Below are 72089 nucleotides of genomic sequence, written 5' to 3'. Positions count from 1 at the left end.
GAAGGACGTCGTCTTCATCAACACCGAACGTGTGACCGAGTACGGAGGTGCTGCCCGATCGTGGCACCGTGATCAAGATCTTCTACGCGCTTTTGCAAGCGGCAAGTGATCGTCTACCGCAGCAACAAGAGCCTCATCTTGTAGGCTTTGGAAATCTTCAAGGGTGAGTCTCGATCATCTCCTCGTTGCTCCCATCTTCTAGATTGCATCTTGGATTGGTTTGCGTTCTCGCGGTAGGAAATTTTTTGTTTTCTATGCAACGTATCCCTACAGTGGTATCATAGCCAGGTCTATGCATAGACGCTTGCACGAGTAGAACACAATGGTTTTGTGGGCGTTGATGCTTATGTTGTCTTTAGTTTGAGTACTTTGCATCTTTGTGGCATAGTGGGATGAAGCGGCTCGGGCTAACTTTACATGACCGCGTTCATGAGATTTGCTCCACGCTCGACATGCAACTTGTATTGCATAAGTGGCTTTGCGGGTGTCTGTCTCTCCTACTATAGTGAAGATTCAATTTACTCTTCTATTGACAACATTAGTATCACCGTTGTGGTTCATGTTCGTAGGTAGATTAGATCTTACTCGAAAACCCTAAACCACGTAAAATATGCAAACCAAATTAGAAACGTCTAACTTGTTTTTGCAGGGTTTGGTGATGTGATATGGCCATAATGTGATGATGAATATGTATGAGATGATCATTATTGTATTGTGGCAACCGGCGGGAGCCTTATGGTTGTCTTTAAATTTCATGTTGAGTAGTATTTCAAAGAAGTTGTAATAGTTGCTACATGGGAGAACAATCATGAAGACGGCGCCATTGACCTTGACGCTACGCCGACGATGATGGAGATCATGCCCGTTGATGATGGAGATCATGTCCGTGCTTTGGAGATGAAGATCAAAGGCGCAAAAACAAAGGGGCCATATCACATCACATATGAACTGCATGTGATGTTAATCCTTTTATGCATCTTATTTTGCTTAGATCGCGACGGTAGCATTATAAGATGATCCCTCTCACTAAAATATCAAGATAATAAAGTGTTCATCCTTAGTAGCACCGTTGCCAAGACTTGTCGTTTCGAAGCATCTCGTGATGATCGGGTGTGATAGAATCAACAAGTGCATACAACGGGTGCAAGCCGATTTGCACATGCGGATACTAAGGTGGCCTTGACGAGCCTAGCATGTACAGACATGGTCTCGGAACACGTGATACCGAAAGGTAGAGCATGAATCATATGATTGATATGATGAACACTTTGAGTGTTCGCCATTGAAATTACATCTTGTCTCGTGATGATCGGACTTGATGTAGTGGATCTGGTTCGTGTGATCACTAAGACAATGCGAGGGATATTGTTTTGAGTGGGAGTTCACCTAGATTTTTAATTATGTTAAATTAAAATTTGAACTCAATTTGTCATAAACATTAGTCTAAACTATTGCAAATATATGTTGTAGATATGGCATCCCCAATCAATTTTAACCAGTTCCTAGAGAAAGAAAAGCTTAAGAGCAACGGTAGCAACTTCACCGACTGGTTCCATCATGTGAGGATTTTCCTCAATGGTGGAAGCCTGCAATATGTGCTTGATGCACCGCTAGGTGACCCTCCTGCAGAAACGAAACCGATGAAGTAAAGAATGTTTACGAGACTCGGAAAACTCGGTACTCTCGAGTTCGGTGTGCCATCCTGTGCGGTCCGGAAGCCGATCTTCAAAAACGTTTTGAGCACCACGATCCTCATGAGTTGGTCAATGAGCTGAAAGCTATCTTTGAAACTCATGCGGCCGTGGAATGCTATGAAGCATCGAAACACTTCTTCGACTGCATGATGGAAGAAGGCAGCTCCGTTAGTGAGCACATGCTCGCCATGACCGGGCATGCGAAGAAACTCGGTGATGCGGGAATAGTGATTCCTAACAAAGCGGGGATTAATCGTGTCCTTCAATCACCGCCACCTAGTTACAAGAACTTTGTGATGAACTACAATATGCGAGAACATGAACAAAGAGTTACCCGAACTCTTCGCCATGCTTGAAATATGCTTGAGATTGAGATCAAGAAAGAGCACCAAGTGTTGATGGTCAACAAGACCACCGAGTTTCAAGAAACGAGGGCAAGTCTAAGGGAAAATTCAAGAAGGGTGGCAAGAAAGGCTGCCACGCCTCTCGTGAAACCTAAGACCGGCCCTAAGCACGATGCTGAGTGCTATTACTGCAAGGAGAAGGGACAACTGGAAGCATAATTGCTCCAAGTATTTGGCGGATCCGAAGAGCGGCCTTGTCAAGAAGAAGAAAGAAGGTATATCCGATATACATGTTATAGATGTTTATCTTACGGTTCTCGTACTAGTACCTGGGTATTTGATACTGGTTCGGTTGCTCATATTTGTAACTCGAAACAGGAACTAAAGAATAAACGAAGACTACTAAAGGATGAAGTGACGATGCGCGTTGGAAATGGATCCAAAGTCGATGTGATCGCTGTCGGCACGCTTCCTCTACATCTACCTTCGGGATTAGTTTTAAGCCTCAATAATTGTTATTTTGTACCCGCGTTGAGCATGAACATTATATCTGGATCTTGTTTAATGCAAGATGGTTATTCATTTAAGTCTGAGAATAATGGTTGTTCTATTTTTATGAATAATATCTTTTATGGTCGAGCACCTGAAAAGAATGGCTTATTTCGTTAGATCTCGATAGTAGTGATACACATATACATAACATTGATGCTAAGCGAATTAAATTGAATGATAATTCTACTTATATGTGGCACTCGTCGTCTTGGTCATATTGGAGTGAAACGCATGAAGAAACTCCATACCGATGGATTACGTGAATCACTTGACTTTGAGTCACTTGATAGATGTGAAGCATGTCGATGGGAAAAATGACTAAGACTCCATTCTACGGTATTATGGAGCGAGCTACTGACTTATTGGAAATCATACATACCGATGTGTGTGGACCAATGAGTGTAGCATCGCGCGGTGGTTATCGTTATGTTCTAACCTTCACGGATGATCCGAGTAGATATGGCTATATCTATTTCATGAAACATAAATCCGAAACTTTTGAGAAGTTTAAGGAATTCCAAAGTGAAGTAGAAAATCAATGTAACAAGAAGATTAAATTTCTACGATCTGATCGCGGAGGTGAATATCTGAGTTATGAGTTTGGCATGCATTTAAAGAAATGCGGAATACTTTCACAATTGACACCGCCGGGAACACCTCAACGAAACGGTGTGTCCGAACGTCGTAATCGAACTCTCTTAGATATGGTTCGTTCTATGATGTCTCTTGCGATTTACCTTTATCATTTTGGAGTTATGCATTAGAGACAGACCGCATTCACTTTAAATAGAGCACCATCAAAATCCGTTGAAACGACACCGTATGAATTATGGTTTAATAAGAAACCTAAGTTCGTCGTTCCTTAAAGTTTGGGGTTGCGAAGCCTATGTAAAAAAGTTACAACCGGACAAGCTAGAACCCAAAGCGGAGAAATGCGTCTTCATAGGATACCCTAAGGAAACTATAGGGTACACTTTCTATCACGGATCCGAAGGCAAAATCTTTGTTGCTAAGAACGGAACCTTTCTTGAGAAAGAATTTCTCACTAAAGAAGTGACTGGAAGAAAAGTAGAACTTCGATGAGATTGATGAATCTTCACTTGTTGATCGAGTAGCGCAGATATCGGAAGTTGTTCTGTGCCGCCTACACCGGCAACGGAGTAAGCTAATGATAATGATCATGAAACTTCGAATGAGATAGCTACCGAACCTCGCGGATCGACAAGGGAACGTGCCACTCCTGATTGGTATGATCCTTGTCTAAATGTCATGATTGTGGACAACAATGATGAAGACCCTGCGACGTATGAAGAAGCGATGATGAGCCCGGATTCCAACAAATGGCAAGAAGCCATGAAATCCGAAATGGGATCCATGTATGATAACAAAGTATGGACTTTGGTAGACTTACACGATAGCCGCAAGGATGTCGAGAATAAATGGATCTTCAAGAGAAAAACAGATGCTGATGGTAATATTATTGTCTATAAAGCTCGACTTGTCGCAAAGGGTTTCCGACAAATTCAAGGTGTTGACTACGATGAGACTTTCTCACCTGTAGCGAAGCTAAAATCTGTGAGAATTTTGTTACCAATAGCTGCATTTTTCGATTATGAGATTTGGCAGATGGATGTCAAAATGGCATTCCTTAATGGAGACATTGAGGAAGAGTTGTATATGGTACAACCCAAAGGTTTTGTCGATCCTAAAAATGCTGACAAAGTATGCAAACTTCAGCGTTCAATTTATGGATTGAAGCAAGCACCGAGAAGTTGGAACCGACGCTTTGATAAGGTGATCAAAGACTTCGGGTTTATACAGTGTCATGGAGAGGACTGTATTTACAAGAAAGTGCGTGGGAGCTCTATAGCATTCTTGATATTATATGTAGATGACATATTATTGATTGAGAATGATATAGAACTATTAAGCAGTGTAAAAGGTTATTTGAATAATAGTTTTTCAATGAAAGACCTTGGTGAAGCATCATATATATTAGGCATCAAGATTTATAGAGATAGATCAAGACGCCTAATAGGGCTATCACGAGTACATACTCGGACAAGATTCTAAAGAAGTTTAGAATGGACGAAAGTAAGAAAGGGTTCTTACCTATGTTACCGAGCAAGGTCTTGAGTAAGACTCAAGGTCCGACTACGGCGAAGAAAGAGAAAGGATGAGTCGGATCCCCTATGCCTCGGCGAGTAGGCTCTATCATGTATGCCATGCTATGTACAAGACCGGATATAGCACATGTTGTTAGTTTTACTAGCAGATATCAAAGTGATCCAGGAATGGAACACTGGACAGCGGTCAAGAATATCCTGAAGTATTTGAAAAGAACTAAGGATATGTTTCTTTGTTATGGAGGTGACCAAGAGCTCGTTGTAACAAGTTACACCGATGCAAGTTGGAACACTGATCCTGATGACTCTATGTCACAATCTGGGTACGTGTTTATATTGAATGGTGCTGCAGTAAGCTGGGCAAGCTCGAAGCAGTGCACGGTGGCGAAGTCTTCAACGGAATCGGAGTACATAGCGGCTTCGGAGGCTTCATCGAAGCGGTATGGATGAAGAGGTTCATTGTAGAGCTCGGTGTGGTTCCTAGTGCATTGGACCCACTAGTCATCTACTGTGATAACATGGGTGCCATCACCAATGCACAAGAACCAAGGTCACACAAGAGGCTGAAGCATATCAAGCTGCGTTATCATTCGATTCACGAGTACATCGAAGATGGAGAAGTAAAGATTTGCAAAGTACACACTGATCTGAATGTAGCGGATCCGTTGACTAAAGCTCTCCCTAGGGCAAAGCATGACCAACACCAGAATGCCATGGGTGTTAGGTACCTTACAATGTAATCTAGATTATTGACTCTAGTGCAAGTGGGAGTCTGTTGGAGATATGCCCAAGAGGCAATAATAAAAGTGGTTATTATATATATTTATGTTTATGATAAATGTTTATATACCATGCTATAATTGTATTAACTGAAACATTGATACATGTGTGATATGTAAACAACAAAGAGTCACTAGTAAGCCTCTTAACTAGCTTGTTGATTAATAGATGATTAGTTTCATAATCATGAACATTGGATGTTATTAATAACAAGGTTATATCATTATATGAATGATGTAATGGACACACCCAATTAAGCGCAGACATAAGATCACGTTATTAAGTTATTTGCTATAAGCTTTCGATACATAGTTACCTAGTCCTTTCGACCATGAGATCATGTAAATCACTTATACCGGAAAGGTACTTTGATTACATCAAACGCCACCTGCGTAAATGGGTGGTTATAAAGGTGGGATTAAGTATCCGGAAAGTATGAGTTGAGGCATATGGATCAACGAGTGGGATTTGTCCATCCCGATGACGGATAGATATACTCCGGGCCCTCTCGGTGGAATGACGTCTAATGTCTTGCAAGCATATGAATAAGTTCATAAGAGACCACATACCACGGTACGAGTAAAGAGTACTTGTCAGGAGACGAGGTTGAACAAAGTATAGAGTGATACCGATGATCAAACCTCGGACAAGTAAAATATTGCGTGACAAAGGGAATTGGTATCGTATGTGAATGGTTCATTCGATCACTAAGTCATCGTTGAATATGTGGGAGCCATTATGGATCTCCAGATCCCGCTATTGGTTATTGGTCGGAGAGAGTTCTCACCCATGTCCACATAGTTCACGAACCGTAGGGTGACACACTTAAGGTTTGATGTTGTAATAGTAGAACTTGAAATATGGAATGGAGTTCGAAGTAATTGTTCGAAGTCTCGGATGGGATCCCGGACATCACGAGGAGTTCCGGAATGGTCCGGAGGATAAGATTCATATATAGGAAGTCATATTCCAAGTTTGGAAATGATCCGGTGCATTTATGGAAGGTTCTAGAAGGTTCTAGAAAAGTCCGGAAGAAATCACTTTGGAAGGCGGAGTCCCGAAGGGACTCCACCACCATGGCCGGCCAACCCTAGGGGGTGGACTCCCAGGTGGACTCCACCTAAGGTGGCCGGCCACCCCTCCCAAGGAAAGGTGGGAGTCCCACCTCAAGTGGGAATCCCACCTTGGGTAGGTTTCATGTCATATGGAAGGTTTTGGTTTGGGGTCTTATTCGAAGACTTGTAGACCAATTCTTGGGTGTTCCACCTATATAATAAGGAGCAAGGGGAGGGGCGACCACACCAAAGCCATTGTGGCCGCACCCCTCATAGTGGCCGGCCACCTCCCCCTCTCCCAAACCCTAGCCGCCCCACCTCCTCCACCCCTCCCGCAACGCTTAGCGAAGCTCCGCCGGAGTTCTCCATCGCCACCGCCACCACACCGTCGTGCTGCTGGATTCAAGGAGGAGCTACTACTTCCGCTGCCCGCTGGAACGGGAAGAAGGACGTTGTCTTCATCAACACCGAACATGTGACCGAGTACGGAGGTGCTGCCCGATCGTGGCACCGTGATCAAGATCTTCTACGCGCTTTTGGAAGCGGCAAGTGATCGTCTACCGCAGCAACAAGAGCCTCATCTTGTAGGCTTTGGAAATCTTCAAGGGTGAGTCTCGATCATCTCCTCGTTGCTCCCATCTTCTAGATTGCATCTTGGCTTGGTTTGCGTTCTCGCGGTAGGAAATTTTTTGTTTTCTATGCAACGTATCCCTACAATGGGGAGGCTGCATCCAAGACATTTCAATATTATTCACTGATGGGGCAGACAAATCAGGGGAGGTAATAGTCATGATCTCATATAGTACACTTACAACACAATCTCTACCAACAAAGTACACACATGTACCACTATATATCTAAGCTACAACATCAAGCAGTAGCAAAGGTTTGGTACGGTCATAGGAACAACATTCAGCATCAAGGTTTTGGAAGAGGGAGAATCTGGCAGTACAATCGTCGATGTGCTCGAGGGAGAATCCGGTAGGACCACCGAACCAGTGATCAATGGAGGAGAAGGCAGGTCCTATGATCGAATACATCGAATGACTATATATTGTAATCACTGCCAAAACTATGGTAATCACGGAATCACTACCAAGAAGCTACATCACATCCAAAACAATCTACCCACATCTACCACGTGCTTAGAGCTAAGCTAGCCAGGGTTTGATATTCTTGTAACAACCGGAAGATCATCCAGCAAAGAGGGCGGGGCAGAGGGAGAATTCAATAGTTTGTCCATGGTCGCCGATGCCAAACTGGAGGACCTAGTCGGTGAGGAAGCTCCCGTAATATTCATAGAATTAGAAGGGTGGAGGATCTTGCAGACGGAAAATGGTGAATTTGGATTTGGCGGGGAGACTGCCGCACCTAAATACATGGGGGAAAATTCACAGTTGGTGACCAAAAAAAATCGCCATAATTTGGTCATCACGCGCGCTCACGTCTGATGCCTCTTAATTGCGAACCACGACGCGGAGGGCGGGCAAGCATCCAATCGCCAACACGTGGATGGCGAAGCGGTCGTATACATTACCAGGTGGTCTCAAGCCAGGTGTGGGAGGACATGCGAGTTGTGCGAGTGGTCCGCACTGTTTCACGCCGATGTATTTGTTGCCTACATTTGTGCTACAGTTAGATCGTCGTGGACATGTGAGTCCGTTAACATCGGATCGTTGTGCTAAATTTTCCATGATCTCTGTCGCCTGGACCGTAACAAACAGGCCGTGGATTATTTACTTTGGCTCGCTGGACATAAATATATGTGGTACTGATTGTAAAAAAAAAGTTTGGAAAGGGCTGGCAAAAAAAAGTCGGCACATATTGATACTATTCCACTGTACTATGCGGGCCGTGGGCCAGGCCACAGATGGGTCCACGACCACGAGTGAAACACCACACCGGCGACAGGGGTAAAGTGGGGGGCACGGCCGACTTCCCGTCTGCGTTGCGCATCGATTCCCGGCCCGTGCATGCTAGCCATAGCGGTACGTCCAGGGAAGGCTGCCACGGTAAGCAGTGATCAAGTACAGTCAAGCTAAGCCGCTGGATGCCGACAAGAACACGCAGGATAAAATGGGCCCCTACCGTGTCTTTTCCTTTCTCCTCTTCGTCCTCGGCGATGTTCGTTCCGGCGAGGTACACGAGAGCTCCGTTGTTATTAGGGCGAACGGAGCAACCCTATCTTCAGCCCCGTCTCTCGAACGATACCAGATCGGCTAGCGTCGACACATGTTGCCGTGTTTGGAGGGCGGTTCGGCTAGTTTTTCTCTTCTTTATATAAAATTAATCGTGTTTTTAAATATATACTATAGTAAAGTTTGAACACATAAATAAATTAGAATGGTTGTCAAAATTGTTATTTTTGTGATTCTTCAAAAATTATACAACACCTTTTATATCATGTCTATTTGTTCAAATAGTTTGGCGCATGATTTACTTAACATATAACATACCGTGGCCAATGAGTGTTACTACTTATTACTATATTCGGTAATTGGCTAAATATAAAGCTAGGATACGTATTGGTGTATATTTTTTTGCTGGTTGAACAGAAATGATATTACTTTTAACAGACAAAAAGGCATTAAGTTTTTACAGGTTATCCGGCGGGCTCGCATTGATACAACTTTGGGCAGGGAGGGTGCAACCAGATGCTTGCGATTAAACATGACTTCTTTTTTCAGGTATGGCATCATATTAGTAGGCTTCAAATATACAACGTCTTGTTACTTTCCATTTTTGATGGTATATTTATATTTCCCAGATGCTAAAAAGTGCTCGGAGGCCACGTTGCTCGTCGCAGCCTCCGCTTCCTGTCCGTCCGATCGGCATCGTCCAGCGATCGAATCCCCGCGCGCTCCGACCGTCTGGCACCTGGGACCGACCGCGCACGTGGGCCCGGACAGCACGTGTCGACCGTTCTCCCTTCGCTTTGGCCGTTCTCGCATCTCGTCTTCAATTCATTTCGCGCAGCCTCCTCTTCTCTCTTCTCCCCCCAAATCCCGCTAGGGTTTCACCGGCGGAGTGCTCGCGGGCGGCGTTGCAGCTCGTGCGCGACCTGATCGAGCGTCCTGCCGGCCTTCTACTCTGCCGGCGGCCGCTCGACCTCGCGCTCCCTCGATTTTGGGCGCGGTGGTGCGGCGATTTCCGGGTGAAGGGCGGGCGAATCGGCAGCGCCGACGAAGAGCGAGACGCGCGACGTCGGGCGTTGAAGCGAGCGCGCGACCTGATCTAGCGTCCTGTCCTCCTTCTACTTCGCCGGCGGCCGTTCGAGCTCGCGCTCCCTCGTTATTGGGCGTGGTGGTGCGGCTATTTGCGGGGTGAAGGGCGGGCGATTCGGGAGCGGCGACGGAGATCGAGTCGGTGGCGTTGCTCTGCGGTGAGTACAGGGTGCGAAGGCTTGCTGCTAGAGGCGAGGTCAGGCAATTTCGCGGCGGATTTTTGGCTAGGAGGTAATCTATCACCGCATATACCAATTTGTGCACTATTTCTTCTCCTTCTTCTTCAGTAGCGCACGATTTTTGTGATGTACCTTTGCAATTTTCATGGGGTGAAGGGCGGGCGATTCGGGAGCGGCGACGGAGATCGAGTCGGTGGCGTTGCTCTGCGGTGAGTACAGGGTGCGAAGGCTTGCTGCTAGAGGCGAGGTCAGGCAATTTCGCGGCGGATTTTTGGCTAGGAGGTAATCTATCACCGCATATACCAATTTGTGCACTATTTCTTCTCCTTCTTCTTCAGTAGCGCACGATTTTTGTGATGTACCTTTGCAATTTCATGGGGTTTTCTCTTTGGATTCGTGTTGTGTGAGATATATCTGTCGGTGACATAGGATGCCCTCCATGTATGAACATCTGGAGCACATGGATTTTGATCTATGTTGTGATTGATCTCGTCTCCATGCTTTTTTATTCGGTGCATGCGTGTCGAGGTAGTACTGCTTCTCCTTTAGGATAGCATTAGCGACCAAGCTCGGATCAGAAGCGATTCGCAGTCGATCTCAATGACCCACCACTTGAACTAATATGTATGGTTTTTGGACAGCCATTGGCGTTGCTTAACCGCTGGAAGCCATTGTCACAAATTGCTTGTCCATATAATGGAATTCAGTAACTCGCATGTCGTTTTAGTTACTGAATCTGAAATTTTAGTTTTAGAACTAAGTTTGTCTACTGAATCTTATACTGAATCTTATACTAAGTTGCTATCTGTCAGCATAGTCATCTCAAAACAAAACCCATGAATTAGTTTTGCTTAAGTTGTTATTACACCTTGCCTAAGTTGGGTACTGAAAATGAATTAAGTTTGTTCCTCCAGGATGCTTAAGTTGTGTTTCATACCCCTAGTTGGTTTTTTTCATTTCCTTTTTTGAGCAAGATGTGCAAGTAGGCTGTATTGGATTACTTAAGTCGTTTTATCAATACGCCTAACTTGATTACTGGGATTACTTAAGTTTGGTTCCACTAGCAGCTTTTTTGAGTTGAGATGTACTGCCATGTTTTTTGTGTATAAGTAGCTTTAATAACATGCTTAACTTGTTTTTTCTTTACAAAGCTTGTTACTATCTTCATACATAAGTTGCCTACTGGTTATTATAAACTTGTTTTCATATATATAGCTACATTTTTTGCAGATATAATGAAGGATTTGACCAAGCGTTCTCGTTTGCGTTTACCACAACCGTCTGCTCGTCCACAAACTGCTCAGCGGGTAGTTTGTAATTTTTATTTGTTTTATTCATTTTCATTCCAATTTTTTCTCGTTAATTTCATTGTTTTTTCATTGAACTGACTTTTATATTTTTTCTCCAATCATCGGACTGCAGTTGGTAACAATGGTCGTAAAGAGCCGCGCCAAACCGAACCTGAAGTTGATACGGTTGTTGCACCAAAGCGTGCACCTAAACGGCGTCAGGCGGTGTGTTTTTATACTCTTACTATCTATTTGTAGCAAAACCTCCAGCAAAAATAATTATTAACTGGTTTTTTGTCCCCTATTTTTGGTTTTATGTTTTTTCCAGTTGGGTAGGAATCGCGCATCTCCTGCCAGGTTGTTCAAATTGAACGCTCTGCTTAATGATGCCCAGAGAAATCTTATTGAGCAATGGGGTTGGGGAGGCATGCTTAAGGTGATGGCTAAAGAAATGCCTCGCTTCTTTGAGCATGTGGGTTCTTGGTCTGTTTCGATCCTATCGAAGTGAGCTCGCTATTCCAGGGAGAGGTAGCATACCGGTGAATGCCGATAGTTACACCGGGGTTTTTGGTTTGCGGAATGAGGGAAGATCGGTGTGTTATGAGATGACTATCGAAGCTATTGCATTCTTCAATGTCGAATATGGTATAGAGAGTGGATCAGCACCAGATTTTACCGATTGGTGCAGAATGATAAAGGACATGAATGGAGCTTCGGATATGAAGTTTCTCCGTGCTTACTTTGCTCGGTGTAATCAGTTGCTTCATAAGTCCTTCAACCTTCGCTCTCCATCAGTCCCAGGTGTTACCAGTGCCTACTCAATCTTGATGAGTTCAAGAGGACAAACTTTGCCCAATTTGCAATAGATCAAATAATCACAGAAGTCAAGAAGATGGGAGTCAAGAAGAAATCTGTTTGCTGTTGTTTACATCATCTTGTGGTAATTTACTTCTTCATGTTTTTTCTTCCATTGGTCTGCTACAAACATACATTCTATTTTGTTTTCTGTTCACCATCAGTGATTAACTTCTTCATTTTTTGCAGATATTATACCTGGATTCACTTGAGGTTGATGAGGATGTGCCATCTGAAGATGATTGCCCCATCCGTGCAGGCAGCTTGGACTGACAAACTTATACAAGCCGTTATGCGCAAGGATACCAAAGTCGGCGGGAGTTCGGCAAGCTTAAAGTAAGTGTCTGATTTTTTTAGTAAACTTTTTTCCTGGCATTTTTTCATGATGAACCTATATTTTTTCAGCCATTCCTCACATATACTGACTAACACCTGTGGTTTCTCTTTTTTGTTCTGTACAATATAGCTCAAACAAGGTGTTGGTGCTAATATTAGAGACAGTCTCTTTGTTGGGATCACGGGTACTGAAGATTTTGTTTCCTCGAAGTTGCCACGGAGCTTCCCAATTCATGTATGAACTTTTTTTATACCTCAACATTTTGTACTGTAAAAAATGGATAAGTTGGCTGCTTATTTAAGCTGGTTCAGTAAAAATGATTTAAGTTGGAAACTGCTATTTTCTAAATTTTGTTAACCATTTTTTGTTTGACTTGTGCACTCATTCCAACTAAGTTGACACTAAGGCTTACACTAAGTTGGCCACTGTTTCGATTTTACACCTCATTTGGTGTCCACATGCCCCCAACTTCAAATTTGTGCACTCATTCCAACTAAGTTGACACTAAGGCTTACACTAAGTTGGCCACTGTTTCGATTTTACACCTCATTTGGTGTCCACATGCCCCCAACTTCAAATTTGTGCACTCATTCCAACTAAGTTGACACTAAGACTTACACTAAGTTGGCTACTGTTTCAACTAAGTTGGTGTCCACATGCATATTTTTCCATGATTCTATATCCCTTTTCTCAGTAATGCTCTTTTTTTGTACTTTTTTCAACTCACATTACTGAGTGCATATCTATCTATGTAAAATGTGCAGAAAAAAAGGAAGATTGCTGTCATGATTGGGGAGCTATGCACCGATATTTCAAACAGGATAGGTTCATTTGTTGAACAAGTGGGGGCAAATAGAGATTGATGAATCCAGTTCTTGGCATGGCCGAACAGATTACGCAAAAGGCGAGAGGAGAATTGGAAGTGATGAGGGTAGATGCGACGACGAGGATGATGAAGATGACGATGATTATAAAGGTGAATCGAAGATGAGGAGGACAAGTGACGATGACAACGATTGATGATGATGAGGATGAAGATGAAGACAACCATGGGAATGGAAACAATGATGGTGACAGAGCTTCGAACCCGGGTCTGGCCTTGGTGGTGAGGATGAGGCAGCTAACAACAATGGCAGCCATCAGCACACAACGCCAAGAAGATCTGCTAGGTTGACACCCACCAAGAGAAATGAAGGACCTGCAGGCAACTTAAGGAAGAGGTGCACGGATAACAACGGTGATTCCAATGCAGATCTGTCATTCCAGGGTTTGAATCTGTTGTCAAGTACTGCGGAGAAAGAACAGTCTGCAGGGATACATGCAGAGAAAGATAGTTGTACAAGAGGCACATCCACAACACCAGGCCTGAGTCCATTCTCAGATTTGAGAGAGTATCATCGCTGCAGGGGAGAAAAGTGGCATTGACATGAGAAACAGCGAGCCAACTGAGTTGTTTAATGCACAGGGAAAGAGGTGTGCCCGGAATACATTGATGGACAAGTTTAGTAGTGCATGTCAGTCTCCTACAAGCTCAGAACCGATAGATCAGTTTGCTAGGGATGATGCAATACAGAAGTTAACTCAAGAGTTCATAGGGTTGGGAAATTTGGAAAAAAAAGATGAAATAACAAGAAATATGACAGTGAAGAAAAAGGTTGTAGTGCACCGTGGTCGGCCAGTAGATTTTGAGTTCAGTTCACAGATTGCAGCCGAAACAGGCATAGCTCCATCATTCGCTCGATCTACAGCTGAAGAACCGAGTATTTGCACCTGTTGATGGACCAGGAATTGCTCAAAGAACAGTTGCAACTCAATCCAGTGTGCCTCCGAGTTCAGCTAACAACATCTTCCCGTCTGCAACAGGTGCTTCCCCCCGTGTTCCAAGGCCGTGGGGAGTACCTGAAACCAAAACATCAAATGCAATTCATGCACTCCACTCCAGCCCTGTGCCTGCACCTTCACCGCATTCAACTCAGTCAAGCGTTATGCATGGAACTTCATCACGTCTATCACACTCTGCATCTGGACTTGCAACTTCAACTGAATCATTTCGAAATATTCGAACAAAACAACTTTTTCGTTCATCCAAATCGGAGTACTCGCGACACATCTTACCAAGAAGCAGCCAAAAGTTGGTCACCAATTACACCTACAAGTGGGCATATGAAGCAAGCCAATTTGTCTCAACAAGTTTCACCACCTCCAACACGGCGGACATGTCCTCCACCTGCGACTCAAAGGAATTCAAATCTGTTACAAGCAGCCGAGAAGATGACAAGGAAAAAGGCTTTGCAAGCAGCTTGCGATCCTCCTTCATTTGATCTTGGTTTTGATAGCCCAAAAAGGACAGTACAAGAATCTTCAGCAGATATGTTAAATGATGACGACTATTGGACTGAAGATATGGAGAAAGAAGCTTACGCCCTTTGCGAGCGTGTAGAGTTGGAGAAGCGTTTGAACAGTGCAAATGCTAATATCCAGGAGGAACCGATGCAAAATGATAGTGAACTGCAGACACCAACAGGAGTGGGAATTGGTGATGCCGCTAACAAAGAAATTACTGAAAGCAAATCAACATCTTCTTTTGCGCAAATGAAGCAACGAAGGCTCATCAAGCAAGCACTTTGCAAATTGTCGCCATACTTGACTTATGTGGACAGAAGCCTCTACACTCGTTCACCGAAGTAAAGGATTTGTACGCCGCAGCTTATCGCACATGGTCGTCGATCAAAAAGGTGCCAAGAGGTGGACAAAAGGTAAGCCAACTTACATAAAGTTGTACTGTATAAAATAGATAAGTTTCATGATGATAGTCACTAAGTTGGTTTTAACATAATTGTTTTTTGAGCAACATATATAAGTTGGTTACTTGGGCCATTGTCAATAGGCCCAAGTTTGGTTTCTGAAATGAATTAATTTGTTTCCTCCTAAAGTCTAGTTGGTTTCCTTTTCCTTTTTTTTCCGATCAAACATGCACAGGTTGGCTCCCGGGGGTTAATTAACTTGTACTGTCTATATGCCTAAGTTTGGTTCTGACAAACATGCTTAAGTTCTGTTTTTCCATATACAACGTACAAGTTGGATGCACTGTGTTACGTAAGTCATACCGTTAATATGCCTAAGTTGTTTATTGAGATTAATTAAGTTTGGTTTTTGAAATATGTTTGAAGTTCTGGTTTAAAGTCTAGTTTGTTTCCTTTCCCTATTTTTTCCAAGCAAACATGCAAAGGTTGGCTCCTTGGGGTTAATTAAGTTGTACTGTCCATATGCTTAAGTTTGATAGATGTTTCTGCATGCTTACAAAAACTTCCTACTATCTACATACATAAGTTGCCTGCATTTGTGTTGCTTAAGTCCTGTTGTAAAAATATGGCCTACATAAGTTGGTTACTGAGGCTTCTTTTCAGTTTTGGTTATAATTTTTTTTGGGTGAATTAAGTTATTTTTCCAACATGCCTAAGTCGGATACCGAAATTAATTAAGTTGGTTTTTGAACATGCTAAACATGTACAAGTCGGCTACTCGAGGTTAATTCAGTTGGTCCCTCTGCATGCCTAACTTGTTTTTTTATTATAGCATATTTTTTGGCTTTTTGGTATTATGCCATTTTTTTATTAACTGCTCTGTTTTTCCTTTTTCATGTAATGCGAAAAAACTATAGCCCAATACTCGTCAGCTACGACAATTTTTTTGTTACACTTAAAGAGCTTGCAAACTCGATGATGCCTTCTGGATCATTGAAGAACACTGTCGTTGAACTAGGAATTGAGTCCATAATGTTAAGGAGAGACAGAAAAGATAAAAAATTGGTGATGCCTTTGAGGGTTGCGGTAAGAATATTTTATTTTTAGTTTTCTTAAATAAGTTGAATATTTTTTTACTAGTTTACTGATGTTCCTTCTCTTATAATAACAGACTCTCTTAGAAGATCTGAAGAGGAACAAAAGATATCTAGAGAAACACTTCAGCAAGCCCACTGCACATCTTGACAGGAAACACAATGTAAGTGTTTCTGGGCATTTGGACATCAATTTCTTTCGGTTATAACATTTTTCTGTATACTGTAATTCCAATTTGTTCTGTTTTTGCAAAACATTAGGTAATGTTCCCAGTACTTGAAGATTTGGCACCTAAGGAACAAGATCCTGTGAACCACTACTGGCTTCTTGTGATGAACTTCAGAGAAAGAAGGTTTGAGGTACTGGATTCAGTAAGGTCACTATCAGACAAATCACTTGATCGAAGGTGAATTTGTTAGTTGGTGCAATCAAGACATTATGGGAACAATACTATGCAAATTCTTCAGTCAAGCTTGCGACATGGGAGATTCAAGACATTAAGCCGCCAAAGCAAGGGACAAAGTAATAACCAATGCAGTTATCCTTCGTTATCTCAAGTATCTTTTCATTTTCGAACCTATCATGTATTAACGTGGTTCAAATTTACAACATTCTTACAGATAAAAAACAAGTTGTGCTCTCAAAGTATGGTTAAGTTTCACTTAATATATTTTTTACTAAGTTGGTTTCTGACATATAAGTTAGTTCTACTCTACTGCTTTTAAGTTGACTTCCACAGTAGGTTAAGTATGATTATTTATGAAAATGGCGGTAAAAACTACACAGTATGGGTTAAGGTGTCTGCACAGAATGGGTAAAACTACACAGTACTGCTTTTAAGTTAGGCATTTAAGATGGACTTAAAAATTAGCAAGTAAAAATGCTTTAAGAGAAACCAGTTTTAATACATATGCACAGTATGGGTTAAGGTGTCTGCACATTTATAATTAAGTTGGCTACTGTTAACTATTAAGTTTGATTTACTTTTTCACTAAGTTGGTTTTTAGATTACATACAAGTTAGGTCTACTGTCCCTATTAAGTTGGCTCCACATGTGTTTTTTTAGTACGATCATTATCCTGTGCTAAGTTGCTCTCTGCTAAAGTTTAACTTGTGTAAACAGTAATACTAAGTTGGGTACTGAAAATGAATTAAGTTTGTTCCTCCAGGATGCTTAAGTTGTGTTCAATATCCCTAGTTGGTTTTTTTTGAGCAAGATGTGCAAAGTAGGCTGTATTGGATTACTTAAGTCGTTTTATCAATACGCCTAACTTGGTTACTGGGATTACTTAAGTTTGGTTCCACTAGCAGCTTTTTTGAGTTTTGAGATGTACTGCCATGTTTTTTGTGTATAAGTAGCTTTAATAACATGCTTAACTTGTTAAAACAGAGAGCAACATATGTTAACATGGCATTTAAGTTAGGCATTTAAGATGGACTTAAAAATTAGCAAGTAAAAATGCTTTAAGAGAAACCAGTTTTAATACCTGTACACAGTATGGGTTAAGGTGTATGCACATTTATAATTAAGTTGGCTACTGTTAACTATTAAGTTTGATTTACTTTTTCACTAAGTTGGTTTTTAAATTACATGCAAGTTAGGTCTACTGTCCCTATTAAGTTGGCTCCACATGTTAGTATGATCATTATCCTGTGCTAAGTTGCTCTCTGCTAAAGTTTAACTCGTGTAAACAAGTGATACTAAGTTGCTTTTCCCCGAATCATGATAACTTGCTTTCCCCCTCAATTCCATGCATCTTTTTGTAGTTATTACTTTATGCCCATGTTACTTCATTTTCTAATTTTGGTTCTCATTCACACTACAAGTAATGAATGTGGAGTTTGCACGCTATTCAACGCTCGAACATTGGAATGGTAGGCAACTACCCACATATGGGTCTGAAAACATGCCGAACATTAGGAAGTTGATGGTGCATACATGGGTGACTTCTCCGAAGAATACAGTCAAGTGGATGGACATCATTAAACTAAATTGAGGTATGAAAAACATCACATTGACTTCTCCGAAGAATACCGATTGTCCTGTCCCCTCAGTTCCCCTTATTATGTCCTAGACCAGCTTTACATGTCGCTGCATTGTGACCTGGCAAACCACATGTACCACACAAGGTGGTCTTCTTAGCAACCAACTCAATACCTGATGGGATTCTTCCTTTTTTCGCCCTTTAGTATTAGACCCGGGAGGGTTTAGGACAACCATACCTTCTCTAGGTTCACTCAAATCACTAGCCTCGTCGCACGGACAACGTTTGGTTTGTAGAACACGATTTCTTCGCACGTAATGGACGTTGAGGCACAAGCATGGTCGGACTTCATTGATGTTGACTGATTATGGGTGCTTGATGTTGGTTGTTGTGCCGAAAAATGTGCAGAACCTGAAGATGTCCACCCATGGGTACCAGCAATGTTTGCAGTGTGTGATGCCCAGGTGGATGGTGCAGGCTGTGGTCCTTTCTGGGGAGCTCCTGCATTTCCTGACTGACACACATTAGGAGCTGAAGTTGACGGGCAATGCACAGTACGCACTGCTCTTTCCTGTGGCAAATTAGGAACTAGGTTTCGCTGAGTCATGCTTGCACTTGCTGTTTGCTCTGCGAGCATTAGGAGCCGCTCTTTGCCGATGCATGCTTGGAGTTGCTGTTTGCTGTGTGACATTGGGGTCTTCTGTTTGTTGCGGAGCATTAGGACCTGTTCGTTGCCGGCGCATGCTCGGAGTTGCTGTTTGATGCGGGGCATTTGGGGCTGCTGTTTGTTGCGGAGCGTTAGGAGCTGCTCTTTGCCTGCTCATGCTTGGAGTTGCTGTTTGCTGCGGGGCATTTGGGGCTGCTTGTTTGTTGCCGAGCATTAGGAGCTGCGTTTGGATGTGGCGCACTAGTGCTTGGTTGCTGGGCATTCTTCTTCTTTCGAACCTTTTGTAGTTGGACAAACTCAGCTCCCATCTCTTTTATGTGCCTGCGAGCAATAGCTTCCGCTTGATCTGACTCACTACCTAATTTAGCCATTTGCACAAACGATGTCGACAAGTTTGCAAACCGCACCTTCTGACGTGACTGTTCAGGCATCACATCATCTTGTACGGCCCGATATGCATAGGCACATACTCTACCGCTTGCCGAGTCCATCTCGCGCATGATGAACCTCTCCGGTATCGCATTAATTCCTACATGCGTGAACACTTTTAGCACGTGGCAGCAAAGAATACCATCGCGCCGATACTTGCAAAGCAATCACGGTTGTAGGCACCACCACTACCATTTACATAGTAGTTTCGGACCCATAAGGGTAGCATCCGAGGTTGTTAGGAATTAATTCGAACATGTTTGTTCCTATCACTTGCACATCGTATCGACCAATAAGTCCAAACTCCAAGCATGAACTCGTGGAAGATGTCCCTTGTATAAACTGCCATTGCATGCCTTTCTATCGGGAAAGTTGTTCTTGGCCGAACCTCAAGCTCATCCGTCCCGTAATCATTGTTGCCCTCCTTGCCCAATATTTTGGCCTGAAGTTTCTCATACCGCCTCACAAAGTGCTTGATTGAATTTCTGGATTAATGCACCGCTTTAAAACAAGCGTTGAATCCCTCGCTTCTTTGAGTTGACCGCAAGAAGGGGAAGAAGCGATCCTCGAAGTAACATGGAACCCATGTATGAGCATTACCCTTCAACCAAATGAATGTTTCGTTCGCGCCAAGTCCCATTTCCGAATCAACTCGCCCGGCTTGCTTCAAACTCTTCTACGAGTCATACTCTCGTCAACACATTCATTGAAATCTTCAGCCGAGCTCGGACGTCGTCCTAGGAATGATCCAAGTTTCTCATTAGCTTTTTTCATTATGTGCCATCTCGCAGCTTCGATGGCAACATAATGGAAAAATAGCAGCTATTGCATTCCTCATAGCCCAATCTTGGTCTGTAATTATGTTTGTTGGTTGCTTCCCTTTCATTGCTTTCAAGAAGACGCGGAACAGCCATTCAAAACTTTCTTCCTTTTCATCTCTTAGGAAACCACAACCCAACATAAATGATCGACCATGTCTATTTATACCAATGAATGGTGCAAACGGCATGCTAAAGATATTTGTACGTGAAAGTAGTGTCGAACGAGATGCAATCATGGTATGCTTCGCATATGCTTTTCTCGCCAAACTCGTCAACCCAAAAAATGTGTTCAACTCTCGTTTTCCGAATCGAAGGAGAATTCGTAGAAGAATTCCGGGTCTTTTTGCTGCAACTCTTTGAAATACTCAAGTGTGTCACTTATGTCTAGCTCTTTGTTCTCGCTTCTGAATGATGACCTCAAGTTTGATATTGTTCTCGGGCCATAGGGTACAATGCAATCTTCACCATAAAATTCAGACATCACCTCCATCATGCGCCTCGTAAATGTTTTTTTGCAAGTGTTATATTAAAGGTTTTTTGCAAGTTAATTATGTTGATGCTCAAGATACATATTTCTTCAATTTTATTGCGTACCTTTTTAACCTACATTGTCCCTTATTTTCATAACTTCAACTCTACCAAGTTATAAACTGATGCTAAACTAAATCACACACTACCGACATATTTTTTAGCTAAGTGGCGCACTGTACTTACCACATTTGGTTCTTCTTTTTAGATCACATGTTCATATAATTTTCCCAGTTGCATACACTGCACAAGTAAATTGCACACTACTATTTCCTAATTTGCATTCCACATGTGAACTTTTTTTTGTTTTCTTCCTCATGTTGATGTACTACTTAGTAGCATATATTACTACAAACTATAAGCTCAGTGAAGGCATAGAGGTTGGCATACAAACTCGTGTCCAAGTTGCAGCTTGTGAAGGCATCTTAGAAATTCTTTCTCATCTCTTGGAATTCCTCTCGTGAGATCTCAAGTATTTTATCAAAGATGGTTTCACAATCATTGGATGGTTATGCTCTGCAATAAAATAAGTCACCTCCCACTTGTTATTAATCAATTTCACAAACATTCTTGCTCGACACTTTGTGTGCTTGATGGTTTCTCTCTTTCGCTTAACCCCAAACTTGCTGGCAGTTTTTTTCTTTTTTGATGGTCCAGCTTCCTGTTCCTCATCATTATCATCATCAAGCTCAACAGGGCTAACATCTTCGGTAAAGGCCATTCTTTCTTGCTCCATTTGTTCCTCGCTTTTTGGTGCGCGATACTTGTTGCACACGAACCGCCGCTTCTCAAGTTCATTTGTATGTGCTTTCTTTTTTGATGTATTATTCTTGATAGAGAATCCCAATTTTGCAGCATAAGCATTGTAGTGAGCTCTTGCATCGGCTAGGGTATCAAATCGCATACCAAGAAAAGGTTCTTGAGGACTGGACAAAATTTCTTCGGTGATTCCAACCGCTTCTCCATCACTTCCACCTTCAACAAAATCGGGGTTGGTGGTGGTATCCGTAGGAAAAGTTGTTGTAGGGAAGCTTTGGTTTCCGGCAGCTTGCCGCTTGCTCCCCGTTGTGTTCATGTCCCCTGCCACTATATCTATCGAATTAGCAACCACGCCTTCATGGACATCAGAATCTGGGTCCTGAGATTCGCCTACAACTGGTTCTGGGACAGCTTGAGTGCAAAATAGCGGTTCCACATCGTCCATTTCAACATCTTCTGTAGGTGTAGCATTAAGATCCAAGCCGGACATCTGCGGAATGACAATCTAAGTTAGCTTTTCAGTTTTTTAACAAATAGAATTCCATGCTAGATATAGAAGTAATTTGGATACAAATGTCTCATTTGTGACAAAGATTCAGATTACTAGCAACTATATTGAATTTTTTCTTTTGTCATGATGCAGATAACTATGGTGGCAGGATGAGCAAAGAAGCTAAGTCAAAGAAGGTTCCTACTTCGACACCCAAAGTCAGATAAGACAGATGCAGATAACTATCAGTGCTCAGATTTTGCAAAGTCAAGCTAGCTACTTTTTGCAAGTCAAGTCCTTTTTTGTTTGAGATTGAGTTGGAAAAAGATGTCTCCAGGAACATCTTCTACAATGCTTGATCTTAGGCTAGTTTCTAGTAAATGCAAACTACTACCTATTATCATCCAACTGCATATATGTTGCAACTTGGGGGAGTTGAAACTTGCAACCTTTTCTACTTTGCACCTGTTACTATGATGCTTTTACAACTATGCACATCAACTATGTTCTCACAGGCATGTGTAGATTTTCTCTACTTCTTTTTGCAATCTACTTAGTTCTTTTTTCAACATACAAAAGGAGGTCCATTTATCCGCACGTGGGGGCGGGGGTAGAGAGATAGGGGTAGGCTTTTGCTACCGGAAATCCCCTAGATTTTTGCTCCCGGGATTCCACATATCCGGAGGATGCCGAAAGTCGTAGGAAGCGGAGTCGGTGATTTCTGTTTAAGAAAGTACCTTCTTGATCTGGAGGATGCACGAATTTGAAGCTTCAGATGTTTTGATTTGCCTGATTCAGGACGTTTTCATGGAGATTTGCAGGAGGAAGACAGATCTGGGGGCCAACGAAGGAGGAAGAAGGAGGAAGGGAGGAGGAAGAGACCGTGGTGACAAAAAGACTTGTTTTTTTGTCTTGGATCTGGGGCTGGGTCGGTCCTTTTGTATTTGGTCTGGGGCTATCTGGGCCCGAAATTCCCGCTCGGGAGACAGTTTCCCGCTCATTAATTGCTCCTTTCCTTTTTTGGACGTGGGAAGATGGTCCCGGGGGAATCTTTCCTTAAATGGAAACGGGGGCTGGATCGGCCTACCAGGCCCCCGGGGGCTCGCTAGTCGCGTCCTTTATATTTTAACCTTGTCCGATCCCTCAGTGTAAATTGACACTTATATATGTGCTACGATTGGAAAACTAAATAAAAATGTTACGTGCGTCTACTGATGCAGAGACAGAGGACTCCCCCTTATTTAAAAAAAAATAGAGCCAAAACAATGTATACTAGTCAACTAAAATGAAGTTCAACTTCATAAGCGACTTTTCCTTTGAGCCTCCATAGATGGAGAGAGTCACGGCCCCAGCTCGCCCCCTGTTGTCTCTGCCTACGCCAGGTCTTCCCCTCCGCACCGCTCTTGCTCCCCTCGGAGCTCCGCCGTGAGCCACCCACAACACCATCGACAGCGGCATGGTCGATGCCTCTTAAATGGTTTTGCAATTGAAGATGATGAACTAGGATGTTTTGTTCATAGGAGATGGTCCTATTGGCTGAGAAACTAGGTACCAATATGAACTCTGCAGCGATCAAGCAAAGGAAAACATGCCTTACGTGTAGGGGGCGCGAGGCCATCGCATCTATTGCACCGCCAGTGCTAAACACCACATGCGATTTATCATGCCGGTGCAGCCCGTGCACATGCATGGATAACCCCAGAGCCACATCGATCACGGAATGGCCGGAACATCATCACAGCGCAAGGACCAAAACATCATCAGAGCCAAAGGACCAATGCCACACGAGTCAAGGAAGGAGAGGGATGCCAGATCGGGGTGCAAATCCCGTAATATGCATCAGTTAAAAGAGACACAATTATAAGCAAATTCAATTGTGTATGTAAGTGACGCAGTGCCAGTGTGCATTGCACAAAACGGAAAACGAACCGTGTGTACGTATGTACACTGAGTGTACGGAATAGCATGGTACTTGGTACCTAAACGCATAACCCAACATAAACGGACGTATCCTTTTCTCGTCTCCAGTGGGTATCCTAGATATTTAGACCGTGTTTGGTTAGTAACAATGGGTTTTGGAAAGTTTGATGCATATGGAAAAAAGAATCTCTGCATCACACGAAGTCTAAAGCACGAAAAGTTGTATGAGGGGGAACGCCTAATTTGACCGTTTTTTGGGATGCAGCCTCGTCTTGCGCTCGCTGAAGCAAAAAACATGCCGCGCTGATGTGAGTGAGGGATGGCGGGAGCCCGCGCGCGCCGGGAAAATGCGGCAGAAGAAATTAGCTCACCTTTGGCCGATACTCCCCCCCCCCCCCGCCTATTTACACCTCCCCACCTCACCGCCCGAAGCCGCGCCACCATTTTCCCCATTCAAGCTCTCCCTCCATAGTTGTTCGCCGGCCACCAAGGTAAGGGAATGTCTCTTCTCAAGCCAATGGAGCTCCGTCGAGGCAGCTCATCCTCCTATGCCTGACATGTCATCATCTTCCCCCATCGAGACCGACTGTACCTCCCAACCCACCTTAGATCTACAGTAAGGTAGCTACGGATAGAGAGTTCTTGGTTCGATTTTATAGTTTTGCTTACTTGTTGCTTGGATATGTAAGACCTAAAGTTGTTTTGCTTAGTTTGTTGATTTGATTTGTACTTGTAGAGTACTTTAGCTTCAGCGATAATTGAAGTGAGCGTTCCTACGATTTCAAGTGAGCGTTATTTCGCCGAACACTTGTTGATGTGTTCTTCTAAGCTACGCCGTCCACGTATAATTGCGATAGTTGTTACGAGGATTGGTTAACGACGTGTACAACTTCTCCTTGTACCAGCTATGCACGTACACATGGGAGCTAACACAGAAGATTAATATTATCTTATGTTCAAACTGTGTGCACACAAGGTGTTTGGCACTTCAATGAAGCTTCTTAGCACGCTTGCTTGCTTGCTTACTATTATCAATGATGTTGTCCTGAGAGTTTGTAAGTGTGAAACAAGTAGCTTGCTTACCATTGTTCTTGCACTTTGCTACTTCGATTATCGGTTTAGGAAGCGACCTCCCCTGATATGTCGGCAAACTCTGTGCTACTGGCTCAGCCACTCCGGTACATTCCGGTGTCTGATAGGTATTGCTCTATTATTTTTTTAGAAACATAGGCTCTCCGCCCCATTCCATTTCTCAGGTGAAAAACGAAATGTATCAAAGTTCAGAACACACAACCACTTCAACTCAGCTACCTCACTGGCTAGAACCATCAACCACTAACGCACCACACACAGCACCAAAACGAGAAAGCAAGAAACAGGAGACCATCTACATTTTTGACAAGAATGTACACACAGCACTACAACTCCTTCAGAGTTACACTTCCTGTTTCTTCTTGCCTTTTTTATCAGCTCAACACTCGACGGCATTGTACTTCCGGAGTCCGCGGCCCCGGAACCACCCTCCGCTTCTTCGCTTTGCGGCGCCGGGGCTGCCATTGCTCTCTGTTCCAACCTCGGGATACACAAGTGACAGCTGCTCCGCATGTCTTGCCGGACATAGAGACGTCCATCTTTTCAGCATTTTCACCAAACGAATCCACAACACCCGCAAACTGGACCAAGTACATCGACCAAAATGAATGTCATTTCTAAACTTCCACATTGTCCAAAGTAAAGCAGCATTAACCAAATTGACCATAGCATTTCTTTTGTTACTAATCCACAATCCGGCCGGACTCTCAAAGTCCACTACCATAACACCGTCCAAAGTGCTAGCTATATCCCGCCACAATAACCTCACAATGTCACAGGAGAAGAACAGGTGTTGAATACTTTCATTTTCGGAGCATAGCAAGCAAGTTTTGTCCGAAACTTCCCGACGCTTACACAGGTTATCTCTAGTAAGCAACTTGTTGTGGGATAGCAACCATAAAAAGACATGTACCCTAGGGGGAATATTAAGGTTCCACACAGTCTGAATAAAGACCGGCGTAATTCCTCTAAAGTTAATCATTGCATATAGAGATTGCGAAGTATACAAACCGGAGCTATGTAAATCCCACACTAATGCATCTTCCACTTCGGAGAACCGAATCGATCTAATGATCTCGCTCAATTTGGACCCATTGTTCCATCATCCTATCATCAAAGACCCTCCTAAAGGTGAGTTTGATGTCTACTCCATCCCAAACACCTCTAATCGTCACTCCTCGCTGGTTACAAATGAAATAAATATCCCGAAAAGGATGGCAAGGCTAGTGCCTCCAAACCATTGGTCTTCCCAAAATCTAACTTTTGTTCCAGAGCCAACAACCCATTTGTACCCAATTTTTGCAAGCATTTGTCGCCCACATGACCCCTTTCCAAAAAGGAGACAAATTGTTTCCATGGCAACTCGAAAATGTTCGGGTTTTGAGTGTCGTACTTAAAATCCACAATCTGTTTCCATAACTTGTTCTCATCTAAGCTATATCTTCTAATCCAAGAAGCAAGTAAGCAAAGGTTCATTTCTCCGATGTTCGGAATCCCCAAGCCACCATACTCTTTTTTCATGGTTACCAAATCCCGAGTTAGCTAAATGATATTTATTATGCCCCTCGTAGTTATCCCACGTGACAATGAGCCATCACGGGAGTTAATAGCCCTAATGGCCCACTTAGGAAACTTAACGAGCAGACATCAAGTAAGTGGGAATACTTGCTAGGCAAGATCTAATCAAAACAATCCTAGCTGCATAGGACAAGCAGTCTACCTCGCCAACCTCCTATCCTTTTGATAATTTTATCGATTAACGGTTGCAAATCTTCTTTTCTTAACTTTCCATAGTGAAGAGGTACTCCCAGTGTACTTAATTGGAAAAGCACTCACTTTACGACCAAAGACTTGAGATAAAATATTCCTTTGATCCTCGGGAACATTAATAGGAACCAAATCGCACTTCTCAAAGTTTATTCTCATTCCCGACATTTGTTCAAACATAGAGAGGATCCATTTAAGGTTCAAGGCTTCATCTATATTATTTTGCAGGAACAAGAGCGTGTCGTCGGCATATTGTAAGCCGAGGACACCTCCGGCCGGAATCTAGTTAATAAACCCGAAACCAGCCCCCGATTCGCGGCTCTAGTGAGCATTTTAGAAAAGACATCCGCTATTAAATTGTAGAGAATAGGGGACATAGGATCTCCCCGCCGCAAGCCTTTTCCGATTAAGAAAAAATCACTATTCTGGTCATTGATCCTAATCCCGACCGACCCTCCATGTGTTAGCAAATGAATTTTCTTTATCCATCTTTGGCTAAAGCCTCTTTGTCTAAGCATCTCCTCTAAAAAGGCCAAGTCCACTTTATCATATGCCTTCTCGTAATCTAGTTTAAGAATCAAACCTTCTTCTTTGTTATGATGGACATCGTGGACGATTTCATGTGCTCGTAACCACACTCTCAAGTATATACCTCCCCCTAATAAACGCTCGTCCGACTAGAGGAAATAAGCCTATCAGCACATTTTCCCAACTTATTAGTACAAGCCTTCGAAAAAATCTTAAAGCAACAATTAGTTAAGGCTATTGGTCTAAATTTCTTCAAAGTTTTTGCATCCGCCTCTTTAGGAATAAGAGTGACCGGACTAAAGTTCATCCTATACATAAGAGCGGAATTGTTATCAAAATCTCTAAAGAGATTGATCAAGTCCTTTTTTATCACTTCCCGGAATTTCGGTAAAACAGAAGGTAAACCCATCGGGGCCGGGTGCGCCCTCGGCATAAGAGCCAAAAACCGCCTCCTTAATTTCTTCTTCCGTAAACGGCGCATCTAAGATCATATTTTCCTCCTCAGTAACCATGTCCTCAGGTTCCCAGAACGAGTCCATCAAGGACACGTCCATTTTTTCCTCTTTACCAAACAGTTTTCTATAATAATCTACTGCTATCTTTAACATATCTTTTGTTTCGATTACTTCATCACCTAATGGCCCTTCTAAAATGGCTATCTTTTTTTCCTCCTTCTTTGGTTTGCTACAGCATGGAAATACCTTGTGTTCCTATCCCCTTCTAGGATCTCTCTTTCTCTCGATCTCTCGCCTCGCCTTAATCTCCTCATTAGCATAAATGCTCGTTAATCTCATTAGAAATATGCTTCATTCTCTCGGAATTCCTCGGGAAGGAGAGTCTCGTGTCTCGGACATAATGTCTAGACAGTCAAACTCAGCAATAAGTTGCTTCTTCTTTTTTTCCGGTCAGATTCTATGTTAGCATTCCAACCTCTCAAACATTTTTCGAGTCTTTTTTGCTTTTCAAGCCAAATATCGAAGCGAAGTACCCCTACACGGTTTGTTCCACGAATCAAAGATGATTCTAGCGCACTCTTCTTTTTCTAGCCACCATTTCTCAAAACGGAAAGGCTTTTGAATATTTTCTCTCCCAACCCCCAAATTGATCAAGAGAGGCATATGATCACTCCCCATTCGAGCTAATGCTTGAACGTGAGCCATGGGGAAATGTGCATCCCAACAAGTAGAGACAAAGATTTTATCTATTGCGGCCATAATTGGCATTTGCTGGTTATTCGACCAAGTAAACAACCTATTAGAAGGTTTCAATTCCATGAGCCCAAACTGGTTGATCCAGTTATTAAACCTATCAGCCCAACTTTGTTTTATGTTCGATTACTCTTCTCGGACGAATCTCTAATGAGATTAAAATCACCCCCAACCGAGAATAGGCAAGTTATTATTAGAACATATTTTTTCCGAGCTCATCTAAGAAAGCTTGTTTGTTTTCATCATTAGCAACTCCATAAACGAGTTACTAGATTCCAAATAAAAGAATCCTTTCTATTTCTAACGGCTTGCACAAACAGAGAATTTTCGTGTCACCCAATTAACCACCTCAAACTTTTCCTCATTTATTCCGAGCAAAATACCACCAGCCGTCCCTACCGCCGGTACCTTATTCCACGAAAAGCACCCAGATTTTGTTAAGCCGTCTAAGAAACCAGGACTAAAGTCCTCCTTTTTCGTTTCCGAAAAGCCAATAAAATCAGGTTTGTGTTTTTGAATAAACTCAATGGCTTGTAAAACTCTTACAGGGTTATTAAAACCCGGATATTCCAAATGCTACCAATCATTGAAATAATTTTTATTTTTGTTTTTGCCTTTACCACTCCTCCTAGAGCAGCCAGCCGATTCTAAAGAATCAAACATATCCTCATCTCCACATTCCATCTCCCTATCTTGTTCTTCTAGACTAATGTCTTTATTTTCATTTTCTATAATGTCTTCTAATGTTAAATCAATCTCAACAGGTAAAAATATGTCGAGGTTGGCTATCAAACATTTTTTCTATTCTAGATTTTTCAACAGCTTTTCATTTTACCAATATTCTCTTTCACTTTAATCGCTCGAAGGACCCGGAGAAATATTTAATCTATTTGCCTTATCGGCTAAAGCCTCATTGCAAATAGAAGCAAAAGAATGTTTAAATGATTTACCTCTCGCAGTGGACCTCCGGGTTCTTTTGTTTTACCAATTCCACCGCTTTATCAACCATTTTTTTCCCATCATGAACTATGCGGGCACTCGCCTTGTAGCTTGCACTCGGGCCCCAATTGTTGTTTTTCCTCTTCATCGCCTTGCATGCTTCGGCTGGAGTAGGCTCTTGAACAACGATCCGTTTCCTCACTTGCATCCTCCACACCAAGGTGTCCGTTTGCTCGATTAACCTCTTGTCCCATGTCTTTCTCATCCTCCCTCCTAGACATTTCCACATTTTGTTCACCTTCCTCAGCCGAAAGCACTACATCTTCCAGGGTTCCCGTAATCTCATCCACCTCAATATTTGGAATAATTTGATCCTCATCATCACTTTCCATCATGCCCATATCTATCAAGACTTGGAACCTGTTGCCAGATTCTGGTTGCTCCTTTTCTTGCCCTTCTTCCACCACATGAGTTTTAGTACCAGTCACCCTCTTGTAGGTAGACGAGGTGCTACTGGTTTGGCCATTCCCTTGAGGTGTACGATCAGCATTCTCTCTCGCCCCTTCTTCAAGACCATCATTATCCAAGCAAGTCATCCTCATCGTCATCGAAGTCGAGCATCATCACCACCTCCATCATCATGAGGCGGAGATGGTGGGTGTTGGATATTGCCGGCGAAGAAGAAGCCCTTTCCACCTCAAAGAGCAAGTTGATAGAATTTCTTCCTCATAACCACGATCCTCTCGCTTCAGGAATTTTTGTAGAGTCTTTTACTCGCCAACTTAACCCTCACCACCTCATAAAAGGATTTGAAAATCCCTCCCCAGTCCACATCCACAATCGGTCCAAGGCATTTCCCAATCCGTGCAATCACCTTCCAGGAGCACCACTTGGGTGGAATTCCCCTAATTTGAACCCGGACTTCCTCAAGCTCGCCCACCTCGGGTAGCTCTCCTTCCCAGCTCGATAATCTTCATCGTTACTCTATCTCTGTCATTCCCTTCTTTCGGATTGATCGATGGTATGTCAATCAGATCGAGCACCCTTCTATGTGGGGGGAAACGAACCAGAAACTTCTTCTCTTCTAATTGCCTCACTTGCCATGGCCAATTCGGATCCCAGGTTTCACACATCTTGGTCTCCAATTCCTTCAAGCTAATCTGTCCATGGGTCACGGAGATCACACCCACATTCTTCAAATTGAGCCATTGGCACTCATCTTGTCCCTCCACCACAACATGGAAGAAACCCAAGCCAGAGTTGGCACTCCCCACATACTGAGCCATCGGGATTGGTTGTGCCCACAGAGGACAGTTGTTCATATGGTGTCCTGGTATATTACACATGAAACAGATACGCTCCTTCACACAATTTCCTACATAATATCCAGGATCTCCACAGTTGTAGCAAATCACCGACCTGTATCTCGGATCAATTGGTTGACACACTACTTCTCCAGGGTTCAGACGATTACCAATGGGTTGGGGAGGTTGACGGAACCCGGCGGGCGGTTGCCGCCAGGACCTCCACCATGAGGCGGCACGGCGCCCGCTCCTCCCCCACCCTGCCGTGGCATGAACCTCCCTCCACCTTGAACCGAGGTGCGCCGGGCCTCCCTCCACCATGAGCCGCGAGAGGAGCAGCCCCAATACCTCCCCCGCATCTCGCTGCCCTATCTCCTCATTCTGCCTTGGCCGGTTGTACTGGAAAGGGTTCCCACCTTGACGTTGTTGCTGCTGCCTTCCAAACTGGTCCGGCCGGCGCGGTGCACCGCCGCCACGGCCTCCCGGACCTCCACGGCCACGCTGACCTCCTTGCATCTTCACCACTTCCGGGAAAGTCGATTTCCCGTGGGATCGACTCCAGAAATCCCTTGCGAAGCTGAACGATTTTGGCTCCACCCGAATCAACTCTCCCTCACGAATTGGATGACAATCTGTGGCTTGAAACCGACGAGAATTGAACAGTTCTCGCCGGATCCAGACGAGGTGGTGGCGGCGGCGGCCCTGGGCTAGAACCCTAGCCGGATGTGAGGACGGGGACGGCACGATCCAAAGTTGACCGAAGTATTCCTCCACGCAGCCGTCCTCATCCCACTCCGGGCCCGCACGTCATCCTCCCGCACCGACGAAGCCTCCCGCTCCGTTGCGATTTCGCCATGTGTCGAGAATCCAGAGCTAGACGAGGCGAAAGTACCTTCATGCCCTCGTCCAGGAGGCAGGTCCCTCCCCGACGCGCGCTCGTCCGCCGGTTTGCGCTGTATCGGCGAGAGAAACAGCCGGCGAGCCGTGCGCCGCCCCGGGGGATCGTCGGCGGGGATGGCGAACGGCATACATGGAGAGTCAGGCGACATCGTCGGTATTGCTCTATTAGGAAGAAGAATATCATGATATGCGAGACTCGCCTGACATGGAGGGGCCACATGCAAGCAAAGAAGCATTCCTGGCTTTGCTGCGATCGTACCAGAATTTTCCCAAGTCGTGTTGGTTGTTTACCCAATCGGAGACCGAGCGAGTGAGGCGCAACTCAACTCAGCTCCAGCTCCACCTCCAGTGGCGTCCAGCCGAAACCAAAAACCACCGCCGCGTGAGCCCACCTCACCTCACGTACGTATCCCTTCTTTAAATCCACCTCGCTCCCCCTGCTCCCTCCTCAGCTAGCCCGCCCGCCTCTAGCTACCGAGCACACTCCCATTCGCATACGACGCGACCCGCCAAAGCTTTCACTCAACCGCAGGCGAGCGAGCGAGCGCGGACGGTGACGACAATGCCGACGGACCCGGCGGCGAAGGGGGTGAAGCTGGAGCGGTACGCCAGCGGGAGCGCGCTGCTGCTGCGCCGGGTGGCCAGCGGCAAGTTCGTGGCGGCGTCGTCGCACCTGCTCTTCCGCGCCACCGTGCTCGCCACGCTCGCGCTCGTCTTCCTCTTCGCCTTCCACTACCCGTCCCTCCTCTCCCGCTCCTTCAGCCTCGTCTCCGCCGACGCCTCCTCCTCCTCCTCCTCCTCCGGCTCGTCCAGGCACACGTCGCACCGGAGCCTGCTCATGTCGTCCGCGTCGGCGGCATCGCTGTACGGCGGCGAGAAGTGGGAGAAGGAGATCCGGCGGAGCGCCAAGCCGCGCCGGGACGGGGGCATCTCCGTGCTGGTCACGGGCGCGGCCGGGTTCGTCGGCTCCCACTGCTCGCTGGCCCTCCGGGCGCGCGGCGACGGCGTGCTGGGCCTCGACAACTTCAACTCCTACTACGACCCGGCGCTCAAGCGCGGGCGGCAGCGGCTCCTCTCCGACCGCGGCGTGGTGGTCCTCGACGCCGACATCAACGACGCGCTCCTGCTGGAGAAGCTGTTCGAGGCGGTGCCCTTCACGCACGTGCTGCACCTGGCGGCGCAGGCCGGGGTGCGCTACGCCATGGAGGCGCCGCTGACGTACGTGGCCTCCAACGTGGCCGGCCTCGTCACCGTCTTCGAGACCGCCGCCAAGCACGCCGACCCGCAGCCGGCGATAGTCTGGGCCTCCTCCTCCTCCGTCTACGGCCTAAACACCGAGGCGCCCTTCTCCGAGGAGCACCGCACCGACCGCCCGGCCTCGCTCTACGCCGCCACCAAGAAGGCCGGCGAGGCCATTGCGCACTCCTACAACCACATCTACGGCCTCTCCATCACGGGCCTCCGCTTCTTCACCGTGTACGGGCCATGGGGCCGCCCCGACATGGCCTACTTCTCCTTCGCCCGCAGCATCGTCGCCGGCGACCCCATCACGCTCTACGCCGACGCGCGACGCGACTTCACCTACATCGACGACGTCGTCAAGGGCTGCGTCGGCGCGCTCGACACCGCCGGCAGGAGCACGGGCTCCGCCAAGACCGGCAAGAAGACCGGGCCGGCGCCGCTGCGCGTCTACAACCTCGGCAACACCTCCCCCGTGCCGGTCACCCGGATGGTGGCCATCCTCGAGAAGCTGCTCGGCAAGAAGGCCAACAAGCGCGTCGTCACCATGCCCAGCAACGGGGACGTGCCCTTCACGCACGCCAACGTCAGCCACGCGGCGCACGACTTCGGCTACCGCCCCACCACCTCCCTCGACGCCGGCCTCCGCCACTTCGTCGACTGGTTCGTGGACTACTACAAGCTCGACACCAAGATCGCCAAAGGAGCCGCCAGCGCCACCGGCAAGAAGCCAGCAACCAAGAAGAAAACCACTGCGGCCATGTCGGCGTCGTCGTGAGCAGCTGAGCATGCGCCTCAGCCTGCCAGAGCACCGCCACCAGCCGCACCACCAAGTGTTCATTCCTTCCCTAGCAAATTCTTGGAGGCATTAATCTCTGCCTTGTCTGTAACCTTGTACTAAGTGTTGATCCTACGGTGTTTAGTTAGCAAATAATGTTGGCAATCGAACCAGCAAGGGTAGATAATACGGGGGGTATAGTCAGATCACATAAGATCAAACAGAGGAGAGGCAGGAGGACTGAAGAAAGATGAAGTCACTGGCCTCTTCTCAACCAAATTGTTTCTTTCCACCTTTTCCTTTTTGGCACAATGCCACTTCTTCTTCTCATCTTCTTGCTCATGTGAACCATATCAAGATGTATGTACGCTGGATCGATGAATCCAAAATTCCAGATAAACACTGCTTGCGTACAAGAACCACACTTCCACTTGCACACTGTTTTCTTTCACAGAAATCCAAATCCAAGCTGTCCATTTTACTGCTACATTTCCGGTATAGTTCTTGATCCATGGACCTTTACTGTCGTTGCCTAATCGACGGTACCTCGGAGGAGGGATCCTCACGAGGGGGAGAAGAAGTAGGGGCCATAGGGCGGAGTGCACACGGGACGGTGGTACGCGAGTTACCCAGCTTCGGAACACCTGCACGATGACAGGGCCTACCGCTGCTTGTCCGGAATTATCCGGGCGCTTTCGCGTTGTTACAATGAGTTGTGGTTGTGCCTCTAGGGCTCCCGGGATCCGGCTTATAAAGGCGCACGGATCTAGGGTTTACACGGAGAGTCCTAGCCGGATTACAGATAGCCTAACTACGGTACAATATCTTGCCGTGCACGTCACGGATCCGCCTTCCATATACGTCGTACTGGATCCGGGTCCCTCATGGGCCTCCATGGATCCGGGTTACTTCTATGTCGGTACGGATCCGGCCCGCTGATCCTGGGCCGGACTTCTCCCTTCATGATCAACGAAGAATCGGGCCGCCCGATGGGCCACATGCCTCATCACCATCCGTGGGCCACCCGGGCTTGCCGGATCTAGGCACTGTCGATGGTACACCTATGAAGTATACCCACAACAGTAGCCCCCAGAGTTCTCCGAGTTTCGCCTGCAGTTTCCGCCTTGCTGGTCCAACACGATCTTCGGAAAACGTTGGTAACGCGGAGAAACTTGAAGAGCTCCAACTTTGCATTTCCTTCTTTTTCCCAACTTATAGCCGGAAAATGCTCCCATCCCGCGGGACTTCATCCATCGACGTTCCAAAGAACATTTCCGGGTTACTGCCCGTTCGAATGAGAGACAACTTATCTTCACAAAATTACCCGGAATCTTAAAAGACTCAAACGGCTTCGGAAATCCTTCATCTTCTGATCATACTCAACAACGGAAGTTCCTTATTTCCCGCGCACAACTTCCTCATTTCCCGCGCTAAATCTTCGCAGATGCAAATCTTCAGCCGGAATTTTCGGGAGCGCGCAGTCAAATCACCTCCACGTCGTTTTACCGCATTTGACCTAAACACGTGTCAACCATCCAACGGTGTGACCGTTCCGTTTCCACCGTCGGATCCGGATCCCGAATCTCCGAGCGCGGCCTATAAATACCCCGCGGCCCGGTAAAAATTCATTCTTTCACCCCCTCTCACCATATCGTCTTCCTCCTCGCGCCGCGCCGCCCGCCAGATCTAGACTCCGGCGAACTTCGTCACGGTGAACCTCGCGCGCCGCCGAACCGAGGCTCCCTCGCACCAAGATCATCACGTTTGAACGAGAAACTCGCTCCGCCGCCGATTCGTGGTTACGCGAGTCGACTTCCTCCAAGTTCGGCGACCTCAACTCCGCCGGAGCTCCGTCGAGCCTCCGCGCCATTAGCGGTAAGTACGCCGGCCTTGTAGAAGACAACGTAGTGTAGAAGATAGGTTCAGTGATCCGGGTACTCAAACACTTTGTATGGGTGCAGCCGGAAGCATGCCACTCGAATCGTCACTTTGCACCGGTAGCTCTTCGAGTAGCCCGGATCTCAACCAAATAGAACCCATATGCCCGGATCCCATATCATTCCTGCCACCATATATTTCCGACTTAAGACTAGCTCAACCTTTTTCCGCATCTTCCAGCGCCGCTCCAAGCCGGATTCCTACCCTTCAAGAGCTCCAAGAGGAACTCGAGGGACAAGCTCGGATGGCAGCAAAGGTGCAGGAGGCGGAAAGCAAGAAGGCGTCCAAGGCCCGGATCCGCGAAGGAGAACGGGGTCAATGGTGGCCCTGCGAAACCACAGACGTGGAGCTTAGAGAGCTCCAGAACGAAGGAATGATCTCCTCACACTGGAGCTTCACACGTGATTCCGTCGTCCCCAAGCCGGAAACCGGAGAAGTCGTTATGACCAAGGCTTGGGTGGAACGCGGACTTTCACTTCCTTGTTCGGAATTTTTTCTCTATCCTCGGCACCTACGGGCTCCAGCCCCACAACATTTGCCCGAACTCATACCTTCTTCTGTCCAACTTCGTGACTCTCTGCGAAGGACATCTTGGGATCCGGCCGGACGTTAAGTTGTGGCGGTTCTTTTTCCGGGTGAAGAAAGAAACCAAGGAGAAAGCTATGGTGAACTGCGGAAGCATGACGTTTATGCTCCGCCCTAGTCGCATGTACCCTCCCCATGACTCACACGAATCCGTCCGGTACTGGAACGCCGGATGGTTTTATGAGAAGAATGCTTCGGTTCCGAAGGTCCATGAAGGCCTGCCTCGGCTCATCAACGAACCTCCGGAAGAACTCGCGAGCCGGAGCTTCGTCCCTTCGCTCGCCCGGACCCCACTCCGGAGAAGGCGGCGCGGAGAATCTCCTGGCTAGTCCACGACGGGCTAACCGGAGCCCAGCTTACACTTAGTTGGTTTTCCCGAGAATCCAGCCTCTACGCTACAACGCGCGCCCGATGTGCACATATACCGGGCGGATGATCCTCTCCGGGTTACCCGCCACGATCTTCCGGCCGACTCTCTGAAGAGAAGGATCAAGACGTTGGTGAAGATTCCGAGGGGCCAACAGGTCCCGGAACTAACCAAAGACATTTTTACAAACGACCAATGTCCTCCGGTAAGCTTCGTCCTTTTCACTGTTTCAAACTTCACAAACTTTTGGATGTTCATCTTTAACTTTATTCATTTTCCCTCCAGCTCAACACTTTGGCGGAGGAAGACTTTCGCGCCATTCTCCGTGTTCCCGTTACCGAAGACACGGCGGAGGAGGTTCCGGATGACGACGAGGAGGAAGAGGAACAGGCACCTCGCAAGGCGGCCCCTCGACCTACAAAGCGTCCCCGCGCCAAGGCTTCCGGCTCTGAGCCGGAGCTAGCGGCGAGGCCTCCGCCAAGAAACCGAAGACGGTAAAACCACCTCCGCTAGACTCAAGGAAAGCGGAGCGTGCACGTATACGGATGCTCTCAACAGCCGGCCAAGGCACGCGCCCCATTATCCCCGGCGCCTCGTAAGTTTCCGAGCATGACACGATTTTAACTTAGCGAAATTATCTCTTGTCTGAATCCTTTCACCTGTTTGCAGGAACCCGAAACCCGCCGCCACGCGGACCGCCGACCCAGAGCCCATTACCAAATACATGAAGAAATCTCCGGCAGTCGGTCCAGCCTACTCCGGCTCCGCCAAGTGCTTCTCACCCCACTCCTCGCCCATCTCCTCCTCGAGCTGACCCGTCTCCCCTCCCGCCACCAACACTCCACCGGAAATTATTCCGGTCAGCAGCGACAAGGTAGGTGGAGAAGATCCCAAGGCCAAAGGCCCTGCCCAAGAAGATGCAGGAGAACAAAGCCAAGGAGGGGCTGAAGTCACTTCTTCTGAGAAGGCCGGAGATGGCGCTGGCGACATCGTCGTTTTTCCGAAGAACTTCGGAGATCCGGCTGACATCACTTCCACCCCCAAAGCGTATGCTACCAAGTTCTTCAACAAGCTGTCCGAGGCGGAGAAATGGGAGCTTGAACAAGACCTCGCTCAACGCCATGCTGAACAATGCCTCGGGGAAACCCGATGCCGCGACATCGGAGATTCAAGATTTTAAAAAGGATGTCGGCCGCTTCTTCGACAAGCTCGTCTCAGTAAGCAAAAGGTACTCCCAGCAGCCCCCAAGCATGTAAGCGGAAACTAAAAAAGTAGTTAGCGCTTAGATGCTTAGAGAAAAATTACTTCCGGGAAAGTTTTTTAGAATGAACCAAGTAGCCCCCAAGCATTATGGCGGAAAAGTTCCGGCAATGATGCTTTTAAGAGAAACCATCGCTACGGGCGGAATTCTTTATTCCTGCACTGTGTGAATTTTACAGAACAACGAAGCGCCGCACTACGAGCTGCACAAGAACATTGCCTTGCAGCCGCCGCGTTACTCCGAGTCAGGCGGAAAGTATCCGGACCCTGAAGGATGAGAATGCAGATTTGGCTAAACAACTGGCGGACGCCCAAGGTTGGTTTCCGCCTCCTTCGTCATTAACCAATTTCCGACTTTGAACTTACTGTTAACTTATATTATTATAGGCGCATCCTCTTCCCTTGCTACAGCCTCGACCGAACTTGAGAACCTGCGCTCCTCGTACCAAGATTTGGAGACGAAGCTAAAGGAGGCGGAACTTAAGAAAGAGCAAGCCGAAAAGCAGCTGGTGGAGAAAAACTCCGAGCATGCGAAGGAGAAAGCGGAGCTGAAATTGAAGCTAAACGTTGACAGTGAAACTATCAAATCTCAGCTAAAAGAGCTCAATGGACTCCGGAAGTATATGGAGACCGCGAGAACAGACTGGGATTTGCTCAATGAGAACATCTTGGGTACCGATACTAGAACCTTGCCCGGATATTTGTTCCGACACTTTACTTTATGCTTATGTCCTCACCGTTGTGTGCGGAACCGCTTGGGTATTCCGAAGAGCGCCGGAATTTGTTCCCGCGAGATGACCTTCTTCAACTTGCGGTGCGATGACCGCAAAGATCTCATCTCCGCCTCCCGCAAGATATGCTATAACTTATCCATCAAGAGGAGTCGTACTTGCGACGTCCGGAAACTTATTGGAAAGATGGATGTTCGCCGGAGCTGGTAACGGATCCGCAAGCGTCGTCAGCCCGAGGCGCAGCTCGCGATGGCTTTGACCATGTGCCTAGCGCATCATGCGGATCTTGATCTTGATCGGGTAACCACGGGCGTTCTCGCGGATGCGGATGTTAGCGCTCTCCCGGATGCAGTGAGCGGCTACGACACCCGTATCGCGCGTAGGATCCGGCATGAGGAATTCTACGACAAGGTCGTCCTTCCCGCCGACGAGTCCTTAGAAGCGGAACTTCGAAGGAACTCGCCGCCAAGGCGCGACCTGCGGAATCCGGAACCCGGCTTACCCGGACCAGCTCGAAGAATACTCCCCAAGAGGAACCCAAGACCAGCACCGCCGCCTCCGAAGAAAGTGATGAAGACGTGTCTTCTCCGGCCGAAGGCGCCAAGGAACAGGATCCGGAAGGCAAGACTTCTCCGGCTAAGGGGGAATGAGAACTTTTATTCCTGCGGGAAAAAACAATGCATCATTTTGACCCCAGCGAGGGTTTGTAATAAGACTTTAAATTCTTAAGTAGCTAGGAACGAAACAATTATGCGTGAGGCGGAAACACTTTATCCTGCTATCCGTTTAATATTATGTGCATGTTTCGTTTTATGTCGGAAAGCAAGTGCTGATCTCGTTATTCTCCGGCTTGCCCGCTTGACCTTCCACGAGCCGGAAAACCTTAGCCGGAAATGCTCGCCGCCGGCGACGAAGCCCAATGGCGATCCGTCCATAACCGCGGAAACAAGCCCCCAGGCATAGGTGCCGGAAATCGCTACTAGGAATCCACGAGTTTGCAACAGGTAACAACTTAATCAGAAAACTTAAGCTTACGTCCTAAAGGACGGTTTTAGAAATCACAACTTTTATACACGCCTAGGCGGAAAACATCCAGCTCGCGGTTTTAGTCGGAAAAAACTTACATGATCTAAAATGAACAAGTAAAGGAGGTAAAAGACTCAAAGAGTGAACCATAAGCTTTATTCCATTGATCATGTATAACTATTACGTAGTTTGTAACTCGGAAAAATATGCTAAGTGTAGAAAGGACGTAGCTGTGCTATATTCCAAGGGCGGTCTGTTTCGTCGTATATGTCATCCGGATCCTCACGCTTGCGTTTCCGGCGCCAGTTAGCGGGTCTATCCCTCAGCTCGCGGAAATCAACAAGGTAGTACGATCCGTTATGAAGCACTTTGCTGATGACGAAGGGTCCTTCCCATGGAGATTGCAGCTTATGGTCTTTCACCTGTCGAAGGCGGAGGACCAAGTCTCCGGCCATGAAGGAGCGTTTCCGGACTCGACGACTGTGATAGCGTCGGAGCCTCTGCTGGTAGATGGCGGAGCGCTGATCGGCTAGGTTCCGAGCTTCTTCGATCAGGTCCACAGATAGCTGTCTGGCCTCGTCAGCTGTTTCTTCATTGTAGGCGGAAACTCGCGGTGAATCGTGGATGATGTCGGAGGGGAGCACGGCTTCGGATCCGTATACCAGGAAAAAAGGAGTAAACCCTGTTGATCTGTTAGGGGTAGTTCGTAAACTCCACGAAACGGCTTCCAACTCGTCAGCCCAAGCTCCAGCTGCTCGTCGCAGCCGGTCCTTCAAGGCGTGGTTTAATTCCTCGATAATATTAGGCCGTTAGCCCTTTCAACCTGACCATTGGACTGTGGATGAGCCACAGATGCGAGGTCCAGGCGTATCCCCATTGTCTCACAATAATCCTTTAATTCTCCTTGAGCGAAGTTCGTGCCATTATCTGTGATTATGCTGTGTGGGATGCCGAATCTCATCACGAGGCTGCAGCACGAATTTTAGTGCCGTAGCACCATCGGCTTTTCTCACCGGCTTGGCCTCGATCCACTTGCTGAACTTGTCAACAGCGACCGGGAGGTATTCACAACCGCCAGGAGATGATCTTTTCAATTTACCAACCATATCGAGCCCCCGCACCGCAAATGGCCAGGTGATAGGTATGGTCTTCAGCTCTTGGGCCGGAGCGTTTGGTTGAGTAGCGTAGTACCGACAACCTCGGCAGGTCTTGACCATCTTGTCGACGATCTTCTTTAGCCGTTAGCCAATAAAAGCCTAGCCGAAAAGCTTTTGCAACGAGTGACTCGGGAGCGGCATGGTGCCCGCAATCCCTCGCGTGGATCTCTCTGAGGATTTCAATGCCATCTTGATTGGAGACGCATTTGAGAAACACCCCTGTTGCGCTTCGTTTGTAGAGCTGTCCATCGACAATTGTGTAGGATCGTGCTCGTCTGATGATCTGGCGCGCGAGGACCTCGTCCTCCGGCAGCTTCTGATCGATGAGGTAGTCCAAGAAAGGTCGTGTCCAAGCCGGAATGGTAGCCAATACCTCTTTAGCCGGAGACACCGCCACATCCGGGTTTTCCGGGTTAGCGCCCTTCACCGAGGGTATCCGGAGATGCTCTAGGAAAATTCCAGGCGGAATTGGTCTTCCGCCGGATCCGAGCTTGGATAGCATATCCGCCGCCGTATTGTCGTCTCTTCGACGTACTTGACTTCGTATCCGAGGAAGCATTTGGCGAGCTCGTCAACTTCGTCTCCGTAGGCCGCCATGACGGAGTTTCGGCGTTCCGGGTTCCGGCTACTTGTTGTGCCACCGGTCGGAATCTCCACAAGCATATGATGTGCTTGATCCCGATTTCCTTAGCGATGCGCGCACCGTGTAGTAGAGCCTCGTATTCCGCCATGTTATTTGTAGCTTCGAAGTGGATCTCGCGAACATACTGCAGCTCTTCTCCCGTAGGGGACTTCGGGTGACTCCGGCTCCTGAGCCTTGATGCTGCTTGGATCCGTCGAAGTGCATGACCCATGTTTCTGGTTCCGGCTCCAGACTTGCATCCGGAGCTTCTGTCCAATCTGCAACGAAATCTGCCAAGACTTGGGATTTGACCGCGGTCCTTGGCTTGTAGGCGATGTCGAAGGCGGATAATTCAATGCCCCACTTAGCTGTTCGTCCTGTTGCGTCAGCGTTGTTGAGAATTGTTGACAGCCGGAGCTTTGCTCACAACCGTTATCGGGTGTTCTTGGAAGTAGTGTCTCAGCCTTCCGCTGCCTAGGAAAACTCCATAAGCTAGCTTCGAAAGTGAGGGTATCTTTGCTTTGATTCTCGTCAAGCACCTCGCTAATGTAGTAGACAGGTCTCCGTACGTCATATTCATGACCTTCTTCCTTTCGCTCCACCACGATGACGAGGTCGACGACCTTGTTGGTAGCCGCCGGATAAAGGAGCATTGGCTCGACTCTACCGGGGCTGCCAAGATAGGTGGGGAGGTTAGTATTTCCTTCAACCCACGGAGAGCTGCGTCGGCTGCGTCGTCCCGAGCAAATTTGTCTCGTTTTCTTCAGCAGCTTGTACGCAGGTAGCGCCTTCTCGCCAAGACGGCTAACAAACCTCGCTGATTGCCGCAACGCAACCAGTTAGTCGTTGCACATCTTTGAGACAAGTTGGCCGTTTGATACACAGGATTGCCTTGATCTTTTCCGGGTTCACCTCAATGCCTCCGTGAGAGACTATGAAGCCAAGGAGTTTTCCGGCTGGCACGCCAAAAACGCACTTCAGCGGATTCAACATCATCTTGTACCTGCGGAGGTTGTTGAAGGTTTCGTGAGGTCGCCGATCAAGTCGGATCCTTTCCGGGTCATGACCGCGATGTCGTCGACGTAAGCGTGCACGTTCCGGCCAATTTGGTCCTTCGAGCACCGCCGCATCGTACGCCGGTAAGTAGCACCCGCATTTTTCAAACCAAAAGGCATAGTAACATAGCAAGTAAGTACCAAACGGGGTTATGAATGAAGTCGCCTTTTGGTCGGATTCCTTCATCCGGATCCGATGATACCCGGAATACGCATCAAGAAAACACAGAAGTTCCGCCCCGCCGTCGAATCAATGACTTGGTCAATGCGCGGCAAGGGGAACGGATCCTTCGGGCAATGTTTGTTCAAGCCGGAGTAATCGATGCACATTCTTAGTATTTCGGTGTTCTTTTTGGGTACAAGGACGGGATTCGCGACCCAATCGGTGTGAATAACTTCTATTACAAAACCTCGCTTCTAGTAACTTTGCTAGTTCCATTCCTATGGCGCGGCGCTTCTTGTCTCCAAAGCGTCGCATAGCTTGCTTCACCGGTTTAGCCCCGGATTGATGTTGAGGTAGTGCTCGGCGAGTTCCCTAGGTACTCCGGACATGTCGAAGGTTGCCATGCGAAGATATCCATGTTAGCGCGGAGGAACTCGACGAGCGCGCTTTCCTATTTAGGGTCCATGTTTGCCCCGACCGAAACCTGTTTGGAAGAGTCACCCGGAATAAGGTCATGCTTCTTAGTTTCTATCGCGGGCTTGAAGGAGGTTTTCTCGCTCGGAGATCTGCTTCTTGGTGGTCCGCATCTCGGCCGGATCCACCGCGGCCCCGTAGCCTTTCGGCTCTTCTCCGGATATGACGGACTCGCGAAGGCGGCTTCGCCCAACTCGCACTCATGAGCCTTTTTGTAGTCTCCGGTTATGGTGATCATACCGTTGGGACCCGGCATCTTGAGCTTGTTGTAGATATAGCACGCCCTTGCGTGGAACTTGTGGTAGGTGGGCCTCGCCGAAGATGACATGGTAGGAGCTCTTGAAGGGCACAACTTCGAACGTGATCTTCTCCTCGCGGAAATTATGAACATCGCCGAAGGCCACGGGAAGTGTGATGCCGCCGAGGGAGTTCGCCTTCTTACCCGGAACCACGCCGTGAAACTCGCCAGGCCGTGCTTGAGCTGTTCCTTGGTGAGGTTCATCCGCTCCAGCAGTCTCCGTGTACATGATGTTCAAGCCGGCTCCGCCATCCATGAGGCACTTGGAGAAGTCATACCCGTCTATGCGGGGACTCACAACCAAGGCGTAATATTCTTTTGGCACGAGGCGGGATGATCCGCCCTGTCAAATGTGCACGGAACTTCCGACCACCGACATACTGCGGCACAGCCGGAAGCTGTGGCGTTCAGGAACCGGGTAGCTGATTTTGCGGCAGCGGATCGTGGGGGTTCCGAGGAAGGTGTGGTAAGCCCCACGCTCTTCTTCTCGAAGGGGTTGGATTTTCCTCGCGGTTCCGGCTTTGGGATCCGGCGAGTTATCATCCTCGTCCATCGCCTCGGAACTGTCCTCCTCCTTGTCCTTGTTCTTCCCCTTGCCTCCTTTGCCGCGTGGGCGGTGCTTCCGGGCTCGCTTGTATCCCGCCTCCGGGTCGTTCTTGAGGTCGTTGACCCATTTGCGGTTGCGGTTGGTATGAGTGGACTTCCCCGTAGCCGGATCCAAGTGGGCCGAGCAGGGCATGTCTCCGTACTCCTCGTAGGTTTGCGGGGCGCGGGATCCGCCGGCGGTGACCTCGGTGCCATGCCGCCGACCCCTGCCGGCTCCGCCTCCACGGCCGCGTCCTCTTCCGCCTCCCGAACCTCCGCGTTGGAACGCCATGGCGACCATCTCGGATCCGCCACTCTTCCGGTCATCGTGGTTTTTGCGTTTGTGGCCGCTATTGTTACCGTTATCGCGGTTCTTCTTCCGCTCGGTGCAGGGGATTGCTCGTAGCTGCGATGTCACCGCCCGCGTCGTCATCGGCGGCGGTGTGATCACCGGCGATGGAGATCATCTCATCCGTAGTCGGCTTGTTGGCGTTAGCCAAACATGTAAGCTTATGTCTCAGCAATCCTCCTCTCCGCAGTCCACCAATAAAGGCGTACATGGCAAGTGGTGTGATCGACGTTTTCGCACTCGTTCCCGCATGCCAACCATCGTGTGAGGAAGTTTCTTGAGGTTTCTCCCTTCTTCCGGATACAAGCTTGTAAGTCGCTTGTCAGTGGCGAGTCTTTTGTAGGTGCCCCCGAAGTGTTTCTCAAAAGCGGTCTTCGGTGTCGAACCAGACAAAAGATGGAGTTCTTCTCGAGGTCGCCGAGCCGGATCCGGGCTGGTCCTACAAGGTACAACCGGAGCATGCGGCAGGGCGATGTTAGGGGTTCCTCCGGCGAAGGTTACCGCATTGTAGTAGTCCTCAATCCGAGTATCCGGCCTTTCGGTGCCATCATAATGCTTCGCATTTCCGGGTAGCTTGAGGGAGCTCCTTGGCTTTGGTTCTTCTCGAATCATTCTGCCAAAGCACTTCGGACCAATGTAGTCAGTTCTGTACTCGTTGAGGCGGTCCCGCGCGTCGCGCGAGCCGTGGCGTGGAGATTTTGAGCGAGAGCGAGATCTTCGGCCGCCGCCTCCGCCTCCACCTCCGCCACCACCGCTAGGTGGAGGTGAGGGAGACCTGCGAGGTGGTCGGTCTGCTTTCTTGCTTCCGGCTTCTGATTCTCCTCGCCCCTCTCGGTACTGACTCCGGCTCCTATGGCTGCCTTCGCCGTGGCGTTGGCCGCCTTGGTCGCGCCGGCGGGGCTCCGGGTTATGGCTTCGGCGAGGCTCTGGGTCGCGACTACGGCGAGGTTCTGGGTCGCGCTCCTCATTCCGACTCCTCCTGGGCTCCGGCTCCTGAGGGATGTTCTGGTTCCGGCGCGGTTCCGGCGAGCGCTCCTTGTTTTCGTTTCTTGGCAGCACGTTGTCGCGGATAACGATTCCACCATGCCCCTGGGGCCTGGTGTTTCCGGCTGGACTACGGCGGCGAGGGGGTCGCGGGTAACCATTAGGCGGAGGAGAGGGGTTCCGGTACTTCTCACGTCCAGAGTACATTGCATCCTTTCCCTTTCTTGGATCTCGACGGTGGCGTCTTTGACGGTACGGGGATAGGATTTGGGTGTTCCCCGACTTTCCTTCCGCGTTCCGAGGATCCGGTGCGTGATTCATCATCGTGGTGGCGATTGACACGGGCGTCCTTCGCGCGGTAGATACACATTGATCCGGATTGGATTCCAACTCGCGCGAAGTGTCGGCCTTGCTCGCTCGCTTCACCGCTGAAGCAACGAGCGTGCGAACGAACTCGATGTCAATCTCCTCGTTCTTCTTCTTTAAGATCTCAGCAGCCTTCTTCATATTGTCCTTTGGAGTTGCGAGCGGCCGCTGTACTCGTGGGGGTGGCGAAGGTAATCCTGCGGGGAGGGATGGCTTCACGCCCGATCCTAGCTTCCTCCTCTTCGACGAACTTTACCTTGGCCTCCCGAGTGCTTCTCAAGCTCCCCGACCTTTGCAAGAGATTCATCGACCTCGCGGTCCTTCTTCTTGAAGTGTTCCACGAAGTTGGCCGCTTCTGTCCTCTCGTCCAAGCATCGCGACTGCGGTATTTGCGAACTTTTTGGCGTAGCTAGCATCTCCCGTCTTGTTGCTTCTAGAGCTTCCGGATCCGCGGCATCATCGGGGGTTATTGGTTTATTGAGGACACCGAGACTTTGCGACCGGGTCCATGCGTGCTTGTTCGACCAGCTCTTCCGGAGACAGGACATCCTCGGGGGACGGATCCGATCTAGCGGAGATCCGACATTGGACGGTCCGGGGTCGGAGGCGGTGTTTTCGTCTTCACCTTCCTCGCTCTTCCGGCCGGTGCCACGGTTGCGAGGACCTCGCTTAGGTAAGGCGGAATCGACCTCGAGCCGATCGTCGCGGCCGTACTCCTCAAGCTTTCGGACGAAGTCATCGGATTCCATGGACGCGGTATCACCGGAGATTGGGCTCGAGTTGCCCAAGATCGACTCTTCACCCGGAGCTTTGCTTTCTCCGACAGGCCGAGCCCGACCCGGATCTGCGACGTTTTCCGGTGCCTCTTCCTCGCTCGGGACCAGCTCCGACCGCTTGTGGGGCGGTTCCGGCGGTATGGGCCAAGAAGTGTACGAAGTGACACCTTTGCTTCTCTAACACCCGGGAAACCCGGGCGGATCTCGCATTGGTCTTCCACCTTTGTTTCCTGCTCGGGGGCGGATTGGGTGGGCTTTGATTTTTCCGGATCTAAGGCGGAATCCTCACTAGGAAGTTCCGGCGTCTCGGATCGGATCTTCGCGACCGCGTCCTGCTCGGCGGCGGTCGCGTCAGCGCTACTTACCAGTGGGTTTCCATCGGAATCGACGGTTTCCCCGATGAAGATGTGTATGCCGCCAATTGGGACGATGGAGAGCTTGATGGGGTCGGTTTTAGCCGGAATCCAGCACTCATCCGGAGGGACGATCGGCGGATTTCCGGCGTAGAGGACTCGCCCCACGGCGATGGTGTCGTCGTAGCTTCCCATGGCGGAACCCTCCCGGCTCCGGCCTCCGTACGCCACGAGCCCCACGGTGGGCGCCAACCGTCGTTGCCTAATCGACGCGTACCTCGGAGGAGGGATCCTCACGAGGGGAGAAGAAGTAGGGGCCATAGGGCGGAGTGCACACGGGACGGTGGTACGCGAGTTACCCGGCTCCGAACACCCGCACGATGACGGTGGCCTACCGTCGCTTGTCCGGAATTATCCGGGCGCTTTCGCGTTGTTACAATGAGTTGTGGTTGTGCCTCTAGGGCTCCCGGGATCCGGCTTATAAAGGCGCACGGATCTAGGGTTTACACGGAGAGTCCTAGCCGGATTACGTATAGCCTAACTACGGTACAATATCTTGCCGTGCACGTCACGGATCCGCCTTCCATATACGTCGTATCGGATCCGGGTCCCTCATGGGCCTCCATGGATCCGGGTTACTTCTATGTCGGTACGGATCCGGCCCGCCGATCCCGGGTCGGACTTCTCCCTTCATGATCAACAAGAACTCGAGCCGCCCGATGGGCCACATGCCTCATCACCATCTGTGGGCCACCCGGGCTTGCCGGATCTAGGCACTGTCGATGGTACACCTATGAAGTATACCCACAACATTTACTACTTGTGTACCTAGTTGGTTCATCGTCTGGTTGTGAGTGAGCTTCTGAATGATCCACCACGTTGCGGTTGGCCAAGGAATTAATGGCGATGGTTGTCGGTCGCCAGTAGCATGGTCCAGACACAGCCACAGCCACAGCCACAGCCACAGCAAGCATACTGTTCCATGTTAGCATCTTCATAGCATGAGCCCATTGGTACAATCAGCTGCTCCTGCCAATTCGACCACTGCTGCGAGATTTTGTGCTTCGCTGCCGAGCTGCCAACGCTATCCCATATGTATATTATAACGCCGATATATAGCATGTCGGCACAATGCCACGAGCCTACAGTTACACTGAATTCAGCAAGGATATCACTCATGCTGCCAAACTACAGTGACTTCTTCCCATCTCAGAAATATGAAGAACTGTTTTTTTGATCCTTTCTTACCTTATGTGGATCAACAGGAACAGATCATACAATGAGGGGTGGCAGATGGGGACGCTGCAGAGTGTGTAGCTGTGCATTCATGTACTACAGTCTACCACTAATTTGGAATCACCGAACTAATACAATTATGCAAACAGTGCAGGGCGAATCATGTATAGAAGTTTTTGTCTTGAATGCTGGTAGGCACTAGGCAGTGGGGTCAAAATCGATAGAACTGATCCTTTTCTCAAACTTCATCGTGAAATGAATTTGATTTGTAAATTTTTCACAATCTGACCTTTTTACACGTCGTCCGTCCGTCAACCACCGTGCAACCGTGAGGCACCATGATTACATTTCATGGTGCCATGGGGTAGCGCGCCATGGTCTTGCATGACCTGAAAATGGACATGGTGCCATGCAAGACCATGTCACCCTAAAATAGCCGGAATAGCCGATAGCCACGATCTTTTTTGAAGCTATGAAAGGCTATAGTTGAGCTATAGCGGGCTATAGCCATATAGCGGATTTGCTAAATAATGAAAAAAATTGGGCATCATATAGTTATATATATATATATATTAATAATTCACAAATTAATAACATAATAATCTTCACATAGGAGATACACATAATAGTTCACACATAGTTTTGTCCAAATATTACAACATCATTACGTAGTTTAGGATATAGTTATGCCCATAATTACATAACTAGAGCTTGGTGGCTATTTCGCCAAGCAAATGGGCCAGTCGACTGAAAGTTTTGGTCCAAAATTTTGGACTCATTGAGCGGGAAGTTAGCGGCTATGAGGCTAAATAGCCTTAGCCGGGCTATTAGCGGCTATTTCTGTTTTAGCCTCTAAAATCTCTAGCTATAGCCGCAGTCCTCGCGAAAAGCTATAGCCGGGCTATAGCCCGGCTATAGCCGGCTATTTTAAACAGAGGTCACCCTACCCATGAAACATGCCATTGCGCACTACCCATGGACTCATGCAATGTAACAATGAATCCATGATGCTCTACCGCACGGGTTCATGGAAAAAGTTTTACATTTTGAAAATTCTTTCAGATCTAATTTATTTTATGCTGAAGTTATTGAAACGGGTTTGACCGCAGTGGGCGAGGAGAAGAAGCTGAACTGAATGAACCTTGGATCCCTCCTAGCCCCCGATTTATCCCCACCGCTGGTGTCTGTTCATGCTGGCCCCTGTTCCTGGTGCTTCCAGGACGATTCTTGTCCTCCCCTGCCTTTACACCACGGCTTCTTCCTTCTTCGAATGCATGGCATGCACCGCCACATCAGATATTCAGATTCCAGTGATGCAAGCCTTGTTGTGTAGTACTGCTGCTAGACTTGACAGAGTACCCATAGGGGAATCACACGCAGGAATCATTGCGCTCCGTGAAAGTCGCATCTGTTGCAGGCATTGCCAGCGTGTGTTTTTTGTGTTCTTCTTTCAGAGCGTCTCTCGTCGGTTGCAGCTCGTAGCAAGAAACACATCGATTGTGGTTTGGAATTCTGTTCCGCTCAATCCAGGTTTCAGATATGGCATCCCTTCGCTAGATTGGACAATCTTTCCTGCCTAGTGTTTTTCAGCAAACAACGATGAAGCAATCCAGCAGACCTATTTAATAATTCTTATCTGAAACAATATGAACATGTCGGCGTCTAGATGGTTATAGCGTCCCGTGACATGCAGCTGCCTACATTCAACACGGCCAGCATGTAGGGCCTGAGAGAATCCGTCTCGTAATAAATTATGCAGAAAGAAACAGACATCCGAGATGCCATACGTACATAAAAGTCTTGAGTGTCAGTCCACTGATCTTGTTTAGCAGGACAGCCACTTAAGTACATATAGAAGGTTTGCCTGAAGAAACTCTTAACCTAAGTAGAAAGGAAGAACTTACACATAGAAGGCGTGATGTTAAGTAATTGTGTAACGAACTGTGGGTTCAAGTTCTTGGTCCACACTTCAGGTCACTAGATCATGGCATGCATTCACCAGTTACCCCCAAACGGTCTCTGCAGTTGAATCATCCTACTGCCTCGAAGCTACAGTTACAGTTATACTACTGTAGTGTTAGTGTTAGGGCATCTCCAACCGGGCGACCCAAACGGACGCGCTGGGCCGTCCGTTTTGGGCCGTTTGCGTGCCCGTCCGGACACGCGGACAGCGCCCCGCGTCCGCGTGTCCGTTTGGGTCGCACGCGGCGCCCAACGCGGCGACCCAAAGAGACGCCACGTGGTTCGTCCTCGCCGCGCGGCGCCGCGCCATGGCGAGGCCTCGACGGGACAGCCATGGCGGGCGGTGGAACGCGCGGGAAAGATCCCGCGCGCACCAAGGTTCCCGCGCGCGCGAAACGCCATTGGCGCGCGCTCGCGCCCAAGTTTCCCGCCGCACCGCCGGCTATAAAAGACGGCGGCGGTCTCACCTGCACCGCATCACCGTTCTCTTCCCTCCACCTTCTCCGGCGCCATGCCGCGCACCCTTCAGTCCACATGGGCCAAGCTCTCCTCGCCGCCCGGCCGGGTTCCCGCGGACGGACGAGGAGGAGCGCGCGGACTCGCGGTGGGTCGCCGACGACGAGGCGCTCCGCGCCGCCGCCGAGGCGGCGGCAAAGAAGGCCGGTGACGCGGAGATGGGGGAAGCGGCCGCGAGGGCCGGCACGAGACCCCGGACGGCCGGTACGCGGCCGTGGAGGAGGGCGGACGCCGCGGAGGAGCCCGTCGCCGCGGAGGACCTCGCGGCCGGCGAACATCAACGCCGCCATCGAGGAGCGTCTCGCCGACCTCACGCGCGTGACGAAGGAGCACGAGGGCATCCGGCGGGCCGGCCGCCGCCGCTAGGCGACCTCCTCGGCCGAAGAACGAGCCGCTCGCTATGCGAGCAGCCCGTGACCTCATCCGGATGCCGCCGCCCGAGCGGCGCGCCCGGGAGGAAGCCGCGTCGGCGGAGCGCGGCCGGCAAGAGCGCATGCGCCGGCGGCGGGGCAACCACGAGGCCCGGAAAGCCGGCCGCGTCCGCCCGGAGGCGCGCACCGCCGTGGAACGCGCCGCCCTGCGCGGAGCTTGAGCTATGCGGGAAGCGGATGGTTCCGCCGCAGAGGCGGAGCGCGAGCGCGCCCGAGCCGCGCCGGCGGAAAGGAGGAGGATGATGCCCTCCGTCCAAGCCGCCGAGGCCCGCGAAGCCGCCCGCGCCGCCGCCGACGCCCGCGCCGCCTCGACGCGCCACCCGGCCCCGTAGGAAGCCGGAGTGGAATCCTCACGCCGTACGAGGCCGCCCGCGTCGAGTGAAATCCACGGCCCCGACGGCGAGCCGGCGAGGAGTCGCCGGCGAGGCCGCCGGCCCCGTACGTATTTAGGATAGAAGTAGTAGCTAAAAAAATTGTAATGAGTTCTATTTAATGAAAAATATTATTTATGCCTATGACACGCGGGCCAGGGCGGACAAGGGGCGGACGCGAGCGACCAGCCTTTCGCGTCCGCGGCCACGCAAACCCGGCCAAGATTTGGGCCGGGTTTGCGTCGTTCCGGACGCCGCGGGCATCCGTTTTAGGGATGGGTCCGCGCGCTGGGCCGGGTTTTTGTCGGGCTGGACCCATCCGGACGCGCGGGCGCGGGATGGGTCGCCCGGTTGGAGATGCCCTTACTGCAAGCAGCAAGCGACTTGCAGCTGAATGGAACCAGGCCAGAAATTGACCAAACCCGGATTCAGCCTGCCTGTATACCCGTCAGGCCGTCAGTGCTTCTTTGCCACTTGCAAGAAGTTAGTTCCTTACCCTCTCATGCTATGAGTAGTTGACATGACCCATATTTCCCCTTTCCCTGTCTGGATAGTTGCATGCAATCTATGCTAATCCAACTGCATGCCTTGGTATAGTTCCGGCTTGCTTCCATTACGCGTTAATTACCCGTTATAATCTTGTCAGCTAGACTAACTGGGAGATGTGGCTAACTGCCAGACCCATTATAAACCAAGCTGCTTGACCGGTTCAATTTGCTCCCTACCCTACCATCCACAACGACTATGCCTGCATGGTCTTGTTCTTCTTTTGATTGGTGCAAGTGCGCCCAAGGTTAGAGCAGTGACACGACGCCTGCTTTGTGCTTTCTAAGGCAAAAAGGAAGGTGACATTGCCCGGTGAGATCACCAGTGCCATAAGAGGAAGACCCACTGCTTGGACCTGGACTTGATCGTCAACTCTCATATTCAATGACCATATCAATTTGATAAGTAGTACTTGGTCGTTTGAGATCTTGAGTCCACTAAGATCACACCATAAAACCCATAGTCCTAAAATAGCTTTTGCAATTTTGAGTTCAACGAAACCAATTTTGGTGAAAAAAATGGACTAACTATATATACCTTGGGTTGACAAAATCCAATTCTCGTTTGATTTTTTTTTTCTCGAAATGGAGTAGCCCCAACTTCTGCATCAATTGATGCATACAACCTCTTTTATTAAAAAAATAGTTTAGCGATACAATCCGCAGCTAGACGACCTTATTACAATTCAAGGATCACAAAGATTCTCGACAAAGATAAACCATCTAAAAAGCAGTAACATGAAGCGCCTTTGCAACACCATGTCAAACGACGATCAGCACGCCAGCCACACCGGTTGTAGAAATCTCGTGCTACCGTTGCCAGTCGGTTGCACCCAATATCCATAGCCTAGCGCTCCTCAGTCGGCTGAAGATAGGACCACATATGGATCCAATGTGTAGCCAAAGGGATAACCCGCAAAAATAATGGAAAGCTTTTTTTATTAAAGATATAATCATTACGTGCATTCCAAATTTCCCAAAGCAAAGCGCACACACCAACTCTAATATGAACTTTGTCTTTTTCTGCAACCCCATTTAACCAATTGCCAAACATATTTGTAATATTTAAGGGTGGGGGTATACAAAAAGCCATATAAACAATCCTCCAAATCATTTTAGTAAAAGGACATGAAGTAAAAAGGTGTTGTATTGTCTCATCTTGATCACAAAAATAACATTTAACACAACCCTGAAAATTACGTTTAGCCAAGTTATCTTTTGTAAGAATCACTTTTCTATGAAGAAACCACATGAAGATCTTTATCTTTAGAGGAACTTTCATCTTTCAGATATACTTCATTAGGAAAACAGTATGGCCATTAAGCAAGTTCATATACATAGATTTAACCGAAAAAATGCCTAGTTAACTTCCATTTGAATGAATCCTCACTATGGGTTAGCTGAACCAATATAAGTCTATGCAAAAGGTGCATCCATCTATCCCGTTTGTTGCCATTCAAAGTCCTCCTAAAACCTATATTTAGAGGATTTGATGCCAACACATTTTCAATAGTGACATTCTTGTGATTAGCAATATTATAAAGAGATGGATAGTCATCAGCAAGGGACTTATCACGTAACCAAATATCCTCCCAAAACCTTGTATTACGCCCATTACCAACAACAAAAGAGCCCCGGGGAATAACTCCTCCTTTATATTCATTAAGCCTTTTCAAAAAGGTGAGTAGGTGAAGCTGAAACTTGAGATAAAGTTTTAGAATGTAAATATTTTTTATTTAACGACTCTTGCCACATACCATCCTCATTCAAGAGTTTAAAAAGTCATTTGCTAAGTAAACTCTTGTTTTTTATTTCTAAAACCTCCAGTCCTAACCCCCTTGATCTTTGGGTCGACATATTATGTTCTATTTAGTTAACCTATATTTTTTCTTATGCCCATCACTTTGCCAAAAGAAGGGTGATCTGAAAAAATCTAACCTCTTCCGAACTCCTCTCGGAATTTCGAGGAAAGATAACATGAACATGGGGAGGCTAGTTAAATCTGAATTAATCAATATAAGCCGATCACCATACGAAAGAAACTTTCCAATCCAACTACTTAACTTTGATTCAAACCGATCCTCCACCGGTTTCAATTCACCATTTCTCAATTTGCGGAAATGTATTGGAATGCCAAGATATCTAAAAGGTAATGAACCAATGTCACACCCAAATAGAGTTTTGTATTCATTCTCCGCATGTTTTGCCGCCCCAAAACAAGAAAACTCGCTCTTATGACAGTTTATTTTAAGACTAGGCAACTGTTCAAAAATGCATAGAACTAATTTCATATTTAGAGCTTTATCTATGTCGTGTTCCATAAATAAAATGGTATCATATGCATACTGAAGAATCGAAACCCCCATCTACAAGATGAGGAATAAGACCAGCAACCTGACCATCTTCTTTGGCCCTAGCGATCAGAATAGCCAACATATCCGAAACAATATTAAATAGAATGGGAGACAGAGGGTCAACTTGTCTAAGACCTTTTTTGGTTTTAAAGTAATGACCTATGTGATTGTTTACTCTAATACCCACACTACCTTTTTCAATATAATTCTGAATCCATGAACACCATTTAGAATCAAAACCTAATGCTTGTTGAAAAAATCACAATTTTCCTTGTCATATGCCTTCTTTAAATATATCTTAAACAAAACACCATCTAATTTCTTCCTATGAAGTTCGTGTATGGTTTCGTGAAGGATAACAACACCCTCAAGAATGTGTCTACCAGGCATGAAAGCAGTTTAGGTCGGCTGGACTAGACTTTCAGCATTATTTGAAACACGATTAGTCCCTACCTTGGTGAAAACTCTGAAGCTTACATTTAATAAGCAAATAGGACGATATTGTTATATTTAGATGGCATTTTATTTATTGGGGAGAAGGATGATCGTCCCAAAGTTCAAATGAAAAAGAGGTAACTCTCCTCTTTGAAAACATTTGAACATCGCCATCAAGTCAGATTTCAAGATATCCCAAAACTTTTGATAAAATTCAGACGGGAACCCATTCGGTCCCGACGCTATATTCTTTTTCATTTCCATTACGGCCTTCTTAACTTCTTCCACAGTAAAATCAGCAATCAAAATCATATTTTTCTTAGCAGAAATTTTCTTTATATCATGATTCATCGATTCGACCATAACACAAGAATTACGTGGTGGAGGTACAAAAAGATTTTTCGTAATACTCAGAGATATAATGTTTCAAATTTTCCTGACCCAAAATTGTTCCTTCCTCTTGTTCTAATTGGAAAATTATTTTTTGACGATGTTTACCATTTGCAATTAAGTGAAATTATTTAGTATTATCACCACCTTGCTGAACATGTTTTACTTTTGCACGCTGAGCCCACTTAGACTCCTTGTCACGACGTAGCTTAGCTAAATCATCATTTGCCTTATGCATGGTATGTCTCTCTTGAGCATCTAACGGGACTGTTTCCGTTTTGCAATCAAGGATCTCAACAATATTTAAGATCCTATCTTTTTCAATTTTATATTGTCCTCCTAAATTACGTGCCCAACCACGAAGATATTGTCTCAGGTGACGAATCTTATTTTGCCAAATTTCCATTGCATTACCCCCAACTGAAATAGAAGCCCACTCGCGTGCTACCATTTCAAAAAAAAAAACCATCTATTTTCAACCAAGCTAGCTCAAAAGAAAAATTTGCTTTATTAACAATAAAAGCCTGGTCTCCTGAGTCTAAAAGCAGTGGTGTATGATAAGAGCCGGATCTTGCTAATGCTCTAACTGACGCCAACGGGAATTTTTGCTCACATTCGACACTACCAAGGATTCTATCTAATTTTTCATAAGTGAATCTCTTCGATTAGCCCAGGTATATTGGCGCCCCCTGAGCGTTAACTCTCTAAGTTCTAAACTTTCAATGATCGCATTAAAAATAAAAGGCCAACGCGCATTAAAAATTTCATTGTTTTTCTCCTCTTTTCGTCTAATAATGTTGAAATCTCCTCCAACAATCATAGTCAGATGCTCATCCTCACATATCCTTACCAGTTCAGCTAAAAACTTCGGCTTCTGCTAGTCTTGAGCAGCCCCATATACCGCAACTAAAACCCAGTTAAAATTATCATTCTTAGAAGTAACATACAATTTGACACATCTATCCCCAGTAACTATATTTTGAACCGAAAGAGTATCAGTGTTAATACCAACGAGAATACCTCCAGATCTCTCCACTGAAGGGACACAATATCACTGAAAGTCTAGTCCTCCAGAGATATGATTTGATAGATCAATGTGCAAGATTACTGACCTAAACATAAGAACCTATCTATCGATTAAAAACATAATTCCTAGACCAGACGTACATCAAAGGAAGACAGCAAGATCAACATGACGTACAAGACTTTCAAGACCTAGAGTGCAACATGGAGACACCTACCACTGACGCCTATATATATTGAAGATCATTCGTCCAGACAACATGTAAGCCAAGTCGCCGCCGTAGTCTCCATATATGTAGACATAAACCCTAGATTTGTAGATCTCGTCTAGTTCATCTTGTAGAGTCTCGTACGATCATTTGGTTACACCGGTAATAAAGTTCGGGAGAAGTTCTTCATCATATAGATCAGGTCTTTGATCCAAACTTACTGACCGAGCCTCTTGCCGAACAAATAAATTCACCACCGAACCTCAGGGTGAGATTGACGTGGGATCGTGATTTTTTTTTCTTTATTAGGTGATGTCCCTGCGCCGGATCTCTCATGCGGGTCAGGTGGGACACTCTATTGGGCAGGGGCTACGAGGCGGATGCACGTTTAAAGCTTGACATGCAACACATGGCACTCCTTTCAATGTTTTGGTCGATGATTTGTTTTCTTCTTGCCTCGATGGGCGAAGTTAGATATTTACACCGGTTCTAATGTCTTACCCTGAGCACCATGGGACAATCTTTTTTGCGGAGATGACTTTGTGTTAATTAGGTTTCCGTACAATACATGTAATGTTTATGTGTTATACGACCTTCCATGATACTATTTCTAAGAATTATTCATATATTAACAAAAAAAAAGGTTGTGAAAAGGTTTTTTTTGCACATGGTAAATATATATATATATATATATATATATATATATATATAGGGAAACTCTATTAAACACCCTAGGTGCAGAATAAGTAATTCTGCACCCGGGTCGATTTGACGCGCCAAGCCCACCGACTCCGTCGCACCCGATGCGGCCACCAGGTGATGTAATTTCTTTTGTTCCTTTTTACGTCGACGGTTATTCCCCCACTTCTGTTCGCTTTTACGAGCTAGCCCAGTCTAATCGAGAGCATCGTGTGCGGCCGGCGGTTCTGGAATTTCGGCGAGCGGCAGCACTGGTGATTGCCGTCTGGGGATTTGCAGCTTCACCGGCGATTGAGGCAGGCGGAGAGCGGCTGCACCGGCGGTTGCGACTTGCGGCGAGCGGCTGCAACTATCGACAGTTTCGGGGCAAGCGGGCGGCCTCGCCCGATGCGCGTCGCTGCGGGAGGCTGTGCGGGCCGCCTCTGCGGCGTGCGCGGCTGTGGGTGGCCTTGTCCCCGACGGCAACAGGTTGCTTGCGCGGCCTGGGCCTGTGGGTGGCCTCGTCCCCAACATCTCGGCGGGTGGCAGCGTTGTTCTGTGAGTCGGCGTGAGCGGATTCGCGTGGGCGGAGAGGGAGTCCACACCACGCCTGGAACCAACGCCGCCGGCTGGAAAAGCAGTGGCTCGCATGCCTCTGAGGCCCGGTGGAATCGAATATGGCATCACATCTGCCTCCGTACCTGAGCGCTCCCCCAGCCTGCAGTTCTCATCCAAGATCCCTGATCTCAAGATTTCCCCCAAAGGTTAGGCCTGAATAATTATTTTGTCTGTGCGAGCAGTCTGGATTGTGAATGACCATGACGTAGATTTTTTTCCATCTTGGTTTTTCATCCAATTCTTTGATATAGTGAATCAGTACTAAGAAAGTTACTTTAGTTGTGCGGTTGACATAGCTGCAAGCAGTGGCTGCAAGAGTGAGTTATCTGGTAGGTAGATCCAGTTGCAAGTACCCTTGTGTTCTGTTTTTGGTTAGATCAATTGGCCGAACATAGCTGAAAGAAGATTCAATTCATGTGTAGTTTCGAGTGCGGACTCCAAATCTCTGTTCCAGCCAGATGGTATGTATCACATTTTTTTATAAGTTACCACATCGACCTGATGTTTACGGAGCTACAAATTCAAGTTGGATTTATACCAATTAAAAATGGCGTTTGCCTCTTGATACATGGTGAAAGCATTTGGGCATGTTCACTCAATTACCACACGAGATATGTTCTAATATCTCACTGCAGATCCCAGCTGTGTTGATGCCTGAAAAAGAAAACTGCTAAATGTGATACATAATTTACCCTTTCTGTAGTTTAGGAAGAATCAGATGGGTCTCGGGATTAGAGACTTTTTTTATGCTTCGGGTTTAAAGTCTGCCTTGTGTTTGTGAGGGATGAGTTGGGTGATTGGATTCATCTTAAATTCGTCCACTTGGTCTCATTAGTATTCAATTTGATTTTGAAATAGGACCTTTCTTCTAAACAGATATAACGTGATCGTTGAGCTAATATTATGCAAAAGTGATATTACTTGACGCAAAAATTAGGCTATCACATCCACCTCAAAGACTCGCATCCACCACATAGGCCACAGAGTCCGTGACCCTGGCTGCATTCCATCCTCAATAGTAAGGCCATATTGGTATGGAACGCTCGCAAACATCTAGTTTCCTAGCCCATCTTCATTTCAGATGCAATACATCATGTAATTTTGTTGTTTTAGTTGCTACTACCAAGATATTCATGTAGTTGCAAATTCAAGTACAGTTATTTGAATTGCAATGAGGTGGACTGAGTACTCACCCTCGCCCAACCTTTCAGTTTTGGTTGATTTTTTTTTTGGTTAATATACCCTCAAACTAAGAGTAATATTTTATAACAGATTTTTTGACTGTTCATTCATATCGGGCGTCCTCCATTGTCTGAATGATAGACGTTGCATGTAATTGACTTGCGAGCATAAAATTGTCTTGAACACCGCTCGTACTGTTTGTTTTTTCAGCTATAGCTTCTGTTGAGGAGGAAGATGAACCCATCAACAAGATCATTTCAAACGTTACATGAGATACAATTCTTGGTATGGACTCTGGATCTGCTCTCCATCCGCTAGTTAATGCAGATGCAGCAGGGCAGTTGGACAGCCATAAGACTCCTCGTAGTTTTCGCCCGTTGAGTAATATTTGTCTCGGGTAGCTTCTTTAAAGGTCTCCAGACCAAGGTAAGATTCTGCATTTTCTTTTGATACAAATTCACGGATGGTGTAAGATGTTGATTCTGTGTCCACTTCCTGCGCCCTTTTAATTTCTCATACATGGCACTGAAAACTTGACATATTAGTGGGAGGAATCCCAAAAGCTCACATGTTGGCCACCAAGTAAATTTTGATCGAGACAAGTTGTGCCCTTACCCCTGGTTTTTCAACTTGACAGAATCACAGACTTCAGGGCATTGGTGTCTTCCTGCCCTTGCTGAAAAGCTTGATAGCATAGCTCAATGCTTGCTGGAAGTTCTACAAGTATTCAGCCATTTTGAGTAGTTTCATATTGCACTGCATCTTGGGCAGTCACCAGATGTACTTGGACATGCCCCAGCTTAAACCGAACAAGCTGCACCACCTCTTTAAAATTTACATTTTGGAGAGTCATGTACATGTTTTTCTTGGAACCCCTCAGTACCTATTAATTCATGTTCTAGCTTTCTCTGCGATCTGAATGACCTCAATATTTTCAAGATTGATCTGCTAACAAATTTTACTTTTAAATTCATCCCTGTCATACATAGTTTTCTCATATGAACTCGGAAGTCTATTATTTTCTCATACAAATTGTGTAAGTATGTTAGGTATACGTACCGGCAAAGTTGCAGTTTTTTATTACCTAGAACTATTGAGGCTGATTCGCCAGCAGTTCATGTTCATTGCAAATTTTTAACCAACATAACCCGCTTTATTACAGGATTTCCTGCCCCTGTCGCTGGAGTCTCCTTCATGTATATGGCGGCGATGCTCTCTTCATTTTTTCGGATGCAAGGGGTGTTCCCTGGGATTTCACTTCAAAAAAAGTATGCAAGTAGATTGATAACAGTTTATCAATTAGAAGCCAAACAAAAGATGGCATTACATCTACGATGGAATAAAGATGGGCATCTTGGTGGTTCGGCCATGATGTCGATGGGTTGTCACATAGGGAGTGTTTCAGCGTCGCAGGTGGGTTTTGTGACTTGTTTTGTGTGATAGTTGTACCAATATGTATGTTAAATTTCAAACCGTGAGATGTTCAATATTGTGTTTCAGTGGCATAACACGGGCATATTTTTCTAGTACTCCCTCCGGTCCTATTTAATTGACTCAGATTTAGTATAAAGTTGTGCTAAATCCGAGTCAATTAAAAGAGACCAGAGGGAGTATGATGCAAGAACAAAATTTGGTATCATGCTTTTTGTTATTTAAGAAATCAAGATGCCATCAAGATCACATAATAATGGCATCTTGTATCACACGAACATCCATGAATGGTAAGTGCGATTTTTTCTCATGAATCGTAATATTCGATCGAACGTGATTTTGCTTGGAGGTGAATAGGATAAGGAGCATAAGATAGCCTTATTTTATATGTTGTTGGCCCATGGAGCTACCGGTGGCTTGGCTTCCTCTAATTCTCTTACGTTGGCCCTACATTTTCTTACCTCACATGCGCCTTTGGAACTAGCTCCGTCAAAACTTTACGTCGCATATCATGCTGTGTGAGAGCATAAGCGTGCGGGCCGAGAGTTTATTATGTCACATGCAACTTTCTTACGACGCCAGGAGTTTGGCCCGGGCGGGCTCGCTGGCTGCGCAAGGCGCGGCTCGGAACGGAAGCCTGGGTGCAGAATAATATTCTGCCCCCAGGGAGTCAAATAGCGCGTCTCTATATATATATATATATATATATATATATATATATATATATTTTGCAACACAATATGATGCTTCGATTATGCTCCTCTTAACTTCTCGGTTGATTGCATGTGGGGGACCAAAACACTGTCAAATAAAAAAGAACACCACTATAGTGTTGAATATTCGAGAAATCAAAATGGATGAATCTGTTGTACAACTCCTCGGTGCAAAAAAAAAAGGAACATGAAACAAAAAAAAAAGTAACATAGAAATTACTCCCTCCGGTCTATATTAATGGACTCAACTTTGTCTAGATTTGCATGCATCTAGTCTAAAAATATAACTAAATACATGGAAATTGAGATAAAGTTGAGTTCATTAATATGGACCGGAGGGAGTAGCAACTAGTACATCTCATTGTAATTGGGGAAAATGGTTCAAAACACCTGTTAGAATCATGAATGAAGTCCACTAATTTATCGTCTTTATCTCTCCCCACCGAGTCTTCCAATGGGGCAAGACCTTGCAAAGAAAAAACATTTGCAGAGAAAATATTTTAAGCTTTTGACAAAGAAGAATGATTTCTCTCTGTTCTTTGGATTTACCGAACTGTAGATTTGTCGAATCATAAAATGAAGGAGTATAAGCTCACGCAGCTGGAATACAAATCGTGGTCTGCTAGAATTGGCAAATGGATACCCATCTAAGGGAAATCTAAGCTATGTTTTGTTTGTTTGTTTGAGAGAGTTTCGAGTAAGCGAGGCCCAACAAGCCAGCGATCTAATGGCCCAAGCAATTTACGGGCCGGGAGTGTTTTGTATTGTTATAAAAGCGACAAGCAAATAACGAAGAACGAAACAAGAACACACGCAGGGGACACAAGATTTAACGTGGAAAACCCCTTCCAACACAGAAGGAGAAAAACCACGGGCGCCAGCCAGCAAAACTTCACTATATCGGGAGGTGTTTACAAACGCCGTGGGTTATCTTATAACTCGATAAACCCTAGCCGGCGGCTTACAAGATGTATATATAGGCGGTGCCAACGATCCGTACCGTACCAAGCCTCCGGCGACGGGCCTCGCTCCGCTCGTCAGAAGTTAGCCTCCCTTTAGTATATGAATTTGGATCACAATACAACATGTATGTGGCGTTCAGTCAGGAGAGATGAGGCTAGCTGATGGATGGAATGCATGAAGAACAAGTAACTTTAGAAAAATTTACATCTCAAAAAAAAAACTTTAGAAAAATTTAACCGAAGAAATGATCTAATATCGCGGTAAATCACACCTTCAGGTGCCAGGTCAAATTCCACAGATTGCACAGCCTTGATCAGATTAGCCGAGTCAGCTTCGATGAGTATCTCTGTCATACCCCAGCTAGCAGCCAACTGAACTGCCTGACTATATGATTCAGCTTCCGCATGTTTTGGACTTTTGGTGCACTCACCGCAGCCATCCGACCAGCTCCTGCCGCTCTAACATCTCCATTCTCATCCCTCACAACGAAACCCTATCCACCATGCCTCGTTTCAGATATATAAGACTCGTCATAATTGATCTTCAAACAGCCGTTCGAGGGAGCAGTCCAAGCCTGTACCTCTTTTTTCTGTTGGCTAGCTCTATGTATCGTACAATATTGTGCTGACTCTCGCGCCTATTAAAGAACCTCTGCATGCAAAGCATCCAACTATATTGCAGGTTCTTTTGCGTTTATTTTGTTTCGCCGCGTCCACCAACGCCATATTGAGCAACACACCTTGCATTTTTCATTTTCTGTCAGCAATGGAAGCTCCTCTATCATTGCGTGTGCAGATTGACACTGACACGAACACTCTCGTATTGTTTCCATCTCTAGTCTTTCCCATTCTTTTTTCATCTTCTTACACTTGAAAAACAGATGTGCCTTATCCTCATCTAGCCTTCTACAGCATACACATCTCGTGTCACAATACATTCCTCTCCTCTTAATAACATGTCATTAGACGTAAACCATTGTGAACAAAACGCCACACAAATTGTTGTATTTTCGGTAGACATGGCAGTTTCCAAATTGCTTTCCAGAACTGGTCGCTATCTGAACCATTCGATGATGAAGCTTGTGAACCATCTCGTCTTCGGACATACAATTTATATGCTGATTTAACAGAGAATTGGCCCTTATCATACTGACATGCATAAAATCCTCGAAATCTTCCCTAATCGGTGAGAATTACCTTGGCATCAATATCCCAGAATGTGTTATGCAAAAGCTGTTAATCCCACTGCAGCGAGACAGGATCAAAAAGATCACAGACTCGTGTCAGAAGACTCTGTCTCCTTGGTGTAATCGGCAATGAAGATTTGGCATTTGTTCGGCAGTTAACGGATGCGAATGCAACTCCGGCAAGTAGGAGCAAACAAACAGTATTGACAACATCTAAAAAAACAGTATTGCCAAGATGGAGATGGAAGTATTGACAGCAAGACATACCAGGACTCCAGGAGAGGACTGACTAAGCATTGGCGAGCTGGTTGGCTGTGGCCCAGTTTGTTTTGTTCATAGATGAATACTTTGGTGTACTTCTTTTTTGGAGAACATGGTGAGCTTTATTAGTGATTCATATTTGAAGTATTACAATGAGTTAATTCCATTTTTTACCCTCCACTTTTACATTTGTGACATCAATTACCCAATTTATCGAGAATTCTTTCCGGTTACCCGTTTAGTCAGCTTTGTGCCAACTTCACCGGATCTGAGACTTTATAATGAGCATTTTGTGGAGTGAGACCTAGGCGTCAGGTCTAAGTGGCGTGCCATATGAGAGACATAGTTTTCTTCTTGTATCTTTTCGTTAATCTGGTGTTGTTTTTGGGATGGAACGTTTCGTCCTCGCGCTCCCGTGGGCGCGCGGGCGAAACCCTAACCAGCCGCGCCGCCACCCCCTCCCCAGGTTCGTCTCCCGCTTCGCCGCCGCCAAGGGGCGCAACCTGAGCGAAGCTCGGGCGGCGCCGGCGGCGGCGGGGCACCTCCTCTCCCTCACGTGGTGGCGGCGGCACGCGGCCGTGGCGGCCGGTGGGGGCACGGCGCCGGGCGGAGGGCGTCGGGGCGCGGGCCGTTCGGCGGCGGCGCGGAGACTCCAAGGTCTCGGGCGTGCTCCTCGCGGTGGCGGCTCCCTCTGGAGCGTCCGCAGCGGCGAGCGGCGCGAGCTCTGCCTGCTCCTGGCAGCAGGTGACGGGAGGCGGCGCTCGGGGCGGGGATTCGGCGGCTTGTCGGGTCGGCAGCGGCGCCGTTCTTGAGGAGGGCGGCGGGGAACTGGACGGGCAAGGGCAGCGGCCGGCTGGCCACCGCGTGCTCGGGCCGGGGCAGGGGCCCTGGGCCAGGCCGTGATCTCCCGTTAGCCCCGGATCCGGATGCGGCGGTTCTACGGCCATGGGGGCCGTGGGGCGTTGATCCCGCTGCGCCCTCTCTCGTGGTGGTGCCTGGTGCTTGCCGTCGCGTGTCCGCAGGTCCGTGCTCTTTGTGGTGGTTTCCCGTCTTCCTCAGGTCAGCGGCGAGCAGAGTTTGGGCGCCGGGGCGGCGGCCCTGGTCGGTGGGAGCCATCTTGGTTTGCGGGCGTGCCAATGGCTCAGGTGCTGGCTGGAAACCATGGTTGCGGGGGCGATGTGGTGGCCGGCGAGCAGCATGCAGTGGCAGCGGGTCGATCGTTCGTTCGATTTCCTGTGTAGAAGGCGGGGAGTGTTTGCCGTCGACGGGAAACCCTTGCCCGCTTGGGCCACGACGGCGACGTCCGCGGACGCCGCTCCCTTCTTGAAGGCGTTGGTGAGGCTTCTCCTTGTCCTTCTACGTGCTCCGGGTGAAAGCCCAAGATCCTCGGATCGGGCGGTGGCGGCACTCTTGTGTCGTGATCTTCTTGAAGACACCGCGCCTTGGAGTTCACAGTGTGCGGCTCTCCGTTGGTGGTGTGGCTGAGGCGAGGTATTCGACGAGCATGGGGCTTCGGGTGAAAATCTTAGATCTGCGGATCGTGCGGTGACGGCGCTCTCGTGTCGTGTTCTTCTTGAAGACATCGTCTTGGAGCTTACTATGTTTCTTCGGATGGCGTTGGCTCTTCGCTTGGCGACCTTCGGCAAAGCTTGCGTCCTGCCCTGCCTCCTCGTCGAGTTTCCATGGTGCTGCGTGTTGGGGTTCGAACGGCGGTGGTCGATGCACAGTGGTGGTCGGCCACTGGTGGCGCTGCCCGCGGCGGGGAGCTCTGTTGACGGCGTGCGTGTTCGATAGCTCTCTCTAGGGTGAGCTCCGGCCCGACACTGTTGATGTCCGGTGTCTTCTCCGAGTCTTCGTAGGCTTCGTAAGGGTCGTGATCGTCGTCCGAGTTCCCGGCTGTAGCCTTTTTGGCATTTCGTGTGGGTGTGTGGGTGTGTGTTGTAAGCTGGGTTCAGCTCTTTGTACCTTGTCGCCGTTGAGGGCGTTATTAATTTAACGTCGGGCCTTTGGCCTTTCATCTAAAAAAAAATCTGGTGTTGTTTTGTAGTACTTGTAGAAGGTTTCTACTGGCTTCTACATATTGGTAACTTATTCTAGTTCTGCATTTTGACTGAACAAGTCATGCAACTATTTCGGTCTTCCGCGATGGGAATGCTTACGGCGTGGCGTGTGCATGGGGCGCGCCGACACACGCTCGGACCCTCCTCTTGTGCTTCTTGCGCGCGGCGTGTGTTGGACTTGAACACTGGCACCTACTTCCGAGTTCCAGCGGAGCATCAGCTCTCAGATCGACCTCCTCCAGCCGCTGCAGCAATGGAGTTGTTTGCAGCAAGGACTAGCTACTCCTATACGCAGCCGCCGGCAAGGACAACGGGACAGTCGTCCAGGTTTTGTACTTCATGCCCATGAAAATCCGTATATGCAGACTGTGGTCGCGGACACCACGGGTAGCTGCTCCGGCAGTTGTGCACGAGCCCCGTGGCACACCTGAAGCAGATGTCCGATGAGGTGCATGCATGCCGGTCTTCACCTGCCCGGTCAAGCGACAGTACACACACGGCGATGATCCCAGCTGGCACTTCTACTGAGATGATAACTCCGTTGGCAGCAAGAGGAGCATGTTGTGGTCGCCATCTAGTTCCCAGCTCCATTTGTTCGTCAGGGTGCATTTCAGGGTGCAGCAAGAGAATCTGTCAGGGAGTTAAGCACGCGGTCACAAAAGATCTTGCTGCATTAGGTGCTGATTTTAGGGATAGGAGGTCAGATTATAATAGTCATGGTCAAGGATGTTTTCCGTATTTTGTTATCACCTCATCATAGCAATTCAGCGCATCTGCTAGCTGCTTCTGAATCATACCGATGTTGTGCACCCCCTCCCCCGCGTCGCCCTAGCCGCCGCATGTAGCCCCCCTCCACCTCTCCTCCCTGCTTTGCCGCCGCCGGAGGGGGCCGGAAAAGCCGCGCGCACCTCGGGGAAGGTGGCGGCGGGGCGGTTTCCTTTCCCTCCCGCGTCCCCTGGCGAGAGGGAGCTCGTCGGGCGCGGGGCAGGGCGGCTGGGCGCTGGCGGCGCCGCATGAGGTCGTGGTGGCGCGCGGGTGGGGCGCGGCGGTGGTGCAGCGGTGTAGGCGAGGCGGGGCATGGCGGCGCGCGCTTGGGCCCAGATGGGCTCCGGCGGGCCTGCTCGGGATTGCCCTAGGTCGCGCTGGCTTAGCCCGTGGATGCCGGGGCTGAGGCGGTGCCCTTCTTCCCGGTCTTCACCGGTGATGCTGCAGGGGGAGGGCACGGTGCTGGATGGCAGGGCAGTGGCCCTGCGGGTCTGCTGTTGGTGGTTGGTAGCCGATGTGGCCGCAAGGGCGGCATGGTGGCTGGACCGGGGGCTCGCGCTGTTGCGGCCGACGGCTCGGCCTTGGACCCCCGTGTTGGCGTCCGTCAAAGCTCACTCTCTGTGGCGGTTGGCGGCGCCCGCGGAGCTCTTCTTGGTGAGTTTGGTCAGTGCAACTCGGCTCTTCAACCCCGCGTGGTGCGGGTGGTGGTAGCGGAGCTCCTTGGTCTGTTTGTGGTGGCGGCGGTGGCGCCGCTTCTGCACATGAGGTGTGTTTGCGGACTGCGGGCTGGTAGCATTTTTCGGTATTCGTCTCGTTGTCCGGCCGCGTGAGGGTGTGGTTGTTCGTTTGCTACGGGCGAAAGCCTGATGGCGCGAAGTCTGTGGATGTCACCGTCCTTCTTGGGGGGCGGTCGTGGAGCTCTCCGACCTTCGCTGCCTCGGGTTCACGTCTTCGGGTGAAAGCCTTGATCTTGCGGGATCGGACGATGGCGTCGATTCTTCATCGTGTCCCCTCTTGAGGGCGTCGTCTTGAAGTTGGTGACCCCCTTCGCGCACTCCGGCGGGCTAGGCACACAGGGCTTCTGGGTTGGCAGGAGGTCAACCGGAGGTGCAGGTGTTCCGAGTGGAGTCTTGTGAGGCAACGATGATGGTGGTTGCCAAGGTTTGGTTGCTGCAAGGTCATGTTAGTCGGCTCCGTTCCGGCGTGTCCGAATGTCTTCGTGGTGACCTCCTCTTGTTGTGAAGTCGAAGCTGCCCCTGAGCAGTGTACGATGACCTTTAAGGGGCGGTCCGATGAAGGTCCTATTTGGCGCTTCTCTTGCGCATCCCCTCTCCGAGGCTCGTCTTCAGAATCGAAGCTGCCGGTCTCTCCTCGAAGGGCCATCTGTTTGGCATAGGCCGACTTGAGCTTCTTCTGTAGCTTTTGTCGGTAGCCAGGATGGCTAGGTGTGTCCCTTGTGGCGATGTGTGTGGCTGTGGGTGTGCTTTTGGCACCGTTGTTGTTGGTTTTCGCCCAATTTTCTCCTAAAAACTGGGCACCTTCTGCTTAATGAATGGATGAGTCAAAGCTTTTGCCTCCGTTTAAAAAAAATACCGATGTTGTGCACCTATAATCAATTGCAGAAGTTCACTTCTTTGTATGCTGAAAAATAACGGAGCCCGAGTCAATCTAAAAGAAGGGATTGACAAGACTAATAAATAACCACGCTGATTGCAGTACAACAAGCACACACTCGTGTCTGAGGCCAACTTACACATCTTACTCTTAAATTCTTAACTAAAAGAGAGCGGGTTTATTGCTCTTTTTGGGCTGCATGGCAATGACATCCGTTGGGAGTGCCGGATCTGAATCCATGGGGATGTTGTGTGTGAAGTCCACAAGCTCATCTTGGTGTACATGATTTTGTTTAGACCACGAGAAGATCATCGTAGCATAGGCATCCTCTTTGGCACGTCATTCGCTATGTTTGTAACAGTTGCTGCCTCAATTGCATCCTTCCCGATGTGCATGATGAAGTGGGTGAATCCAAGGAAGAAGTTGATGTTTTTCTCGTTCTTGACAAACTCTCTTCCATAGAAAGTTGGACGTATCCTTCTGGAAAATCTCTACAAAGAGCGTTGTTATTGTTGCCTTGTTGGCAATGCACTCGATTCGCAAAGCCAGCGATAGATTCATCATCCTCCACAAACATGATGGATTTCCTTCCCTCGCTATTGATAAGTTCAAAACTTCTCTTCTGCCATCGAGACTTTCTTTGTGTTCAGCAAATCCACCATTTATAAGCTCTTCAGCAATAGAAAATTGATAACCTCCTCGTTGAGTTGGGCGTGTTTGGATCGGCTATCATTGGTTGAAGGTCGGTGTTCCTAGATGCCGGAAGCACCCAGGGCCGGTCCAAGTTTATTTTGGCTCACGACAAAAACAAAAACATTTTATATCAAACTTTTATCCCTCTTTACTAAACCTTTTTTTTACCAAACTATATATAGTCCTAATGAGAGTGATTTTCTACTACATGGATGTCATAGGTATCTCATAAAAATGTCTTAGAATACAAGTGTTGTTTGTTATACATTTTTATATCACTACAAAGGTTTCTATGCTAAATTTAAAATGTACATTGTAATAAATTCCCGTGATCTCATCTCTCATGGTTGGATATCATTATAAAGTGTATACATATGTATTTGTGTGTGTGTATTTGTGTATGAATTTTAATATCCTCAGATGTTGTGATAGATATTTTCAAAAAAGTAAATCAGAACAAATATCTTAGTATTGATTCTAATGTTGTATTACGTAAGTATAACTATAGTAACTTCTTGAGCATAAATTGAATGGTTGGCAGATCAACAAATGTGTTTTGCAAGTAAGGCTCACTATTGATAGCATGTGAATTCTCAATTGGTATTAAAATATCATCTCTTATAGATATAACCGACAAACATATGATTTGATTATTTGGTATATTCATCTTGAACTCGGTTGCTTTCATGTGGTGTATATATGTGTTATTGCAAATTTCTCAACTAAAATTTCATGGACACAATTAAACAGTGTAATATACTTAACATAGACTTGTGTACAACTTTTAGGTGTCCATTAGAGAGAGACTACCATCCTAACTAAACTCATAATTGCCGGTCCGATTTTTTTGTTCCTATATAATATATATTTCATCAGTATATGGCGCGGACCTCCTCATGCAAATTGAGGCTTTTAACATATTCAATAATCTTTTGGATTTAAAGGATAATGGAATGATATAGTATTTAGGGGCCTTCTCTCAGTGCCCTATGGACCAACCCTGGAAGCACCGCACACAAGCGACATGTGGAACAATGTTTGTTCCACTCACGTAGCAACCGTGCGCACAGCGTAATTTTTTTTTTCTATGATACACGACACTCGATTCTGGGATGGACCTGCAGGTAGGAAAGTTTTATATGTGAACTTTTCTAAAAAAAATTAAATTTTAAAATCTAATACTTTTCAAATGCAATCTCCAAATCAAGTCTCCGTTAGGTATCAAGTTCACAATGGATCCTTTTGTGTTAGTCACAATGGTCTTACGACTCCAAATAGCATATCTCTATAAGCATAACTATTGGACTAACATATTTTGCATAAATTTCACCATCTTTGATTTTGTAAAGAACATAATATGGTTTGTATTTTCCCATAAATTTGATGTGAGTATTCTTGCCCCTAGTTACATTCCCATCCACAACACCTCCAATTTCATTGACATTCCCCTTGTGCCATTTTTTGCAAAAATTTAATGTATTGAGCGGAATTGGCTTTCTACTTGCTATTTAGTTTTACCCCAACCCTCCTTTAGAATACCTCTCCTTTTGTTTCTTAAGAACCTCGAGATTCTTATCACCTTGAATGCACGAGAGGAACCCTTTATCAAGTTGCGATTTAAACTTTTTGTTTTTCTTAGTGAGAGATGCTTCATCAAAAAAAATGTTAGCAACACAAGCATGCATGAAGATTAACAACAATAGTGGCACTTCGAGAAGATTCTTATCATTCTGGAGGTGCTCAAAATCCTTAGAAGATTAGCATGAGAATTCAAGATCTGATGAGTGCTTAAGTGCCTCATTAATATTTTCAAAACTATTTTACTTTATCAAGATCATACATTTCAATTGTTTGAGAAACAAAAACATTATAGAACTTTCCATCATGGAGTGATCTTGCTCAAGGTGATTGACTATCTGATCCACTTCACTAGCAAGAGTATTCATTTTCTCAATGGTTCGAGTTTGTTCACAAACAAGATCCATTAAGTACTAAAAATTAGAGCATGGGTTTCCACTAAGAGAAGAGCAAATCATACTTAACTTAATTAATATACTGGCATCGTCATCTTAATCATTTGAAGATTCAACATTTTCCAAGGATCAAGGTGTAGGAGTGAAAATAGGAGCACGAGAGGAAGGGGATAACTTCACATCCTTTTCCATAAGGCGCTTGTAGGAGGAACTATTGTAGTCTTTGGTGTAGTATTGGTTGAAGAGCGTGTCCGGAGTGGCCATAGCCAAATTGGCGATTACAACCACATTTTATTACTCCTCCACATCATCCTCATCACGGGAAGTATATGTTGTACCAAGAAATCGTTTCCTTTGGAGCCCTATTATTCCTCATTAGATTGACGAGGTTATGGTTCAACTTGGGTGTTGCCTTATCACTTCTTGCAAGGACAACTATTGGGGAAGTGTTCCGGTTGATAAAATAATGTAGTATGTTCTTATTTCACTCTTCATGATTTAACTGATAGAAGAATTTTCCTTTCTTCCAATATATCCACGTCAAGTTCACTTGAACTTGTCATTTCTTCTTGGTCTTCTTCTTCATGCACATGTACCGACTTGGCCATCAACGCAAGGTCTGGAAGTTCATTGCATGAACCATTTATTTTATCTTCTTTCTTTGCGCGGTGATGTCCTTATTTGCAACGAAGTAAGAGGCAAGGTCATATGGGGCATCTCCTTGCGAGAATCAAGGAACTTCATGTTAAGAGTCAATTGTTGATTGTCTGAAGCAATCATTGAGATGATCTTAACTTCATGAACTCATTATTCACATCAAAACCATCATATTACTTGTCACATCAAAGACCTTCTATCTTCACAGGGGGAGAATCTAGTCTTGCATAGGTACTACTAAGAGACTCCCCATCGTTGACCATGAACAATCCCATCTGCTGACTTGGCACTTTAATATTTTGATTTTTTGGATGAGAGAGGTTCCTTTCTTCAACAATAATTATCATATCCATTAGATTCTTGGTGGAGTTGTAGTGGTGAGCTTGACCATGAAGAGGGTGATGTACAACACTCTAGATCTTGTCTCAAGCCATGGCGTTGATTTAATGATCACACTACTTGTGAGGAGACGAGTCGTTTGGGTCAATGGGATCAAATCATCGAACCACCATGTCCCAAAGCTCCTCTCTATAACTTCGAACATGAAATTCCATAAAACATTTACAATAGGAAAAGTGAGATCCATCAAAGTGGAGTGGAGGCCCCGGATTGTTGATATACGGCATTTGCATGAGTTTTAGGTAGTTTATGCCTTCGCTTGAAGATTACCGACAGAGTTGGAGGGCTTCACACCACTATCACCACTATCGCAATAGTGATATATGAGATTTAATAGAAATAAGATTTGATTGATTTTCAAGTGCAATGGCAACAAGCTAATCAATATCGGGTTTCATAGATGCTAATAAATTCGCCTGACGCTCATCAAACAACTTTTAGAGTTGCGCCCCGGAATACTTTAGTGTGTCATCCTCCTACATATTGTCACCCATCTTACTCTTAAAGCGGTAAAGCCCCGAGAAAGAGTCCTTGGTTCTGACACCAATTGAAAGAATAGAGATGGTAACCTAGCGGGGTGAATAGGTTTCTACAAATTTAAATTTTCTTTTCACAAGTTTTAGGATATTCCATGGCCTCTACCCTCCTAAAGATTCTCTCGTTACACAATTTCCATCTCTCCTCCCCCATTCCCACCCCAGGCCACT

At 47.2% G+C, this 72089-nt stretch overlaps 1 protein-coding gene and 1 long non-coding RNA gene across 3 annotated transcripts; both read left to right on the top strand.

Moving 5' to 3' along the window:
- The first annotated feature begins 32078 nt into the window (after nt 1–32078).
- LOC124653557 (UDP-glucuronate 4-epimerase 6-like) lies at nt 32079–34058 on the top strand. Of its 2 annotated transcripts, XM_047192615.1 has the most exons (2): nt 32079–33556; nt 33593–34058. In XM_047192615.1, the coding sequence occupies exons 1-2, from the start codon at nt 32174–32176 to the stop codon at nt 33626–33628; spliced, it is 1419 nt and encodes a 472-aa protein (XP_047048571.1). In that variant the 5' UTR covers nt 32079–32173; the 3' UTR covers nt 33629–34058. The 2 variants fall into 2 exon arrangements, with proteins under 2 accessions (XP_047048571.1, XP_047048570.1); XM_047192614.1 differs by having other exon boundaries at nt 32079–34058.
- A 23384-nt stretch (nt 34059–57442) lies between these two features.
- LOC124654892 lies at nt 57443–60166 on the top strand. Its single transcript, XR_006988506.1, has 3 exons — nt 57443–57631; nt 58878–59093; nt 59830–60166. It is a non-coding gene; the product is annotated as an uncharacterized LOC124654892 (long non-coding RNA).
- The last annotated feature ends 11923 nt before the right edge of the window (nt 60167–72089 follow it).

Source organism: Lolium rigidum, chromosome 5 (assembly GCF_022539505.1).
Source record: "Lolium rigidum isolate FL_2022 chromosome 5, APGP_CSIRO_Lrig_0.1, whole genome shotgun sequence".
NCBI classification, from domain to species: Eukaryota; Viridiplantae; Streptophyta; class Magnoliopsida; order Poales; family Poaceae; genus Lolium; species Lolium rigidum.
This window is presented reverse-complemented; position numbering and strand designations above follow the sequence as displayed.

Bases quoted from the DNA above. Each gene is read 5' to 3' on its own strand.
- LOC124653557 (XM_047192614.1), top strand. From the start codon at position 32,174: ATGCCGACGGACCCGGCGGCGAAGGGGGTGAAGCTGGAGCGGTACGCC.